Source organism: Pinus tabuliformis, chromosome 6 (assembly GCF_031772625.1).
Source record: "Pinus tabuliformis cultivar Carrire ecotype Pingquan chromosome 6, CPIR1, whole genome shotgun sequence".
Taxonomy (NCBI): domain Eukaryota; kingdom Viridiplantae; phylum Streptophyta; class Pinopsida; order Pinales; family Pinaceae; genus Pinus; species Pinus tabuliformis.
Window position 1 is genome coordinate 1640716586 of NC_142292.1, and position 72089 is coordinate 1640788674.

Below are 72089 nucleotides of genomic sequence, written 5' to 3' on the forward strand. Positions count from 1 at the left end.
GACTCCCATACGATCTCCCTTCCCCTCATCCTATGCTCACAGCCATATCAACTGAACCCGATGCCCATCCTTTACCCACCCAATAAGGCGGTTTTCCTAGACCCCCTTGATGCTTCGTGTCATGCGCTCAAGTAGATCGGGTGAGCCCCCCTAAAAAGCACTTCCCCCTCAAAAGCGGTGTGGCGACCTCATAAAAGCACTTCCCCGTGTAATCGAAAAAACTGCCCACTATTCATCAGTTAATGAACCGCCAAAAAATTAATGTTTTCTATAAAAGCCTATTTACCCCTCTTTTCACTCTTTTCGCTCATTTGCTCTTGAGAACTCAAAATCTGTTGTGACCTCTGCAAACGAAGAAATTTCTCATAGACCTCCGTCATTGCTTTAAAAATGCTGCAGACAACCCAACTCACTCCTCAGTCCATACCAGAACCGTATGAATCTCTGCAACTGCCATCAACCACCATTTTCAACCAATTTTGCCCATTTCTAGGTATTTCACCGTAAAATACTAGTCCCCTTGTCAGATTCCAAATAATTGCAACCTCAATACTCTGTTAATTAAGTAAAATCCATCAATTTTACTTTAATTCCAACATTGTGAACCTAAACCTTCTGCGAAACCTCCTATTGCCCAAAAAAAATCCAAATACCAACCAAACTCAAATCCACAAGAACTAAGTATGGCTACCCCAATTGCAATGGATGTAAGGCCTATCTCTACACCTCACTTAGACCTGGACCACCTTCTCCTGGCTCACAGGGATTTCCAAATCAAAGATACTAGTGCAACAGAGCTCCTACTCAAAATCCATTGCTTCAGCAAAGACAAACACTTGAACCATACAAATGATATTAGCCTTTGGGAGTCCAATTTACCCAGATACCAGCTCTCGCAAGTACATATATTTCCAGAAGTTGTTCATATGTGCTATGCATGCTATGTCCTCATCCATAGAGCCGTAATGTTGCATGACCAGAAGGTTCTATTCACTCTGACAACTGAGCCTATAAATGAAATGTTGCACTTCCAACTAGGACCAAACCTAACCCCACTCCCAATTGGATGCCTGTTGGACCAGTATCCCAATCTAACCCCATCAAGATTGGCCCAGTTGTTCCAAACCTTCATTGTAGAGGAAAAACACATTCCTAAGGACCCCCCTCCATATATTACCACTATTTTCTCTAAATTGGGCCAGTAAATTGTGACCATGATATCATGTGTTTTGGGTTACACTACCAGTGAATACATTGATGAACTTATACTTGCCCTTATGTCCATTTATACCCTATGACAACCTCCTGTAACCAGATATGACTATGCCAAATTCATAGCTTACAGAATGCATGAGTAGTTCACAAGAATGAGCACTGAGAGAGTACTCAAATACTCATCTATATTGTACCACCTATCTTTGTATTATAAGCTAGACAAGTTTCCTTTCACTCTCTAGAAGCTTGATACAAGAGGCCGACCCAGATCCATCATCTTTTGGACCCCACTGTTCCATAAGTTTCGATCACCATATACATACTTAGACTTCATAGATTCTTTTGTGTATCTAATCATGACTATGCTGACTAGAAATCCTCCACCTAGGATTAGTCCAGAGGTATAAAGAGTCCTACAACTGTCCAACCAAACCAAAGTGGGAGACTAGTACCTTTACCAAACCAACACAGAAATAAGAATATATGGTTGCCTCCTTACACCATATAAGTTGCCAAGATACCTCCCTATGAGGTTGTTTGCCTTAGAGTATTACAGATAGATTATCAATGCAGATGAAGTCAACTTTGTCACTACTAATAAGAAGGCCCATTTCAAAATCAAAGACCAGTTAGGCTCCTTCATATGCAATTCTATAGAGGTAGGGAAGAGGTAGATCTGATTCTGCAAGGCATAAAATTCCAAAGGATTTTTGTACAAAGATATGACCCTTTAGAATTCATTACCAAGAAAAGGAAAAAGGTAAAGCTAGGAACTCTTTTCCACCACCCCATACCAGAGATAGAGGCATATGCCAATCAGACAGAGACATCACAAGGGTAGATGTAGAAAATGCTCTGATTGATTTGGAAAAGCAGCTTGATGAGAGCTCTTTTCTGCATGTACCAGAGCAGCAAGAAGGAGCCATGAGCACCCCTCCAGGGATGCAAACTCCTCAAAACAAGGAGCAAAATCCCAAAATAAGAAGTGAAGAAACCTCTGCCTCACCTATGGATACATTTGAGGTACAATGTGAAATTGGTCACAGAAAGAGGTGAAGACTCAATCCTATTACTGAACAGGATGATACAGAAGAATCAGTACAGGTGACCACCATAGAAACAGACAGAAGTAGGGCCACAAATCCTTCTACAAACATGCAAGACCCATCCACATCACAGACTTAGTTATTGGATAAGCAGATAAGTTTGGAAGTGTCCTCATTCAATAGGCCTGTTGATAGGGACAAAGGCTTGAAGGATAGGTATAAAGACATCAAAATGAGGAATGAGAATCTCAAAGCTCAAACCGATGCTCAATACCTAGAGCTCACTCCCACAAATCAAAAAAGGATGATGTCATCTTTTGACATCAAGGAGGGGAAGCTGCAGATGTCCTTTGTTAGGCTTACAACACAATAGCCCAAGACATCATCAGACTTCAAGAGGGTCAACTTTGAAGTACCGGCAAGGGATATTCATCCCATAGAAAAAATAGAACTGCATAAATAGGTTGGAAAGATGATATACTCCACCCTTACAGGTAAAGCCACAACTGCCCTTAATCTACAAAGTTGATTAAATAATATCTCACCACAGTTCCAGTTGGAAAAGGCCTACTCATAGGCCTAGGATACTAGGATTAAGTCTTTGGAAGACTTATTCATTGAATTGGGACATGATCCCAAGGATATTAAGGCTACAGAGTAGCTCATAAAGAAGAAGAAAAATGATATTGTTGCCCTTAGGAGTCAATTAAAATTACCCCATCTGCAACATCCTCAAATGTTGGAAGTTTTGGAAACCCAACACAAGAATGAGGAGTTGATGGACTTGGTCCTCCAACTCAATGATCAACTAAGGGAAATAGAGAAAGAATTGGATAATTTGATCCAATTAAAACAAACTGACATTGCCACAACTTCTGCAAATGTCATCCCTACAGTGTCTACAGCAGTCCCTTCCACACTGGCAGCTTCACTAGCACCTACAGCTCCACCTGCCACCTCACTACCAATAACAACACAATCCACAACAATAGGTACATTAGGAGAAGACGCTAAAAAACTAATTAGAGCCATGAATGAAATGTCAATCTAGGCCACAGAAATGAACAAACTAAAAGAAAAGGTGGCAAGTTTAGAAACTGACTACAAACTTGCCCAGATTATGCAAAGGGAGGAAGCACAAAAGGCCAATAGAATGAGTGAAAAGGTTAAGGCTATGGAAAAGGATTTGACATTAGAGAAACCCCTTGGATAGGCCAAATAACTGCTACGGGCCAATATCATTGACTCTTTCAATGATATTTGGTCATCAATGAAAGTTATTTTTGAACAAATAGAATTAATAAAGATAGCCACAGAAGCTATTCAGAAAGTGAAGGGGGAGTTGGGAGACATGCCTGAGGATTCCAATAGACGCATTCACTTCCTCAAGAAAAAAAGTAGGTATGAACTCAATGAGTTGGATATAGAAGGCTCGACTGGGACCATTTTGGAAATAAGAAATTCCCTTTCCAAAAGAAACCTAATGCTGAACTTGGAGGAAAAGTGCTAGAACATGTAGGTCGCCATTGATAGATTCATGGCCAAATTCCAAATTCTGAGGGAGAATGGATTGCCCAGTCCATTGGTCATCAATGAAAAACTTATGAAACAACAGGACTATGACAGAAGACTCAGGAAGTTGGCTAAAGCTCAAGCTAGCACTTCAGTAATGAAAGCCCTCCAAATAGGCAAAGTTTTGTATAACACCTTTGAGAACTTGTTTTTCCTTCAGCATGAAGTAAAACACTTATTCATCACCAAGCCCAATTTTTCCAGGTACACTGAGATTGATGAGATATACCGAAGGACGTTGAATGTCAAGCTACCTGACGATGAATGGTGGGAAAAAATAACTGATTTACAGTAATAAATTTACAGTAGAAGAGTTATTGTGCAATAAGAAAGGAAAAGCCAGATAAAAAGGTCAGAATAGGTCAGTAGGTCAAAGAGTGTCAAGTTTAAAGAGTATCAGGTCAAAGTAAAAAAGTTAAACAAAACTCCAGCGTAGAAGACCACAACAGTAAGCCAACATAAAGGGCTAAAAGTTCAACAACAAAAGCCAATAGTACCACAATAAAAGGGACAACTTGAAATAGTTCAATAGTTGTCTCTATCTTATTGGAAGAAGATATTTGTATTTCCTAGAACAAATTTCAAGTTTGTTTTGAGATATTTTGTAATAATTCATGTATAAATACTTCACAATTCGAAGTATTGAGGGTGGAATCTATTATACATTTTTATAAATTTCTTGATCTTGAGGAAATAAAAGGCTATTGTATCATTTTCGTGAGCCAGCAAGCTAGACTAATCAATAAAGAGTAGAATGTTCCAGGGATTCATGCATTGAGAATATTCCATATAAGTATTTCTCATGTGTTTTTGTTATCTTCTTATAGTTATTCATAATCTTGCATGTATGTCAATCTGAATGCTTTAACTTGGAAACATATTTCAGAATTTGTTTTAACAAACACTCTGTCTTAACAGTTAAGCATTATTATGTTTTCTTCTAGTATTTAAATTAAAGAATTCTTAATTTCTCTTTAATTTACATCAATTCATTAAGCAACCCAGACCAAAGGATCCTTAGTTGCCCTTTAGTTTCGGTTGCACTTTTTCTCCTCATTCATTATCTGGGTTTGAGAATCCTTGATTGCTCTCTTTCCTGGGTGAACACCTTCCACCACTCTGTCCTGAACATTTGAAATACACTCTGCTACCTTGCCCGTGGAACATCTCCTTTGTTGATTTCATTTAGCTCTATTTTCTTATGACTTGAATCCATAGCCCAATGGCCTAAAATACATCAACTTACCCATCTGTTTAAAGAGATTCCACTACCCAATTTCAAACAAGACCAAAATCCTTCAAGCAATCATAACTAGCCTAAAATATTAGAAAACATAGATAAATCATAAAGAGAGTGCCCTCTCTGAGCCTAGGTGGGCTAGAACCTATGCTCCAAAGTTGGATTGTAGTTACCTTAGCCTTTTCCTTCTTTCAAAATAACTTCTAGGGAAAATACTGAGTGCTGACATAGTTGTGACCATACTGGGGACTTCGATCCTCAAGTACTAATAAAGACTTAAGAAATTTTGTATTTATATTTTAAGCCTCTTAAAGTTCTTTGTTAGAAGTTATTTACAAAATCCCTTAAAAACAATAAAAAATTTGAAATTTTGGCTTCTACGAAAACTCATTTTACTAGGGCTAATCCAAATCCTAACCCCGCCCCAGTAGTTGATAATCTTAACTTGATTTCAAGAAAATCCAAAAAAGGAAGAAAGTTCAGTTAACCAAATACCATTAGTTAAAGCTAATTCGTGCCCAGATGAGTGGTTATTTTTAGAAGAACTTCCCTTTGATGTGTTATTTGATTTATCATTATTTAGAACAAAATCTGAAAGTGCACTTGATGAAACTATTCTAGATCCTGACTTTATTTTAGATCTTGAAGTCCAAAAGGCCAAAAAATAAATTGATGAATACATTCTGAAATCTCCACAATCATCCATTAATACTACCACAACCCCTGAGCTTTTTGAAAAATTGTCCACTAATTTTACTTCACTATTGTTCCCTTGAACTTCAACACTCCATTCTTCATCACTAATTATACCTACACTTCCTAATCAATCATCTTCATCATCCAGTTTACCTCCATCAGTTTCAAGCCCTTCTTCAACCACCTCAACTTTACCCCCAATTCAAGCCAAAATCAAAGCAATGGAAAATAGATATGCCCCTCTAGTTTTACTCACTAAGCTTCATGCCATGCTTGCAGATTATTAGAATAAGATTTTCTTGTTTGTTGCTAGTGGTCATTACATTTCCCAATAGCATGTAAACAAGATGTCTGAATTTTTTGAATTACATGAAATAGATGAAGCAGATGTCCAGATGAGACTATTTTCCCAGATCGTAATTGGTGATGTGAAGAAATGGTTCAAGGCCTTTCGTGATAACCATATTACAGACTTAGCAAAATTTCAAAGGTTATTTATTGATTGATGGGAAAGGAAGAAGAACCCTTTATTGATACTCTTTGAATATGACAATATTAAGAGAGCTCCCAATGAGTCAATTCAAGACTACTGCACCAGATTTAATAATATTTATAATGAAATTCCTGCCAACATTAAGCCCCCACCTTACCTTGCATTGATTAAGTTCCTGTTGAGGCCTCGAAAATCACTGCCACAACAAAGGGGATAACCACCCGGTCCGGACCTTAAAAGCAGCTCCTTTTCCGTTTGGTGTGGTGGCTCTAACTGTTCATCTAGGTCCAATTACCTTCTCCCTATTGCTATTGGTTTATAATGTATCTTTAACTACCAATAGACAGGGACATCAGATCACTTCTTCTTGCTGATCAGGCAAGAGAATGACCCTTAAGCTGATTTGGGTTCAGCCAAGCCACAACTAAAGTTTTGCCTCTTTGAGGAGAGGACTTAAAAGAATGTAAAATTACTCTAAATGCAAGATTATTCTATGATGCAAACAAAAGAAACTAATCTTAATCCTATCTTAATTAGGTAGATATAGATCTAACCCAACTAAGAGAAAGATAATTAAAATATTGGGATTTAGATATGTCTTGTTTATAATTAATATCAAGTTAATGAAGTAGTTCAATTAACTGATATTATGGATATCAAAACACATCCTATTGAGACCTTTTTACTGAAATAATAAACCGACAACACTCAGGAAGTAGTTCACATAAATGATATTGATTATCAAATCAGCAAACCCAATAACTAAACAATAATATGTGGAAATAGTTCACAACATATTACCACTCAATAAATCAGTTTTAATAAGACAGATTTCTGAGTAAATAGTTACTCAGAAATCAGAAATTAATCCATAAAAAACAGAGATACATAATAACAAGATTGAGACAAATTACCCATATTGACAATAGTGCACAAACATGAATAAAATGAGACATCCCTGTCACTATAAAAATGAAGCTGATATTTAAAATAGTAGTATTAGAAATACCAATTTATTGCATCCATTTCTCTGTTCTTAGTCTTCAACAGCCCTTTACATTGCTTGAACTTTTGCCTTCAAAACTAGAGCCACAATAGTGCAAGCTTTGTTCTTCATGCATAATTCAATATACATAGGGAAAATCCTCAATAATTCCCAGATCTGAGATTTTTCACTCCTCTCTCCTACAACTCTAAATTCCAATTACAATAGTGCTTTCATGGAGTCTAAAATTGCAGAGGAGAGCAGCCCCTTTTACATTCGGCAATTTGTTATTTATAATGTTGGCCAAGGAATTGTTGGAGAGGAGAGTTTGTTGAAGAGAAATCTGCCAAATATAATTTTAATTGCTCCTAATTCTGATCTTCAATTGCTGGAGCATTCTCATTGCTTGAAATCCTTTTCTCCATATCTTTTCCACCGTTTTCCTGCAAAAGAAATCAAAATAAATTAAAATGCAATCAAAATATCATTTCTGGCAATTAAATCCAATCCAATCAAATTCTATTTAAATAAATAATTAAAAACAAAATATAAGCTCTGTATTGATGCTTGGAATGGTTCGATTGGTAAATGATATCGTTGACCAATGGATCTGCAATTAGAAGAGGTTTTGGACAAATGAAATTGAAAACAATAACTCAGAAAATTGATTTTGTTTTCAAAATTCGGAGCCTGATCTTCTGCCTGATTTTTGGCCCAATAAATGATCAAATCTATTGGTGAAACCTCCTTCAAGATGTTCTCCTTGATTTTCTCTTTCCAATGAGCCGTCCTGGGCCTCATTTGGCCGAGTAGAACTCAATTTATGAGCTTCCAAAGTTGATGGGTCAAATCAGATGTAAATCTGGAAATTCTGTTGCTGGGCTAAAAAATGAGAATTTAAATTAAAAATTAAATCCTAAATTAGTCCCTAATTAATTCTAATTTAATTGCTAATTATAAACTAAACTATTTATTAATTTAACTAACTAATGATTTATAAACAAATCCATTCTTAATTAAAAACTAATCAATATTAATCTAATTAAAAGAACTAATTAATATTAATCTAACTGATATTTAAATTAATTAAATATTACATATAATTAATTAATTCAATTAATATAATATATTACATATTATTTAAACTAATGTTAAAGATTTAATAACCCACACCACTACTTATTAACTCCACTCATATATATAAACTAATATTAAAATATACTATCCTACTCCACTCATAATATATAAAAATATTAAAACTAACAATATTACCATACGTATGAGTCCATGTACCAATTCGTTGAACCAAATTATTTAACTTTGTTTGTATTCCTTTTCACTTATCGGCCATCGGGAGTTTCGCTTATCGGCAATTCGGCGTGGAGAAGGCTTTCGGCACTTCGCATCGGGAGGGAAATGAATATCGGGGTTCTTTAATTTGTAACATATGAAAATCCCCGATGCGATATCGCATAAACTCTCGATGCGATATATATTGTTTTTTTTTATTTTTTATATTAAATTTTAATTTGATTAAATTAATTAAACTTAATTAAATTAATATTTAATATTATTTTTTATTTGTTTTAAATTTTAATTTAATTAAATTAATTATATAATATATTAATTAATTTAAAATTTAATTTTAAACTTAAATTTTCATTTTTTGTTTTATTTTTATGAACATAAGTTTCTAAACTATAGCTAAAAATAAAACTACAGCCACTTAGAAAATAAATGAAAAATAATAAAAATAAACTACAGCCACTTGAATGTTTGGTTTTTCGAGATTAAGATTTGATTAGAAAATTGGAGTGAATTTCTTAAGTCCCGATGCTTAATTATTTGGCTGCATAATGAAAAATGTTAGTAAAACCCTCTACGAGTTAATATTTAAACTAAATGCGATATTGTACATTTTATGCATTTTTAACCCAGGCTAGATAAATGATGAGATTTCAAAGGAGTGCCATTTTCAAACCAGTTGACCAAATGAGGTGAAACAAGCGTCAATGTGAAGCTTATAAAAAATCGATTCTAACAAAGCAATCAAAACAAGAATCCAAAGAAAACTAAAAATTAACGAAAGCGTAGGGCAATCAATTAAAATAAAAATCAAAAAGGTGCTTAGCCAAAATTTTTATAGAAAGGGTCCCCATTATTCGAAGCGGACGCATCAATAATGGGGAGTGTTGTATTTTTACCACAACAATTGGCGACACATGGGAGAAGAACCAGTTATCTCTGTTATGAATGAGATTTTCCTAAAATTAAAGCAAAAATAATTAAAGAAGAGAAGATTATGCTTGAAATGCTTGACTTAGTTCATTAGTCTGAATAAAAACCAGAATCATCTAACTGTAATTTTTCTTAAAATTCTTCATAAATTAAAATATTTCAAAACTCTATATCAGTCATTAATTAGCTGAAGGGATAAAGCAAGGGTCACTTTACAGCTTAGCTTTCAAAATATACTCGTTTGTCACAGGTAGAGCCATTGTTGCCAGCAAACGTCTATAGTTTCGACAGGGTTACCTTTTAATCATAAATGATTCAGAATCCCATCTGTTTAAGAATTATTGATCTAGAGATAAATCCATTTATATATGTATTACTTTTTTCTTTTTTTTTTTAATCTTAAAAGCCATTGTCCTAGTATGGTAGCCAGATAGTTGACAATGCCATTCACTGGTTAAAATTGGACTGAACAAGCTGGCTCGTGATGAGACCCCTTGTCTTATAATTGTTTGCAATCATAAGCCATTACCCTGGTTTGTTTAGCAATGTTGGTAATGTCAGCCTATTTTCCCCTATGATCATGGTAAGCAGGCTCACGATGAGACCTCTTATCTTTTAAGTTTAAATATATTTCTGGATTATTCTCTAGAAAAATAAGACTCTTTGAGATAGGGAGAATCATTGACTCCTTAAGAGTTAAGAATGACAATTTCAGAGTTAAAGGTGCTTTGCTGTAAAGTGTCTTTACTTGGTTAAAAATAACTTTTCTTGACTGATAATAGAACTCTGAAAGATCTTAATAAAATTTTGAAATCTCAAAATGATTACAATTTGATGAAAAAGAAATTTTTCAGATTTTATGATACTTTGCCAACTTCTCTTGATTGGTAATCTCTTCCTTAAATATGTTTACCTTTATAATAAGAAAATAAAACTCTTTTAAGAGATTTAAGAAAAAGCTAATAGGTAACTATTAACAATTTTTTCTCCATGAATGCTGACCATAGTTAGGTAACAAGAAGGCCTTTCATATAAATCACAGCAAAGTCACCAAAATCAAAACTGAAAACAAAAAGAAAAGAATTCTTATGCTAAAGTGAAAAAAGAAATCAGCAAACAAAAATAAAAATAAGAACAAAGAAATCTCTAAGAATGAAAAGGAAAATCTATGTTTCGCAAGATAAACTCAAACAAGAATGTTTGTACCAATGCCTCAACAATATGAAGAAAAAGAAAATAAGTATGTAATCATTCCTTCTTATGTTGAGAGTTAGAAAAACATACCTTGCAGAGTTGTGAATGCTTTAGGCTTTTAGATAATAGTGATCGTAAAATTCAGCCACAATGAATAATTTCTGTTTGATATGAATCTTCTTGTTTCCAAGCATTATCTTAATCATTTTCTAAAAAAAAAGGAATGCTTAGAGAAACAAACTAAAGGTTCAGAAACTTCCTGGTGTGGCTGTTTCAATGAGGATTATTGCTTCTTCTTGAAATAAAGCCAGGAGAAGAGTATGGACTTTCGAAAATATGATATGGCAGAGGATTGAAAGCTTTAAATGGAGAGCTGCAAAACAGATTTTTATATCAGCATAATTTAAAAACAAAAATGAAACTAGAATGATGAAATGGAAATTAATGAAAATGGGCACATGAATCTTACCATTGGGTAATTGCTTTTGATCTTACCTGAAAAGTATCAATTTCCCCAAACTAGCTGACTCCTTATTTTAATTATCATTAAAAACATGAAGAAATCCCATTAAGCAAAATCCTATAACCCAAAATCATTATTTATCTTATTTAAACTAAAGCAAGCAGTAAAATGTAAAAATAGAATGCTTAGTGTTCAAGGGAGTTGAAATTAAAGCAAATGCATCAAAAATGAGAATGAGAATTTGCAGCAATGACTGTTTCTCAAAATATTACAAGTTTCATATAAATTCCATGATTTTATAAATAGTTCAGAATCAAGACCGAATCTACGATAATAAAATTTAAATATGAAGAAAGAAAGGTCTTGAATTCCAGTTTTAATTATGGAATTATATATTTAAACTAAAATGTATGAGAAATTGAAATAATTTGGATATGCTGCAGAGTGGTCATTAACTGCTTTCTTACCATAGTGGTTACCCAAGCTCACTTTTAAAATAACACGTTGCTGTATTGGATGATTCACATAACATGTTTCTTCACCATGCTTCAAATTTAATCTGCAGAACTTCACCTTTATTGCTATGCCATATATCGATTAAATGTTAATAGCTCAAAGGCATGCATTGGAAGTTATTGCATCGGAGATTGCAATGGCAAATTGCCAATAAGAACATGTGCAATGAAATGAAGCGATCGCATCATTAAAGAAATATTATATCGGGGATCAGAGAATAAATTGCATTGTGCTTCCCATATTGCAAAATACACATTGTAGATTCAGAGAGGTGATGTGAGCGTAAGAATGTGATGAAATGATTGCAATATCGGCGATGCGATGGAAGTCGTAGCTAATCGGAAATCGACAAACTTTGGGTACCCGATGTAACACAATATATTTTTTGCGATGCCGATATGCGATGAAGAGCGGACCCGATAACTTTTATGATGGGATTTTAATAACATATCGGATCCGAAATATCGGCCATAAATAAAATTGCAAGGAAGCGATTGCGATATCGACGATGCGATGGATGACGTAAATCGGTGATCGGCAATCTTAAGCACCCGATGTAACACAATATGATTGTTGCGATGCCGATATGCGATGAATGACGTGGCTAATCAGCGATCGCGATCGGCAATGTTATGCGCATGATTTAACAATTCTCAATATGCCGATATGTGATGAAGAGTGGACCCGATAATTTTATGTTGAAAATTTGATAACATATCGGATCTGAAACATCGGCCTCTTTTAAAGTTATACTCCTACCATTATTGCGATTGAACGGACGTGATATTTTATGAATTTGATTTGAATTTCATATCGGGTCCGGAATTATGTGTTTATCGCAATATCGGTAAAGTCGATTATCGGAGATAGGCGATTCATATTCATGGAAGTATACTTCACTTGGAAAGCTCTGATAAGCGAAATGCAATATGACATATGAGTAAGATAATACATCGGAGGTCTTTAATGAACAATTTGTGATCAAAATGAATGCTAAGAGCTACTTCTGATGAAATGTTGTGATGCGAATGGTCTTATGATATTTCTTGAAATTTCAATTGGGTTTTCTAATGAATGAAAGCAAAGCTAAAAAAATGCTTAAACTCTAATGAATCAGAATTGAATTTCCCTGAACCTGTTTGCAAATTTAAAATGAGTTTGCTGCTTACTTCAGATTTTGAAAAGAAATAAAAACCTGCAAATAAAACAGAACATAAATAAAAAATAAGCTAAGAAAAACAGAACTAATAATGGATGAAAATAAAGTTGTAAATGCGTACCTGAAAAGAATTTGTCTGTAAATTTTACCTGATAAATCTTCAAATTCTTCCTTTGATTAAAATCATCTCATTATTTATTTTAAATCTAAGTGCGCAATCAGCCTAAATGAAATCAATCATTCATGTTCATGGAATATAAAATTTACCAGAAATAAATATGAAACTATGCTTCCCTTTCGAAGTGAAGTAACAATTTACTACCTCTGCTCATTCCGAATTAATCTTGAGAAAAATTTGTATTGTTATAGTGACTTTTTAATAATGCCTTTAGTAAATAGACATGATGCGTTTTTACAGCATCAGATAATAAACTAAAGATTAGAATGAGATTAAGCCACTAATTGTAGAAAAATGTCAAAACAGATTTAAATGTGTGCACTTGGCAAAATGGGCATCCTTAAGATCAGCTTTTGGCAAATTCCGAGGAATATAATATGAACTTCATATGATTGCTGTGACAGGTTAGATTGACTGATAATGATTGAATTAGAATTAGGCTTATCATAGTCAATCATACATCTCATAGGATAATGGGATCATGAAGCTTTTATATCCTCAAATCCTTACCATATAAATTTCAAAAGAAAATCTTAGAAGGAAATTCTGAAATGAAGAAAAGTGGCTTTGAGGCAATCGATGCCAAGTGCAATTTTAATTGACTTTGATCAAGACATTATTCAAAATAGGCAGAGTAGAGAAATCGCTATAAGAAATTTAAAAGAAAGCAAGAATTAAAATTTTCTGATAGGGAAAAATGTTTTCACTGAACATGTATGAGAATGGCTGATTGCTTTGTTTTATTTTTAATCTACAGAACTATTGAAAATAAATTAACTACATAAAAACAAAACTAACTAAATTAATTCTACTCCTATTCTAACCATATACATGAAAATGACTAGGTATAGTCATATTTCCAGTGTAGCCATTTTCTCATTTTTATTCCCGCGTTTATGTACAGTTCAAATGTTAGTAATAAAAATACAGATTTGACTAAACTAAGGAAAATAAATATGAAATCGGAATGTACATTTATTGTTAGGAATTTAATTAAAATCTCTCTCTCCTGAAATTTCCTTTCCAATTGACTACCAATTGGATCATAAAAATCTGGATGGATTTCTATTAAGGATTGAGAAATGTTCAAAGGAAGAGATAACAGGCCAGATTGTGAAGATGAGCTTTTAAATTCAAAGGCCTGAAAAAAATTGTTAGTGTTATGTACAAATGTTAAATCATTGTCAATTTTACTTGAAGGAAAAATTTCCAAACAATTTTCAAATGAGTCAATGAAAAATGGATGGAAGCCTTTCAAATAAAATGGCAATTTATTAATTGAATTGAATTGCTGGCCAGATTGCAAAAATACATTCTCTTGTTGACATTGCCTTTGAAAAGATAGAAGCTTTTGATGAAACATTAGCATTGATATAAATTGGAATATTAATATCTTTTGATGCTCATGATTATAATATGAAACTTCGATTTCCCAATCGGACAATGCATCAATTGAGTGTTTGATAATAAGGTGTTCAATATGCCAGCGAAGAGTGTGAAAATTTTGCAAAATAAAATCAGAAAATAAATCTAAATTTAAACAAAATAGCTGAGGAAACAAAAATAAAATGAAATCACTATTTGTACAACTAATGTTACAGCACAATTGGAATCGTTTTGAAACAATTTCATTTTCACAAGGAATGGCCAGAATTATGGAATTTGAATAATTTTGAATTCCAACTTGTGAATTAGAAAACGAATTATGATTATGAGTAGGAATGAGAGTTTGATCCTCATATGAATCATAAATTGGAATGATTTCTTGAATGGTGAAATCATGAAGATAATTTGCTGCTCTAAAATGAGGATTAGTTGAGATAATTCCTAAATTGAAGCGTTCTTCATCCTCAGATGTTATTTGAATTTTATTAAGAGGATTCTCTTGAGAAAAATTGAAATCAACATCCTCAATATCAGAGTAATCATCATAAATGACCTCACAAGATTCTCTAGAATTCCCTTCAATCTCATCCAATATATCAAAACAAGGAGGGACAAGAATTTCATGTTCATCAGTGGCAAAAGAATGATCAATTATTGTTTCTTTATCTTGATAAAAACTTAATGGTAATTCATTTAGATCAGCCTCTTTAATTTCTGGAATATCATTAACATCAAGAGGAAATATATTACCATTATTGAAAATATCAGGATAAATGGAAAAGTGTGAACCTGAAACAATGCATTTAAAATTGTCTCTGTTTGAGAACTCTTGTGCATTATGCTCATTGTAGATTTCAGATCGCAGATCATTTCTTTGCGTGCATATGCTTTCTTGAAGAATGCTGCTTTGCTGCTCTGATTTCGGCATTTGTTCATCATGGAGAAATTCAGAAATTTGTACAGCAGTTTGCATTTTATTTACATTGATTGCTGCTTGTACTTGCTGATTTGTGATTTGATTTTCCGAATTTACTTCAAAGTAGCTTTCAGATTTCAAGGCGGCTTTTTCTCCAAAATTGCTATTGTTGTCTTCTTGCATTTGAATGGAAATATTTTCCAAGCTTTGTGAAACCGCTTCATCAGCATTTATTTGCACATCCGTGTTGGGATTTTCATTTATGTTGGAAGGGGATGAAACAAAACTTGAACTAATTTCATATGGATTGGGAATGGTTGGAAGAGAACAAATATATTTAAACCAATCTAATGATTTTTCTTCCATAGTCTTATCTTCATGTTTAAATCTTAAGCAATTCAAGTGAAATCGAATATTAAAATCATTAACAGACTCATTTTCAAACCTACGTAGATATTCAATTTCTTCACATACCTGTTCATAATTATAGCCGTCAAATTTACAAATGAAAATTGTAACAAATTGATCACAGCTATGGATTGAGGCAACTGGAAGAGTTTTGCACCATTTTCTGGCTTTTGCCGCAAATGTGAGAGTAAAAATTCTGCATAAAATGCCTTCATCAATTCCTTGAAAATCATAATTTGAAACATTTTGAATAAATTGAAAGACATGGTTAAAAGCAGAAGAATTTCTCTTACCATTGAACTTTGCCTGAGACAAGAGTCTTACCACTTCGGGTGGAGTATTGGAGGATGCATGTCCATGGATACAACTCCAAATTGGGAGTTTGAGAGAAGCCATAAACAAAATGTTAAAATTGAAAAGACTCCAATAGACAAAAAATCTCAGGCCCTCCTTCTAGCGCCATTTTGTTGAGGCCTCAAAAATCGCTGCCACAACAAAGGGGATAACCACCCAGTCCGGACCTTAAAAGGAGCTCCTTTTCCGTTTGGTGTGGTGGCTCCAACTGTTCATCTAGGTCCAGTTACCTTCTCCCTATTGCTATTGGTTTATAATGTATCTTTAACTACCAATAGACAGGGACATCAGATCACTTCTTCTTGCTGATCAGGCAAGAGAATGACCCTTAAGCTGATTTGGGTTCAGCCAAGCCACAACTAAAGTTTTGCCTCTTTGAGGAGAGGACTTAAAAGAATGTAAAATTACTCTAAATGCAAGATTATTCTATGATGCAAACACAAGAAACTAATCTTAATCCTATCTTAATTAGGTAGATATAGATCTAACCCAACTAAGAGCAAGATAATTAAAATATTGGGATTTAGATATGTCTTGTTTATAATTAATATCAAGTTAATGAAGTAGTTCAATTAACTGATATTATGGATATCAAAACACATCCTATTGAGACCTTTTTACTGAAATAATAAACCAACAACACTCAGGAAGTAGTTCACATAAATGATATTGATTATCAAATCAGCAAACACAATAACTAAACAATAATATGTGGAAATAGTTCACAACATATTACCACTCAATAAATCAGTTTTAATAAGACAGATTTCTGAGTAAATAGTTACTCAGAAATCAGAAATTAATCTATAAAAAACAGAGATACAGAATAACAAGATTGAGACAAATTACCCATATTGACAATAGTGCACAAACATGAATAAAATCAGACATCCCTGTCACTATAAAAATGAAGTTGATATTTAAAATAGTAGTATTAGAAATACCAATTTATTGCATCCATTTCTCTGTTCTTGGTCTCCAACAGCCCTTTACATTGCTTGAACTTCTGCCTTCAAAACTAGAGCCACAATAGTGCAAGCTTTGTTCTTCATGCATAATTCAATATACATAGGGAAAATCCTCAATAATTCCCAGATCTGAGATTTTTCACTCCTCTCTCCTACAACTCTAAATTCCAATTACAATAGTGCTTTCATGGAGTTTAAAATTGCAGAGGAGAGCAGCCCCTTTTACATTCTGCAATTTGTTATTTATAATGTTGGCTAAGGAATTGTTGGAGATGATAGTTTGTTGAAGAGAAATTTGCAAAATATAATTTTAATTGCTCCTAATTCTGATCTTCAATTGCTGGAGCATTCTCATTGCTTGAAATCCTTTTCTCCATATCTTTTCCACTGTTTTCCTGCAAAAGAAATCAAAATAAATTAAAATGCAATCAAAATATCATTTCTGGCAATTAAATCCAATCCAATCAAATTCTATTTAAATAAATAATTAAAAACAAAATATAAGCTCTGTATTGATGCTTGGAATGGTTCGATTGGTAAATGATATCGTTGACCAATGGATCTGCAATTAGAAGAGGTTTTGGACAAATGAAATTGAAAACAATAACTCAGAAAATTGATTTTGTTTTCAAAATTCGGAGCCTGATCTTCTGCCTGATTTTTGGCCCAATAAATGATCAAATCTGTTGGTGAAACCTCCTTCAAAATGTTCTCCTTGATTTTCTCTTTCCAATGAGCCGTCCTGGGCCTCATTTGGCCAAGTAGAACTCAATTTATGAGCTTCCAAAGTTGATGGGTCAAATCTGATGTAAATCTGGAAATTCTGTTGCTGGGCTAAAAAATGAGAATTTAAATTAAAAATTAAATCCTAAATTAGTCCCTAATTAATTCTAATTTAATTGCTAATTATAAACTAAACTATTTATTAATTTAACTAACTAATGATTTATAAACAAATCCATTCTTAATTAAAAACTAATCAATATTAATCTAATTAAAAAAACTAATTAATATTAATCTAACTGATATTTAAATTAATTAAATATTACATATAATTAATTAATTTAATTAATATAATATATTACATATTATTTAAACTAATGTTAAATATTTAATAACCCACACCACTACTTATTAACTCCACTCATATATATAAACTAATATATAAACTAATATTAAAATATACTATCCTACTCCACTCATAATATATAAAAATATTAAAACTAACAATATTACCATACGTATGAGTCCATGTACCAATTCGTTGAACCAAACTATTTAACTTTGTTTGTATTCCCTTTCACTTATCGGCCATCGGGAGTTTCGCTTATCGGCAATTCGGCGTGGAGAAGGCTTTCGGCACTTCGCATCGGGAGGGAAATGAATATCGGGGTTCTTTAATTTGTAACATATGAAAATCCCCGATGCGATATCGCATAAACTCCCGATGCGATATATATTATTATTTTTTATTTTTAATATTAAATTTTAATTTGATTAAATTAATTAAACTTAATTAAATTAATATTTAATATTATTTTTTATTTGTTTTAAATTTTAATTTAATTAAATTAATTATATAATATATTAATTAATTTAAAATTTAATTTTAAACTTAAATTTTCATTTTTTGTGTTATTTTTATGAACATAAGTTTCTAAACTATAGCTAAAAATAAAACTACAACCACTTAGAAAATAAATGAAAAATAATAAAAATAAACTACAACCACTCGAATGTTTGGTTTTTCGAAATTAAGATTTGATTAGAAAATTGGAGTGGATTTCTTAAGTCCTGATGCTTAATTATTTGGCTGCATAATGAAAAATGTTAGTAAAACCCTCTACGAGTTAATATTTAAACTAAATGCGATATTGTACATTTTATGCATTTTTAACCCAGGCTAGATAAATGATGAGATTTCAAAGGAGTGCCATTTTCAAACCAGTTGACCTAATGAGGTGAAACAATCGTCAATGTGAAGCTTATAAAAAATCGATTCTAACAAAGCAATCAAAACAAGAATCCAAAGAAAACTAAAAATTAACGAAAGCGTAGGGCAATCAATTAAAATAAAAATCAAAAAGGTGCTTAGCCAAAATTTTTATAGAAAGGGTCCCCATTATTCGAAGCGGACGCATCAATAATGGGGAGTGTTGTATTTTTACCACAACAGTTTCCTGATGGTTTTGATGCTGATATGTCATACCAGCTTAGAGAGAGAAATCCTAAAACACTAGAACAAATGCAGAGTAATGTTGTCAGTGTAGAAGCCAACTTGTTTGCTATAAAGGCACAAATGAGGAATGAAAAGAAAGTTGTGTTTAAAGAATAAGCTTCAACTTCGGATGGTAAAGTAGATGTTTTAGATAAATTTTTAGAAAGAATCATGGATAGATTAGATATCATGGATAGGAAAAATCAATGAAAGGATCAACAACAACAACCCCCAGTAAGAAACCCAAATTTTAGGAAGAACCCTAATGTTGCAAATAATGCTACACTAGACCAACAGATTAGGCCACCCTCCCAACAAAAATATGTTGAAGAATCACAGAACCAAGAACCAGAAGATGATACCCAGATTAATTTATTGGAAACTGTAGAGGAAGACAATGTTTTTCTTACCCAAGAAGAACAAGAATTACATATGCTTAAACAATTACAATTAGACTTGGTGAGTCTTTTGATTTCAAGCAAGGATATGAATTAGCTGTGTATGAAGTGCATAAACAATATAATTTGATAAGTAGGAAAAATGATCAAGCTCCCATTAAAAGATCCATCAAAACAAAAACCAAAATAATAAAATAAAATACAGTTAAAAAAGTTTTGCAAATTCTCCCTAGAGGAACATCTAAAACATCAACCCCTAGGATTGTAGATATAACTTCCACTGAAACTCAAACAGAACCAATCATTGAAAACAATCAAGATAAAAAAGATCAAGCTAAAACAGTAGAAACACAAACTGAAATATGTACCACTGAAAAACGGAATAAAAACATTCAAACTGCACACATAAGGGAAAATTTGAATCAAGAAAACAAACTTCCACTCCCTTTCAATATCAAAAATAAGATAGCTAAGTTAAAAATATCATTTCCTTTGATTGAACTAGTAAAAAATGAATCTTATAGGTCACAGATAACTGAGACTTTGAAAATAGGAGAGGGAGAAGATTATGTTAATTTGAATGATGATCAGTGTGAATTTTTGTTTGGCCCTGAGGCCAATGGAATTCATCAACAAGGGGGAATTCCTTTGTTTTACATCAGCTTAAATATACATGATAAAATTTTGCATAATGCCATGTTGTACTCAGGAGCATCCCACAATCTCATGCCAAAAGCAATAATGCAAAGATTGAACTTAGATATAACTAGGCCTTATAAGGATTTATTTTCTTTTAACTCCAACCAGGTTAAATGTCTAGGTTTGATCAAAGACTTATGCTTGACTCTTGTCCAATGCCTTGCAAAGAGAATTCTTATGGACATAGTACTTGCATATATCCCACCAAAGTATGGAATGTTACTATCTCACTCATGGGGAGAAAAAGTTTAGGGTTCCTTGTAGTTGGATATGCCTTATGCCATAATCTCAGTTTTTGGCCAACGAAGACAATTATATAGGCAGACATTGATGAAGTACATGGTTAGTAGTGAAGAGAAGCCCCAAAACTTTCATATCTACTCTATGCACTCAGATATGGATTCCTTTATCCTATACAATGAATAAACTAAAAAAAAGGAAATCACAACCAAAGACCTTAAGTACAGAACAACTGATAGTGAGAACATATTCCATGAATCACTTTGGCATTTAGACTTTGATGGATCTGTCAATAGGTTGGGGGCTACTACAGGAGTTTGGATCCATAATATGGAAAATAACCATGTTGATGGACATGCTTTCAGATTGAATTTCAAATGTACCAATAACATGGCAGAATATGAAGCCCCAATTCTGGGGTTACAATTGGTTAGGAAGTTGGGAGCCAAAAGAGTTTATGTCATGGGAGACTCAAAACTGATCATGAAACATATCAGTGGTGAATATTTTGTCAACAACTCTAGGCTTGGTAGATATAGGAGTATTGTTTTAGACTTGGTCAAAGATCTCCTAGAATCAAACTTTGTTGCCATTCCAAGAAAACAAAACATGCAGGCCCATAGTCTGGCTACATTTGCTAGTACTTGCATATTTCCATTTCAGCCAATCCACCAGTACACTACAGAAGTCAAGCACAGGCCTGTTATACTAGATAACCTCAAATATTGGAAAATCTTTTCCCAGTACTCTTAGATCTATGATTTCATGAACAGTGAAGGTGAGTTTCAGAATTCTAAAATAGGCACTGATTGTTCAATAGACAATAACATAGAAAACAACTTGTATGTAAATATTTTCAATATAGATAAACCAACTAAATTTACTCAGGTAGAAATTGATACTTTAGAGAATGTAGAGATAGATGAGATGATGGATGATGATCCAAAGATTCTTAATCTGAGAGATAACTTTTTTCCTAAAGGATTAGTCCCTTTAGAGGATTTGTTTGACTCTAATGATGTAGCCAAAAAACCCAAGATGGAACCTCTAAGGACTGACATTAAAGAATGTAATATAGGAACTAAAACCAATCCAAAATTCATCAATATATCTAAATCCTTTCCCCCAAGAGGAAATGGTCAAGTATATAAATCTATTTAAATAATTCCAAGATGTGTTTGCATGGAGTTATGAGGACTTAAAATCCTATGACATTGGCATAAATCAACATAAAATACCTCTGAAAGAAGATCACAAGCCCTTTAAACAAAAACTTAGAAGGATAAACCCAGTTCTTACACCATTTATAGAAAAAGAGGTCAAAAGGATGTTTGATGCTCAAATAATGGCACCTATTAGATACTCATACTGGATCTCAAACTTAGTTACAACTAGGAAAAAGACATGTGAAATTAGACTTTGTGTAGATTTTAGAAACTTGAATAAGGTTTATTTAAAAGACAACTACCCCTTGCCCAAAATGGATCATATATTACAAAGGGTAGTAGGCTCATCTAGAATTTCATTGTTAGATGGATTCTTTGGTTATAACCAAGTATTAGCCCAACCTGAAGACCAACTTAAAACTGCTTTCGCTACTCCCTGGGGTACATTCATGTATTTGAAGATGCCTTTTGGATTAATGAATGCGGGTGCCACATTTCAGAGCGCCATGGACATAGGCTTTTCTAAGGAAATACATTATTTCTTGGTAGTATACCAGGATGATATTACAATTTTCTCCAAATCAGACAATGAACATTTAGACCATTTCAGAAACGTATTTATAAAATGCAGAAAATTTGGGATTTCTTTGAATCCTAAAAGACACTTTTTGGTCTAGAAGAGGGAAAACTATTAGGACACATCATATCAAAGGATGGGATTAGGATAGACCCTCCTAGAGTTTAATCTATTTTAACTATCTCCCATCCCAGAAACATAAAAGAGTTACAATCATTTTTAGGTAAGATTAATTTTCTTATAAGATTCATCTCAAATCTAGCTGAATTAATTAGGGAATTGAATAACATGCTTAAAAATGACTCATCTATCAAATGGACCTTGGAAGCTAGACAATCATTCGAAGATATAATAGAAGCATTAACAAAGGCTCCAGTCTTAATTAGTCGTGAGTTTAGAAAAGATTTTATCATTTTATCATTTGCCTTAGAGCACACCATAGCAACAATGTTGTTGCAAAAGAACAATCAGGGGTATGAACAACCAATAGCATTCTTTAGTAGATCCCTGAGAGAGGCCACATTAAAGTATAACATCATGGAAAAACAAGCATTATCTTTGGTTAAAGCTATCAAAGACTTTAGAGTATACATTTTGTACTCTCATATCATTTCTTATGTTCAAAACTCTATAGTTAAAGACATTTTGACTCAAAATGGGCCCGAGGGAAAAAGAGGCAAGTGGAGTGCCAAAATACTGGAATATGACATTGAAATAAAACCTACCAACCTCATCAAAGGCCAATGTTTGGCCAAACTCATGGCTGAGTCAAATTGTCAAGCCCTTGATATCAAATTTATAAGTTCTTTAGATGACCAAGAGGACATGGAGACTCCACAGATCAGTGAATCCTTCACTAAATCACAATGGCATGCAAATATTACATTTGTGTTACTAAATTTACAAGCTCCTCCTCAACTGACTAAAACCAAAGCTATATTCTTAAAAGTGAAGTCTTTGAGATATTTTGTTCTAGATGGTGCATTATTTTGGAAAGATATTAGTGGTATTCTCTTAACATGTTTATTAGAAGATGAGGCTGACAAAATTTTACAAGAGTTTCATGTAGGAGACCGTGGATGACACTTGTACTGAAAAAGTAATGCTAACAAGATACTGAAGGCTGGTTTTTACTGCCCCATTTTGTTTGCAGATGTAAAAAAAAATGTGGCCTCCTGTCACAAATGTCAAATTTTTGAAGGAAAAAGAAAATTGTTGCCTTTACCCCTCAATCTCATTTCCACTGAGATGCCATTGCAACAATGGGGGCTAGAATTCACTGGAGAAATACACCCCCCATCCTTAGATCAACATAAATGGATCTTGATTGCCATAGACTATTTTACCAAATGAATAGAGGCCATACCTTCTAGGCAAGCCATAGACATTGTTATAATCTCCTTCCTAGAAAGTTATATCCTTTCAAGACTTGGATGTCCACATTACTGATAATGCAGCAGCCTTTAAATCCAAAAGAATGATAGATTTCTATAGAAAAGATAAAATTACACTTGGCCATTCCACAACCTATTACCCTCAAGGTAATGGACTAGCAGAATCATCCAACAAGAGCCTAGTCAACATTATCAAAAAGTTAAAGGAGGATAATAAAAAGACATGGAATAAGAAGTTGGTCAATGCCCTATGGGCAGATAGATTTACTAAAAAGTCCATTGGAACATCACCCTATCAATTGGTTTATGGGATGGATGTAATTTTTCCATCATCCTTAGGAAGGCTAGTCATCAAAATCCTTTAGGAGTATCAGATAGAGCCCAATGATATCCAGAGGACAATAAATCAAACTATACACCTCCAAGAGACCAGAGAAGAGGTGTATGTAAAAGCACAGATACACCAAGAAAAAATAAAGAAAGTATTTGACAAGAGGACTAAAGAAGATTATTTTCACATAGGAGACAAAGTTTTAAAGTGGGATTCAAAGAGAGAAGATAAAGGCAAGCATGGAAAATTTGATTTTCTATGGAAAGGACCTTATCTTATTTGTGGATACAGAGGCAACAATGCCTTTTCTTGAGAAACATTGATGAATCAGACCTACCAGAAGGACCGTTAATGGTAGGATGTTGAAGCACTACATTTCCACTGACTGGCAGTAGTTCACTTTGTTTTCAATCATTGTAAATAACATTGCAGTGTGTATATTGGATTGGATGGTAATCCTTTAAGGTTGAAGCCTGGAGAGAAGGCCCTAAGCTTTAAATATTTATTTTCATAAGTATCAAATAATTCAGATTTACAGAAGGACCATTTGCAGGGTGATAACATCATAAATTCATAGGTTACTGATCTTCAAAGTTCTTGACATTTCACTAGTAAATGCCATCCCCAAGTAGATCCACTGTTAGATTACTATAGTGATAGGTTTCATCTTATTGACTTGGTGGTATTTAAACCTTGTAATATTGTACATACCTTTGCTTTTTGCAAATGTAGTTCATATTAGTAGATTAAAAAATGTAAAGAGGGTATGTCCTCAAAGAAAAATCAAAGGACAAAAAGAATGAAGGAAGGTCAAAAAATGAGAATAAATGAACCCCAAAAAATAAAAATTAAAAAGAGAACATGAAAGTGAGCAAGATTAAATGCCACTACTATTTACTATTATGCATAATAATTGTGTACAACTTGTAATTTATGCCACAATCCGTGATAGTCAAATTGTTTAATCTTGGCTATTCATTCTTTCAATTTTAATGTATATAGTTAGAGATTAAAATCTGACCAAACAGTTTAATCTTGGCAGATCATTAGATAGGTAGAGATAATTAAAGGAGCTCAATAGTTTAATCTGAGCCCTTAGATGATATAAGGTTAGAATTAGATAGTTTGATTTGTGAAAGAAAGATTAGTAATAAGGGTTTGCTAGCGTGAATGCACCCAAATAAAAAAAGAAAAATGGTAGGGTAGATGAATGGGTAAGTAGTAGAAACGTTGCACTATTACAAAGATCACTGGATGAAAGCACACCTTTTATGCTTAAATGATATATTTCAAATGTACATGAGCACTTTATAAAGCATAAGCAATGGTTTACAAGTTCAAAATGATTAATTCCCCATCATTCTTTTTCATACCTAGAAAACTTACTAATTTCCCTTCCATAACAAAAAATTCTAATACCTAGAATCCTTTAAGTCAAAAAGGCTTAGAGAATTTCTCTAACTTCTGGTAGGACCGGACCCTCGGCTTGATGACTTAAGGATATAAGGTGTTAAAGTCCCCTACAATTAATTCATCCCCTTCGGAAACCCCTTTTCCTAAGGTTAAACTGCATTTACCTAGGAAAAGTTGAAAATCCCATGACAAAACATATTTCATATAAAAACCCACCAAATGCATTTTATCCTAAGTGCTAAGTGTATGTAAAGCGCATAAAATTTCATATACTTAAGCACTATAACCCTTCCACTCATTCACCTCATATTAACTTTCTAATTTAAAATATATAAAAATTCCCAAAAAACCCATTATCTTGTATAAATTTAATTCCTTTATGTAAATAACCCCACCCCTTAGTTTAATTATAAAATATGTAATCATCCCCATATCCTGAAAAATATATATAAACCCCACCCCGCCCCCTAAACATATATTAAAGTGCCTCGATCCCCAAGAGGAGGTAAGTCTTAATAATAATACTCATACTTACAGCCAGACCCCCACCGCCCCCCCCCCCCCCCCCCCCCCCCCCCGAATTTTTTTTTGTTAATCTATGTGCAACTCCATCACCGACTCCCGTACGATCTCCCTTCCCCTCATTCTACAGCTCATAGCCATATCTGCTGAACCCGATCACTGTCCTTTACCCACCTAATAAGGTAGTTTTCCCATACCCCCTTGATGTTATGTGCCACATGCTCGAGTAGATCGGGAGAGCCCCCATAAAAGCCACTTCCCCCTCAAAAGTGGTGCGAAGACCTCATCAAACCACTTCCCCATGTAATCAAAATACTGCCCACTGTTCAATTAATGAACCCGCCAAAAAAATAATGTTTTTCTATAAAAGCCTGTTCACCCCTCTTTTCACTCCTTTCGCTCATTTGCTCTTAAGAACTCAGAAATTTGTTGCGACCTTTGCAAATAAAGGAATTGCTCTGAAACTTCCGCCAATGCTTCAGAAATGTTGCAGATAGCCCAACTCACTCCTCAGTCCGTACCACAAAAGTATGAATCTCTGCAACTGCCACCAACCACCATTTTCAACCAATTTCACCCGTTTCCAGGTATTTCAGCGTAAAATACCAGTCCCCTTGTCAAATTCCAAATAATTGCAACCTCAATACTATGTTAATTAAGTAAAAGACATCAATTTTACTTTAATTCCAACATTGTGAACCTAAACCTTCTGCAAAACCTCCTGTTGCCCAAAAACGAATCCAAATACCAACCAAACTCAAATCCATAAGAACTGAGTATGGCTACCTGAATCGCAATGGCTGTAAGGACTATCTCTACACCTCACTTAGACCGGGACCACCTTCCCCTAGCTGACACAGGGTTTTCCAAATCAAAGATACTAGTGCAACAGAGCTCCTGCTCAAAATCCATTGCTTAAGAAAAGACAGACACCTGAACCATGCAGATGACATTGACCTTTCAGAGCTCAATTTACCCATATACCAGTTCCTCCAAGTACATATCTTTCCATAAGTTTTTCATACGTGCTATGCATGCTATGTCCCCAGCCATATAGCCATAATGTATCATGACCAGAAGGTTGTATTCACTATCACAACTGAGTCTATAAATGAAATGTTGCACTTCCAACCAGGACCAAACCTAACCCCACTTTCAATTGGAGACCTGTTGGACTAGTATCCCAAGCTAACCCCATCAAGATTGGCCCAATCTTTCCAAACCTTCATTGTAGAGTAAAAAAACATTCCTAAGGACCCCCCTCCATGTATTGCTACTATTTTCTCTAAATGGGGCTAGTACATTGTGACCATGATATCATGTGCTTTGGGTTACAATACCAGTGAATACATTGATGAACTTATACTTGCCCTTATGTCCATTTATATCCCAAGACGGCCTCCTGAAGCCACATATGACTATGCCAAATTCATAGCTGGAAGAATGCATGAGCAGTTCAAAAGAATGAGCACTGACAGAGTACTCAAATACTCATTTGTGTTGTACCACCAATTTTTGTATTATCTGTCAGAAAGGTTTCCTTTCACTCTCCAGAAGCTTGATACAAGAGGCCAGCCCTTATCTGTCATCCTTTGGACCCCAATGTTCCATAAGTTTGGATCACCATATACATACTCATACTTCATAGATTCTTTTGTGTATCCAATCATGACTATGCTGACTAGAAATCCTCCACCTAGGATTAGCCCAGAGATAAGAAAAGTCCTCCAATTTTCCAAGCAAACCAAAGTGGGAGATTGGTACCTTTACCAAAACCACAGAGAAATAAGAATATATGGTTGCCTCCTTGTACCATATAAGTTGCCAAGATACCTCCCTATGAGGTTGTTTTCCTTAGAGTATTATAGACAAATTATCAATGCAGACGAAGTCAACTTTTTCACTGCCAGGAAGAAGGCCCATTTAAAAATCAAAGACAAGTTATACCCCTTCATATGAAATTCCAGAGAGGCAGGGAAAGAGGCATATCTCATTCTACAAGGCATGAAATTCCAAAGGAATTTTGTATGGAGATATGACCCTTTAGAATTCATTACCATGAAAAGTTAAAAGGTCAAGCTAGGACCTTTTATCAACCACCCCATACCAGAGATAGAGGCATATGCCAATCAGACAGACTGGGTGGAAAATACCTTGGTAGACGGAAACAAGAGAAGGGTAGATGTAGAAAATGATCTGATTGATTTGGAAAAGTAGCTTGATGAGAGCTCTTTTATGTAGGTACAAGAACAACAAGAACGAGCCATGAGCACCCCTCTATTGATGCAGACTACTGAGAATGAGGAGAAAAATCCCAAAAGAAGAAACCTCCACCTCACCTATGGATACATCTACGGTACAATGTCAAACTAGTCACAGAAAGAGGCAAAGACTCAATCATGTTAGTGAACAGGATGATACAGAAGAATCATATAGGTGACCACCACAGAAGTAGACAAAAGCAGGGCCATAACTCCTTCTACGGACATGCAAGACCTGTCCACATCACAGACTCAGTTGTTGGATAGGTAGATAAGTTTGGAATTGTCCTCATTCAACAAGCCTATTGATAGGGACAAAGACTTGAAGGACAGGTATAAAGACATGAAAATGAGGAATGAGAAGCTCAAAGCTCAAAACTATGCTCAATACCTAAAGCTCACTCCCACAAATCAAACAAGGCTGATGTCAACTTTTGACATCAAGGAGGGGAAACTGGAGATGTCCTTTGTTAAGCCTACAACACAACAGCCCAAGACATTTTCAGACTTCAAGAGGGTTGACCTCAAAGTATTGGCAAGGGATATTCATCCCATAGATCAAATATAACTGCATAAATAGGCTGGACGGATGGTATACTCCACCCTTACAAGTAAAGCCACAGCTGCCTAGAATTTACAAAGTTCAGTAAATAATATCTCAACATAGTTTCAGTTGGAAAAGGCCTCCTCATAGGCCAAGGATACCAGGATTTAGTCTTTGGAAGACTTATTCATTGAATTGGTACATGATCCCAAAGATATTAAGGGTACAGAGAAGATCATAAAGAAGAAGAACAATGATATTGATGCCCTTAGGAAGCAATTAAAAATACCCCAGTTGCAACATCCTCAAACGCTGGAAGTTTTGGAAACCCAACATAAGCATGAGGAGTTGATGCACTTGGTCCTCCAACTCAATTATCAACTAAGGGAAACAAAGAAAGAATTGGATAATTTGATCCAATTAATACAAATTAACATTGTCGTGGCTTCTGCAAATGTCATCCCTACAATGTCTACAACAGTCCTTTCCACATTAGCATCTTCACTAGCACCTACAGCTCCACCTGCCACCTCACTTCCAGTAACAACACAATCCACGACAGCAAGTACATCAGGAGAAGAGGCTGACAAGCTAATCAGAGCCATCATTAATGAAATGTCAATCCAGACCACAGAAGTGAACAAACTGAAAGAAAAGGTGGCAAGTTTAGAAACTGACTACAAATTTGCTCAGATTATGCAAAGGGAGGAAGCACAAAAGGCTAATAGAATTAGTGAAAATGTTATGGATATGGAAAAATATTTGACATTAGAGAAACCCCTTAGACAAGCCAAAGAACTACTATGGGCCAATATCATTGACTCTACCAATGATATTTGGCCATCAATTCAAGTTATTTTGAACAAACGGAATTAATCAAGATAGCTAAAGAAGCTATCCAGAAACTGAAGGAGGATCTGGGAGACATGCCTGAGGATGCCAATAGACTCATCCACTTCCTCAACAAGAAAAAACATGTATGAACTCCATGAGCTGGATATAGAAGACAGGAATGGGACCATTTTGGAAAAAAGGAAGGTCCTTTCCAAAAGAAAACTAATGCTGAACTTGGAGGAAAAGTGCCAGAACATGCAGGTGGCCATTGATAGATTCATGGCCAAATTCCAAATCCTGAGGGAGAAAGGATTTCTTAGTCCATTGGTCATCAATGAAAAACTTACAACACAACAGAACTATGACAGAAGACTCACATAGTTGGCTAAAGATCGAGCTAGCACTTCAGCAATGAAATCCCTGCTAATAGGAAAGGTTTTGTATAACACCTTTGAGAACCAGTTTTTCCTCTAGCACGAGGTAAAACACGTATTCATCACCAAGCCCAATTTTTCCAAGTATACAGAGGCTGATGAGATATATCGAAGGATTATGAATGGTGGGAAAATATGACAGATTTACTGTAATAAATTTACAGTAAAAGGGTTACTATGGAATAAGAAAGGAAAAGCCAGATAAAGAGATCAAAACAGGTCAGCAGGTCAAAGAGTATGAGGGTTAAAGAGTATCAGGTCAAAGTAAAAAAGTTAAACAAAACTCCAGCATATAAGACCACAACAGTAAGCTAGCACAAAGGGCTAAAAATTGAGCAAAAAAAGCCAACAATACCACAATAAAATGGATAGCTTGAAACAGTTCAATAACTGTCTCTATCTTCTTGGAAGAAGATATTTGTATTTCCTAGAATAAATCTCACGTTTGTTTTGAGATATTTTGTAATAATTCATGTATAAGTACTTCACAATTCAAAGTATTGAGGGTGGACTCTATTATACATTTATGTAAATTTCTTGATCTTGAGGAAATAAAAGGCTATTGTATCATTTTGGTGAGCCAACAAGCTGGACTAATCAATAAAGAGTAGATTGTTCCAAGGATTCATGTGTTCAACGTATTCCATATAAGTATTTCTCATGTGTTTTTGTTATCTTCTTACAGTTATTCATAATATTGCATGTATATCAATCTAAATGCTTTAATTTGGAAACATATTTCAGAATTCGTTTCAACAAAAACTTTGTCTTAATAGTTAAGAATTATTATGTTTTCTTCTAGTACTTAAATTAAAGAATTCTTAATTTCTCTTTAATTTACATCAATTCATTAAGAAAATGAGATCAAAGGATCCTTAGTTTCCCTTTAGTTTCGAATTCACTTTCTCTCCTCATTCATTATCTAGGTTTGAGGATCCTTGATTTCTCGTTTTCCCCAAGTGAACACCTTCCACCACTCTGTGCTAAACATTTGAAGTACACTTTGCTACCTTGCCCTTGGAACATCTCCTTTGTTGAGTTCATTCAGCCCTGATTTATTATCACTTGACTTCATAGCCCAATGGCCTAAAAGACATCGACTTACCCATCTATTTAAAGAGATTCCACCACCCAATTTCAAACAAGACCAAAACCCTTCAAGCAATCACAACTAGCCTAAAATCTTAGCAAATATAGCTAAATCATAAAGAGAGAGCCCTCTCTGAGCCTAGGTGGGCTAGAACCTATGCTCCAAAGTTGGTTTGTAGTTACCTCAACCTTTTCCTTCTTTCAAAATAACTTCTAGGGAAAATATTGAGTTCTAACATCTTCTAAGTCCACTTTTAACTCTAGTTAATCCCTAAGAATATTCTTTAGTTCCTCGAATCATGAAACCACTTTCTAGTCTAAGACTTACACTTGATTTCCAACTCTCTCAATCCCCACTAATCACTCATGTTCTCCTAAATTCGAGAGAATTTACAAATATCCTCATAATATCTAATTAATTCCTATTCTAATCGCTCAAAACATTAATGATTATATATATATAAGAATCCAACTTCCTTGAAAACACAAGACCCCCTAACTTAAATAGAACCTTATGAAATTGCTTAGCTGTATGCTCCTGCATTAGACTCCCAAGGTTAAAATAATCATGATCTCATGATCATGTGCTTCCATAAGTTGATAGAAAACCTCCAGGGTCCCAAATTTTAAGTGTAACTATCCAAATGCTCTGCACCTTTAGCTGCTACTATATGTCTACTAGCTTCTGGTAAATCTTCCTCTCCTTGTCAATCGGTTTCGAATTCTGATTGATCATTCTTCCTATTGTTGTCATTCTCCTCCATCTAGACTGCTTCATCGTTAATTTCCATAATTCTTCAATATCTATCTCCAGCACATCCTTGGTCCAGTACATATGCTGCCATTTGTTGTTGTACTCTATCCATTCATCTTCAAACTATTGTTTACTGTCTTCTCATTGAAGTTGTTCGATTCTTACTAGTTCCCTTTCATCCTTACCCTCTTGTGACTCTCCAACCAACCTCTGTTCAATATCTTTAAATTAACTTTCAAAAAGTAAATAGTTGTCCAATTTCCTTTGTACTTGATTCCTCTCAAGTACATCACTATGCTTTTGATCAATTCCTACATATTCTCTGTCCTTTTCCTTGAGAACCCTCAGTAATTGTCCTTCATTTCCTTGACTGATTCTGTCAATCAGTTTAACTTCTTCAAGCATGGTATCTTCATGCTTTTCTTCTTCCTCTTCAACATGTCTGTCCTGACAACTTCCAGTCTTGTTCAGTTCTAAAACTAACTCTTCACTTTGAAACATCACTGTCTCGTCTTCATCAAATCATGTAATCATAAAACAATTATCAGAATTAAGAATATAAGGCCTCATTACCTTTTCCATTTCTAACAACATCTCAGTATGTTGCTCTGACTTTTCCTTCAATCCCTTTGTCAACAAATCAGTATGTCGATTTAAACTCTCCTCCATATCATCTCTTTCAATGATATCTCTCTGCTCTTTTTCACAGTAATGAACTCCTTCTGTAATGTCAATTTGTTGAACTTTTATTACCATCCCCTTTTCCTTATGATTGTCATTCATGACAATTTCTTTGTCTTCCTTTTTCAACAATTTATCTTGAGTATACTTCCTCTTCTTTTTCAACTCCCTTCTTTGAAAGTCTAATTTTTTGTATAACTCAATAATTTCAATTGGAGTAGAATTTGGAAATTTCACACAATTTTTCATACCTTCCTTTTCTTTTGGCAAATCATTAGATGTCCTTTCTCCCTTTGCTAAATCGTTTGCATAGTCTTCTTCTTCCTTAACATCTTTTAGTAGATGTCCTTCTTCTTCAATGCATTTTGTCTTGTTGTCTCTCTGCAAACCTTCTTCAAGAGATATCCTTGCCCCATCATCTGCATTAATATTCTCCTGCATTTTTTTTTCATCAATAACATTAATCAAATTCATTAGTTTACCTCTCTGATACCATATTCCTTCATTCTTCATCAGAATAAGATCCTGATCTTCCATCTCTTTTTGAGCTGCAAATTCAACTTCATTGAATGAAAAAAAACCATCCCAATTTCCTTCAGGTTCACAAAAGACTTCTTAATCATAACAATGGTCATTAGTTTTCTCTATAGAAACAAATTCCTTGTTTAGTACCATACCTGCATTCACAGACAAACTATCAGTTTTAAAAACATAAGACCTTATGGTATCACTTGATGCTTCAGTCATCATATCTCCTTGCTGTCTTGAATCCTTCATATGATTCATACAATCTTCCACAGATATCCAATCTTCATCTTCACCCTGAACTTCACCCTATTCTGCTTCACAAATGGACACTTCCATTTCCAACTTAGCTTCTCTGAGCTTTTCCACCAGGCAGTTCACTTGCTTCTGTTGTACCCTTCTCTATAACTTATACCACTTCGTTGCCTTTTTCCTCAAGATCCAAACTTGTCTTTGGTCTTCCTCTAGTATCATCCTTAATACATTGAGTTTTTATTTTAACTTTATAATCTCTTTGTCATGCTCCTCTTAACTCATTCTCTTGCCATTTGCCTTGGCATTCTCCTTCTTCACTTTTCATCTGTTGTGGTCTTCCTCAAAACCTCTGTTATCCTTGTTATGACTATCAGTAGTCATCTTCTTCTCTATCTTAATGAGTTCCTTACTCACTTACTATGAGCTGCATTAAAGCCTCCGCAACAACAAGTTCTCTTTGCTGCCACTTACCTCACCAAGCTTTCCTCTGTACTTGGTCTTTTGGCAAGCACTTGGTTCTCTATCTCTAGAACCTCTTTGAGCATTTTTCTATGCTCCTTCTAGGCTTAAACTCATCTACACCATTTAAGAAAACAATTGTCCTCTTGTATTTCAATCAAAATGAAATACTAGGTTCTGACTACCTCTTCTTTCACTCAGAAATTCTTACTAGCTTTCTCCATCCCTTAGCAATTCTACCCACATCCTATGTGGAATTGCCTTTATAATCCTTCTGTGAGCTGCAACAAAACCTTTGCAGTAACAAGTCTCCTTCTTGCTACACATGCCTCACTAAGCTTCTCTCCTTTGATCTTAGGCTTTTGGCATCTCTCTCGGGTTCTTTCCTCTGGAGCCAATTAAGCTCTCCTTGCTCTAGGTTGTTGCAATCTTCTCACCTTATTATGCCACTATCTTCAGGACCTCTGCATGATCTTGTTCTACCATTCACCTTCACTTTGAATGGATTGTTCTCTATTTCTTTTGCATCTACAAATTCTATTATACTTTATCTCTATGTGCCTATTGTTTGTCAGATTAAAAATCTAATCTCCTCTTGCTTGCGTACACATCTTCAAAACATCACTTTGTTCTAAGTTTCCTCAAAGAATTCTTACACACAGAATTTCCTTGTTCTTCTCTAACACCAAATGTTGCCAGCCTAAGCTGCAAATACCATCATGGTGCAGCCAAAGCTACATATACCCACAAACCTTTAATTCCACTTATTTCTATTATAATTTCCATATAATAGAAATATTTCATAATCGCGCTTAAAACCTTACCTTTCCACCATTCACAAAACATTTTCATGTATATCGATGCTTTCTTTATTGCGTTCAACCTCTGTTGTCGGTCTCATTCCTCAATCCAACGATCATCGTGTCACCCGGTCACCAACAAGCTTGGCTGATCTCCACCATTGATCTGTCTCTCTAATCTAATGGCTATCGCGCGTCCAATCACCAACAAGCCCGAAGAAACTCCATTGTTGATCAACCCCGCTCAATCAAGAAGTTACTGCACAATCTCACATAGATACTTGCACAATTATTATCGGACCAAAGGTACACGAGAAATGTGGTTTTACCTTTCCACGATTACTACGTGTCGGCTGCTAAAGCTAATCGCGCGAAATTTTGAAAGACCGCTTACCACCTTTAGGGCGCGCAAGAAACTACTTACCATCCTGCTAAGATCGCTCTTCTTTTCTGCATGTGGTCTTAATCTTCGTCATTCATCTTCATGAATTATTCTGCGCGACTTAATCTTAGCCGTCTAGTGCACACAACCTTCACCTGTTGACCTGACTAATCCAACAGTTCCTGTGCATCGTTACGTTCTTTTGCTTCTTATTGTGTAATAGCCCATTCGGCTTCCTGCCTGTGTCTTTTTCTTCACCTTATGATCTTCACTTGTTCTGATCTTGATCTCCTTCTAAACTTTGTTCCACTTGACTCTTGAGTTTTGATCAGAATTCAACATTGTCTAATCACCGAAATACTCCTCTGAGTAATATCCTCTCTCTCATATTTTGCACACCTACAACCTATGTTATGAAGAATTACTCTAGTTCACAAAGAGATTATAATCCAATTACTCAATACACATCACACAGACTTCGAATCGAGTTATCTGTATTAATAAATAAAAATTTAGATAGGAATTTCTTCCCTGTCCCGATTTTCTATATCAGTGGCCTTTCTTCTCGTTCTCGTAGGCCTAATGACTTACTCTTTGATTTCTGACTGACTCCTATCTACTACTACTACTGACTCTCTATGCCTTTTAGGCTTAAATTTATACAAAAGGTTCTGTTGAACTAATTCTAGTTCAGATCCTTAATCTGCTGGACTAAATCCTGAATATCCTCTAAGTCCAGTTTTAACTCTAGTTAATCCCTAAGAATTTTCTCTAGTTCCTTGAATCATGAAGCCACTTTCTAGTCTAAGACTTACAATTGATATCCAACTCTCTCAATCCCCACTAATCACTCATGTTCTCCTACATTCTACAGCTTTTATAAATATCCTCACAATATCTAATTAATTCCTATTCTAATCACTCAAAACATTAATGATTACATAGATAGGAATCCAACTTTTTGGAAAACAAAAGACCCCGTAAGTTAACTAGAACCTAATGAAATTGCTAAGTTGTATGCTCCTACATCATTTTTTGTATGAGCTATTTAATAGACTTCTATTATATATTGTTTATATGTCTCTGGTGGATGGCCTACTTTTATTGTTTATTTTATAGTGGCCATCTGTAGAGGGAACAATACATATTCACCACAACATCACAACAGGCATAAATAAGTCAACCATCAGCACCTTCGAAGTGGGACACAAGCCTCCGTCTCCTAAGGCGAGGTCCATGGATGAACCAAATCCCATCAATACTTGAATGGAAGTTTGATACGAATAACTTGTATGCTCATTCAGACATGGGAATCGTTCTAACATAGGAAACGGGGGGGTTGTTTCCGGGAAAAATAGTGCCTTTTCGATCTGCTAGTCCCACTAAGACGGGTAGCTATCATAGAAACAAACAATCAAAGAACTTTGCAATTTCCTTTATGTATGATAGATAAGAGAGAAGCAAAGAGAGCCAACCTGGATTTTCCGCTTGACTCCTTGCTTGATTTCTCTCTCCCTTGATAGGACTTGCAACTCCTCTCCTACTTGTCTCGCTTTAGAGAATACATGTAGAGACAAAGCAACAAAACACTATCAAGGAATATCAATCTATAATATCATAAACAATGCAGAATCAGAAATACATTGACCATACAATTGTATTCACAAATAACAAGATTCACAAATACATGATTATATGGAGGAAAACTCAAAAGAAATTTATTAATAGTAGAAGAGAGGATTACAACCCAACTGTCTGATCCAGCATCATCCTCCTAGCATCAAAGCCCTCTTCATCTCATGAAAAGAAAGATCACCCAACAATACAATGCTTCTTCTCAAAGACAAACTAACAACACTTTTTTACAAATTACAAAATTTCAGCCTCTAGATCTCTTAGATGAGGGATCCATTTATAGATGTTTGCAGAGGTGTGACTCATCTTTGGGTTTTTGATTAGTGTCATTCCACTTTTAGTTCTTATTTACATTTGGAGATTTCTTGGATCTCTTACTCATCCTTGAGCGAATTCAGAGAGGCAAGTGTCATAGAGGAAGTTTCTAGAAGATTCCATGAGCATCCACTTAGCAAACTGCCTCAGACATTTGTCCATTCTCCTTCATTGCAACCCAAAAAAGGTCTCTTTAGTATGCATCACACCTGTCTAGTGTAGGATTCAGTATGCATCGCACCTTGACCAAGAAGCAGTCGATATGGTCCAGTTTTTGCCAGTTCTGAGTGCTTTTTCAGGTGGAACTTCTAGGAAATGATGTAATCAGTTGACCATGATCTTTTAGGGTATGAAACAACACTTTTAAGGGTTAAATAACCGTTGGCTTATTGACATATATGATTGTGGTTGAAGTGCCCAAATATGTCTATAACAGTTGCCCCCTAAAGCATGAGGTCGTAAATGTTCTGATGTCGGGTGAAATGCTTTGTCATGAGGATCTGAGGTATTCAAGCTGGAAGCTGACATGTATAAAATACAATACAATACATCATCATCATATTATTTTCATGATCTAGCTGAGGTGGGCATTCCCCATGCTCAACTTTATAAATTCATTTTCATGTACATAGTGACAGATAATCCTCTGCTGTCACAAATTGGTGATTCTTTGTATGTAGAGTCATCATCCCTTAGCTTGGATGATCATCTGTGTAGCTTCATTGTACATTTGATGTCTTCATATTCCTAAATATATCACAGCCCAAATGGATGAAACTAGATGCGAGGTCTTCAAACTCGTTCAATCTTCGCCCGATGTACAAGTCGATCCATGTGAAAAGATGTCCTGAAGTCGAATATGGAAAGACAACACCTGATTACCGGCCAATGATGTGCATTGTTAACAGGCATGAGAGGAATCACCGATAATGATAAGGATCCTCAAGGTACTACATTATAATTCACATGGTGTGAATATATGATCCAATGTCGAACACCACGTAAAATCTTTCGGCCGAAGGCCATTGATGTAAACCTATCGCCGGAAGTGAGAAACTTGCCATTGAGGTATGCCAGCTTCAAACTACTGAAAGGGTTGTTTGTAAGTAAACTTCTTGGATAATGAGCTGATGTCGACAAGAAGTGACCCGTCGTAGGATGGCCTTAATGTATCCCACATCTACGACACAAAATGAAGCAAATGATTTTCTGGAGGTGAAAACGATCTGATGATACAAGGTTCAGGAATGGTGGTCATGAAAAATGGAGGGTGAAGGTATTGTAGTGGATGAGACGTTAGCTGGGTGGTGAATTCTCTAAATGACTTCTCTTGAACATGTCAGTGACATTGAGATGGATTGGTAGTGTTAACCCCAAAAGATGGATGGTGTGGAGGACCAATGGTGATATGACTGGTGAATGGAATAACCCAACCCGACTCAATCATGGTGATGGAGTGAAAGTGTCATGTTCAAGAGCGACTTGCTTCCAATGAAGTTCTTCAAGTTTTCTACCCTTTTTCCCCAGTGGATTCGCCATTTTGTTTTCGAGAAAACTAGTGTCTTTTCAATCTCCTAGTCCCACTAAGACTGGTAGCTATCTAGATACAAACAATCAAAGCACTTTGTGATTTCATTTATGTATGATAGATAAGAGAGAAGAAAAGAGGGCCAACCTGGATTTTCCGCTTGACTCCTTGCTTGATTTCTCTCTCCCTTGATAGGACTTGCAACTCCTCTCCTACTTTCCTGCTTTAGAGAATACCTGTAGAGACAAAGCAACAAAAACACTATCAAAGCATCTCGATCTATAATATCATAAACAATGCAGAATCAGAAATACATTTACAATACAATTGTATTCACAAATAACAAGATTCACAAATACACGATTATATGGAGGAAAACTCAAAGAACTTTATTAATAGTAGAAGAGAGGATTACAACCCAGCTATTTGATCCAGCATCAAAGCCCTCTTCACCTAATGAAAAGCAAGATCACCCAACAATACGATGCTTCTTCTCAAAGACAAACTAACAACACTTCCTTACAAATTACAAAATTTCATCCTCTAGATCTCTCAGTTGAGGGATCCATTTATAGATGTTTGCAGAGGTGTGAGTCATCTTGGGTTTTGGATTAGTGTCATTCCACTTGTAGTTCTTATTTCCACTTGGAAATTTCTTGGATCTCTTACTCATCCCTGGGCGAATTCAAAGAGGCAAGTGTCATAGAGGAAGTTTCTAGAAGATTCCATGAGGATCCACTTAGCAAACTGCCTCAAGCATTTGTCCATTCTCTCTCATCGCACCCCACAGAAGGCCTCTTCGGTATGCATCGCACCTGGCTAGTGTAGGTGTCAGTATGCATTGCACCTTGACCAAGGAGCACTCAGTATGGTCCAGTTTTGGCCAGTTCTGAGTGGTTTTTCAGGTGGAACTTCTGGGAAATGATATAATCAATTGACCATGATCTTTTAGGGTATGAAACATCATTTAATGGTTTAAAGAGCCCTTGGTTTATCGACATATATGATTGAGGTTGTAGTGCCCAAATATGTCTATAACAGAGGTGACTAACCAATCAACCTTCAGATTTCGAAATAGTACGTAAGGAGTGTCATCTGTTGCTTTTTATTGCTTTGCAATTACCTCTACATTGACATTGTAACAAAGTATTTGTATTGTAGGTTGTGCCACAAACATCATATCATGGTGATTTGGTCACCACATTTTTATTTATGTTGTGTTAGTTTGCCACGTGTATATTTTGTCTTTGTGACCCTTTTCCTATCTTATATTTGTCAGAAGCCCTTCTCGGTGGAGTGATTATTAGTCTATGAGCTTCCTAAATTATCTACAACATCTCTTACTATTTGTTTGTATATGTATTCAGTATATACATATTTAGCTATAGATTAAGTCTCACTCTTCATTGTCTTATATTCATATTTATCATCTTAATATTGGAGGCAAGGCAGATATGGGGGAACTCCTTTCCTATTTAACATAGGTAAACTGCACAATCACAATCTCGCTCTTTAATTTATATGCACCATGATGTATTCTTTTATTGTTCTATAATGTACCATTCATTTTTCAAAAGCAGAAAAGACCTTATTTCTAGCAATCACATCAAGCTCAAAGGGATTTTGTATAATGATCTCTACCAACTAGGTTTAGTTGGTGAAACTACCAAACTAGGGCTAGTTTGTGTAACTGCCCTCTATTTTACCATCTCCCCCAGATTCATTCACACTCACGATGATACATTGTGAAATGCTTGGTGAACTATGTACATATAGTTTTCATGCCTTGTTTTGACATAAAAATATTTTTAATATCCTATGCTTTACTAAAACACATCTTATAAATAGTTTCTAACAGCACATGAATGGAACAAAGGACGCTGAAAGCAATATATCCATAGGATCCAGCCACATTTTTGAAGACATGGTGTAATTGTCAGAGGAATCCACAAGCCTGGGGAGGCTGAAATCTGTAAGGTAAGGTTCGAAATGATGGCTCAATGATTTATTGTTAGCTTTTACATCACAATGAATGATCCCTGGGACACAATGATGATGTAGATACTCAAGCCCTTGTCTTTCTCCCCAAATGAAGTTGTATTTGTGTTCGCAATCCAATGATCCTCTCATCTCGTGCATTAAACCACTCAAGCTTCCATTGGGCATGTAATCATACATCAAAAGCTTGGTTGTGTTGTTGGAACAATAACCAAGAAGTCTCACAATGTTTATGTGCCTCATAGAACCCAATGTCTTCACTTATGCACCAAATGAGTCTCTGATCTATTTCCCTTCCTTCTTTTCAGCTTCTTCACTGCTATGCCATCTCTGTTAGGAATTTTAACTATGTAAAAAACATCTGAACAACCTTTTCCTATGATATTTCTCTCAACCAGACAACTAACAACATTCTCTACAAACAAATTGAGTTTCTGGAATAGGGTCATCTGCCATGACCACTCAATTTCTAAATATTCAAGCTATTGTTAAGGCATTTTCTTGGTTTTAATTAGCACACATATCCCTAGAAACAACATCATTCCTATGGCACTAAACAAAAGTCCTATGATTATCTGAACATCAAAAATCCAGGGGACTCATCCCCTAATTGCTCAAAATAATTATCAGTTATTGAAAAAATTCGTGTCTGGCAGATACCTAGATAAATTATTGTATGAAACATTTAGAGAAACTAAATTTTGTAGCTGGAGAAGAATGCTCGAATTTCCAACTAGAATATCATGAGATATATCCAAGGCTTCCAGGTTTGTGAGTCTAGAAAACTTAAAAGGAAGGAGGCCTCAGAGATAATTCCAACTGAGATTAGTTGCAATATCCAATATTTCTATGCTTCCAATCTCAAAAGGAATGCTACCAGCCAATTTATCGTTGCTCAAGTCTATGTATTGTAACCTAGTACACAATGAAATATCGCTTGGTATCTCTCCAGACATATCATGTCCATTCATTGCCAGCTTGTCCAATGAAACAAGATTTCCCAATTTAGAGGGTATGGAACCCACAAACATATTCATGATAAATCTAATACTTGAAGATTTTGCATAAAACCAAGCGTGTTGGGTAGATTACATGTAAGTATCTTGCCATGAAGATCCAACATTTGAAGTGCAGTGCATCCTCCAATATCTGGAGAAAGGGTTCCTGTAAACTAATTATCTACCATGTCAAGCAAGTCTAGATTTTCTAGTTTCCCAACCTCTTTTGGAATTTACCCACTGAGCTTATTGTTAATCAAATATTTGTAATCGCCTATATTAGGAGAAATAGAGCCAATGAGATCATTTGACAGAAGAAGCAACTTTGTGACGTTTTTTAATTGGAATATGCTTAGAGGAATGCTTCCAATTAGCCTATTGTCAGTAAGATATAAAAACTAAAGTTCTTTGAAGTTACCTATATCAAGAGGAATTATTCCTTCCAACCTATTCTGCCAAGCAAACAACAGTATCAGATTCTTTAGTTATCCTATTATGTCAGGTGTTTCTCCAGATATCTGGCTACTATGAAGTTGGAGTTGAGAAAGACTAATGCAATTAACAAGGGAAGAAGGTATTGGACCACAAAAATTGATAACATTGAATTGAAGCTCAGATAAATTCTTCAAGTAGCCTATTGTGTTAGGAATGCTTCTAGACAAAGCATTAGGTGATGGGTCTATCTCCTCCAAACTTGCGAAGTTGCCAACATGTCATGGTATATTTCCTACCAAACAATTTTTGCATAGAAGAAGCTTTTCAAGCTTCTGTAGCCTACCAAGCTCCTTGGGTAGAGAACCTGATAGAATGTTTGCATAGAGATATAGATATACAAGTTTAGAACAATTGCCTAGCCCAGGTGGGATTGGTCCTGATAGCAGAGTTGCATAAAGTGAAAGTGATTGTATTGTTCTTTCAAATGAAGGAGGATTTGTTGTAGAAATCCTCATTTTTGCAAGCCCCAAAAAACTAAGATTCTCATAGTTTCCATGTTCATGAGGCAATTCACCTTCAATATTTGGATTCATCCCATGTCCACGAAGAACTTTCAAGTTCAACAGCCTGCCAAGCTCTAGTGGTATCATGCTACTCAGTTGGTTATCAAATATGAGTATATTGACCAAACTGGAGCAATTGCCAAGATCTGAAGGGATGGTTCCATTAAGTTTGTTGGAGTTGAGAATAAGGCTCTAGAGATTCTTGAGCTTACCAATATCAGAGGGTATACTTCTTGTTAATCCATTTCCACTCAGATCTAACAAAAATAAGTTTTTGTAATCTCCAATCTCTTTTTGATGTGTACTATCTAGGTTGGTTGAAGACATTACAAGTGATGATTTAAGAGTTGCAAACTGTGAGGGAACGATACCTAAAAGTTTTATGGAATCCAGAAAGTTACTAGTAACCAAGTCTTGGGAAGAACATGTGATGCCACTCCATTTGCATGGATTTTTGTCTCGAGGATTCCATGTACTCAGTACTGATCCTTTGGTGCCATTCAATGTCTACTTGGACTTCTAGATTCAACCCCATTGTTGTCCATTCCAAGAGTAGGATTTCACAGAGTATTTCCCTGCACAATGATCTCCATCAACTAAACTGTGGACAAAATTGAAGAAGATTATCTCCTCCTATAGATTTCTATATAAACATGGGCTCAAATTCTTCACACATAAAACAATGTACAATTGCATTTGGATGGTATGCAAACCTTGAAACTGGGTGCAACCAAATCTCAATGACCTGCTCTTGCATTTGGTTTAGTCAGGCCATCAACAATCAGACATATATAATTTCTTTTATTTATCAACAATAATTGAGCCAATCAGTGATGGTAGCAGAGATGCAGTAGCATCTAATTTGGGTGTAGTCATGAGACAAAAAACCTGTAATATTATCTTGTAAAATGAGAAAGAAAATCTAAATTATTTTGTTATCAGTCTAAAGCAGCAAAATGAGGCACCATTGTAGGAGAGAACTAACTTTACTGTCTCTACCTCAAACCTCACAAAATATTCTTCTTTAAAGCAATATGTACTAACTCTTGAAGTCTATATTGGCTTAGATATTATCCATTCAATCATTACAGATTATAAGATATTAGAACTCTTGGCATATACCAATTTGTTAATTTAGATGCTTTCAACTTCTCAGGAAAAGAAAAGAGGAAAAATATCGCCTAAAACAATATCAATCCTTATTATGTAAGTTTTTGAGATCTACATAAGCTCAAAAGCAGATACCTATCCTGTTGATAAAAGATAAATCTATTAGTTTGTCAAAATCCACCTCAAAATATTCCAAAGTATAGAAAATCTTATGAGAATCCTAACTAAAATTTCCAAGGCTAGCCCTGGGTTTCGTGCAACAATTCTGATCTATTCATGAGGTTCTATAATAGAGATTTATATGTGGGTGGTGTTTAACTAGTTTATGTTTTAGATTTTTTTTTTTCAAAATTTTAGGATATGATTAGTTTAAACACCACATTTAGGAAGTAAACACATAAAAACAAAATTATATACCGGATGGGACTACTGGCTGCTTGCATCCCTTGTTTGTTTGATGAAGAGTTCAGAATAATTTTGATAAGAATTCTCATTATCATATTGTACCATTTTTTATTGTGATTTTTTATTATTGACGCCAATAGGTGCTCTGTAATGGAGTATAGGGGTGATGTTGTAGTTCCCTTAATGTGAAGTGTTATACCAAAGAATAATAAATGATTCCTAAAGTATACTCCCTGTCATATGAAATTAGAATAATAATAATAATAATAATAACTTGTAAATATTTTAGTTATTCGACAAGAGAAGAATTAGAGAAATCTTCTTACACAATTAACAACATCAATATTAGCATTAAAATTTTTCATCATGGAGCAGTAATAAGAAACTGATAGTAGAAATGACAAGATACCATGAGGCGAGTGACACATAAATTAGGCCCTAGTCAAAGGAAACACCCATAAGGGGAAAACCCAAAAAATTCTTCTGTATATGAGAGAGAGAGAGAGAGAGTTCATACTACACCAATAAATGAGAAACAACATCCATTAGAGAAAATTTAAGGTGTAATATTGGCTTCCTAGGGAATATTATAAAATAATAGTAGAAATATTAAAATAAGATCAGATTACATCATCAAATTTTAGAGGGAAAAAGGAAAAAACTATTTTTCAACTTATCTCAATACTATTTTACTCAAATTTTGAACAGGATCGTTTGTTGGATGTAGAATTGAATTCCTCATCCAAGGAGTACCCGTGTTACATACTTTCAATGGACCTTTCTATACTAAAATAAAAATATATATGGAAAAATGAGATTACAATCACACTTTTCATGTATTTGTCTTTTTTGTATAGTAGATTCCATTGAAAGTGTACAACATGGGTACTCATTGGAAGAGGAATTAAATTTTACGTCCAACAAATTCTCCTGCTAAAAATTTGAGTAAAATCTTAGGGAGATAAGTTGAATATATATATATATATATATATATATATATATATATATATATATATATATATATATATATATATATCTTTTTCCTTTTTAACTAAAAAAATGGTGAATCATTCCCCATTGTTTAAATCATCATCTTGAATCCTTTTGGTTTTTATAAATTTGATTTTGGTTGTACGTTTTTGTTTTAAGGCCCATTTTATACCTCAAAATTTCACTAATGAAGATAATAACTAGACCAGTAATGAAGAATAATAAAAAACCTTCCAATCCTTACTTATGAAAGTCAACCCTCTATTCTTCATCCTCGTTTTTTGGATCACAGATCCAAAAGACAAGTTCTATGATCCAAATGAGGATGAAGGGATCCTTTATATAGAGTCTTGACGGTAGTCAAATGGGTGTCTTATTAGATCTAGCCGACATGAAATATTATGAGATTGAATTTAAAAATATTTTAGAGGGAAATAAAATTTCAATTTCATAATTTTATCACGTGATGAAAATATCAACTAATGTATGTAATATTTCAAAACTCCCTCTGAACTAGGCATGTATTTTCATTTTCTTTCATCATAAGGAAAGAAAATAGTATCACTATCCAATTTCAATGCTCCCTCTTAGTGACGGAAGTATTCTTTTGGTTGCTCAATAGATCTCATCTCAGCTAAAGAATGGTGTCTCTCTTCACAATGGATGATGAGGGAGATTGAATTACCAAAACCAAGTCTATGGAGTCATATTTTCCCTTCGCAAAGATCTCACACACCCTCGTCTCGAGGTGTTTGATGACCTAAAAGGATATATCATAAATATGTTTTAAAAAATTATAAATAATTAAATTTAAAATTTGAATATCACGTCCATCTTATCGATTATTTATAAACGCCTTTGAAATATAAAAATAAAAAAAAAAATAAAAAAATAAAAAATGTTGAGAAGTCAACATTACAATTTTTTTACTAATTAAAATCTTGTTTTGTTACAATGCAACTCCCTTAATAAATTTGTTTGTTGCGTATAAATTTCAACCTGGAGGAAACCTTCCTAGAGAAAAAACCTATATTACAAATTGTTTACTAATTAAAATGCAGTTTTGTTACAGTGCAATTCCCTTAATAAATGTGTTTGTTGCGTATAAATTTCATCCCAAAGGAAACCTTCCTAGAGAAAAACCTCGTATAGCACTAGAGAAAAACCTCGTATAGCACTCGTACCTAAGTACTGGGGAGACTTGCATCCACGGTTTTGGGACTTATTTTATTTCAAATTCACACAAAATTTGGGTTTGGTAACCCATTTGTTTTGTTCACAGATTGAACACTTATCAAACATGAAATTCAGACTCAAGGAGAGAAGTAAGTTTACTCCAAAATAATTATGAGAGGAACAATAGAAATATTTTCTGTAGCCATATGCATTTTAGGAAATTCCAGGTTAAATTTCTAATATATCATTGTTTCCAATTAATTAGTGTTTTTAAATGGTTTATAAAAGTGTTTAGAAGTTTAATAGTAAACATGGTGCAAATATAAAACCAAATAAAAAATCTGTAAGTAATAAAATTTCAAATTTAACTTATTATTATATTTAAAAAATAATAATATAACATTTAATAAATAAAATTACACATTAAAAAATATAAAACATATAGATACTCACAACTAGATATTACAAAATTTTTTGGACTAAAATGCAGTTTTGTTACATTGCAATTCCCTTAATAAATGTCTTCGTCGCCTATAAATTTCATCCTGGAGGAAACTTCCCTGAGAAACGCTTCGTGGAGCACTCGTATCTAAGTTTTGGGGAGACTTGCGTCCAGGGTTAGGGACTTATTTTGTCTGGGATTCATGTAACATTTGGGTTTGGCACTCATTTGTTTTGTTCACACATTAAACACCTATCAAACATGAAATTCAGACTCAAGGAGAGAAGAACGTTTAGTCCAAAATAATTATGAGGGGAACAATAGAAATTTTTTCTGTAGCCATAGGTATTCTAGGAGATTCAAGATTAAATTTCTAATATCTTAATGGCAGAAGTGTCCTCAGACACGTAATTTTATTGGTAAGAAAAACAATTACATCTAAAATTTTGCAAGAGTTTACACCCGAACATCAAAACACTCTTGCAATGAGCTATTTATAAGCTCAATGTCCTAACTACCTCTAAATATGGATTACTTATAAAATAACAAGTTTCCATTTACAATAAAAGCTATTCAAACAACTTACTAACAATTCTCCTAAATTAGAGCCTAAGATACGAAACATTTGTAGAGTCATATCTTTTTACAACAATATACTAATTCTAAATTTCTTCATTTAAGAATTAAATATTCTAGATTAATAATTATTAATTTAATATCTTAAATTAATAATTATTTTATTATATCTTAATAACCTATTATAATATTTATTTTGGATCATCTAACATTCCTCACTATGATCCAAAGATACATTACAACAGATACCAAAGTCATCGGTGAACTTAGTAAATTTTATTCTGCCAAGAGGTTTCGTGAAAATGTCGGAGATCTGATCTTTTGAAGGACAATAAATTAGCTTGAGGACATATTTGGCAATGAGAGATCTTATGTGATGATACTTGGTGTCCACATGCTTTGTCTTTTAATGAAAAACTAAGTTCTTAGCAAGCTTAATAGTTGACTGACTGTCAATAAATAATGAAGTAGCTTCTGCCTGAGAAATGCCCAAGTCCTGCAAAATTCTGCGCAACCAAACAATTTCACATGTTGTTTCCCATGCTGAAATGTACTTTGCTTCGGCTAGAGAAGTGGCCACTGTAGCTTGTTTCTTACAACTCCAAGACACTGCTGTTGACCACATGCTCATTAAATAACCTGATGTTGATGCTCGATCATCAATATTTCCAACAACGTCGGCATCTGAAGAACCACCAAGTACAAATTTTTTAGTCTTTGTGTAAAGAAGACCAAAATATTTTGTTCCTTGGATATAATGAAGAAATCTTTTGGTTGCATTCTAGTGGTTGTCTATTTTTTTCTTTTGAGCTTGATTCTTGGTGTGAAGCTTCAACACTAAAATGTCAAAGTTGATTAATTTGTTTTCTGATTCCGACAAACTTGAAGGCGCAAAATCTTACAAAACATGGCAATGCCTCATTGAAAGCGCTCTCATTTATAATGAACTATGGCATGATATATGTGATGGTGATATTAAGCCAAATAAACCCACAGATGCAGCTAAACTAGCGAAATGGGAAGTTAAGAATGCCAAAGAATTAGCTCTCATTAAATCTTCTGTTAAAGATGAAATGTATGTCCATATGGCCAATGCTATAGATGCATGGTCTGCTTTGAGAATTTTTAAAGACTTATTTGATACTTAACCTAAATCAAAGAAAGTTGATCTACAATTAAAATTGTTGCAAAAAAAATTGACTAAAGGAGGTGATGTTCTTGAATATATATCCAAACATAAAACTTTCATCCCATCTTAAAATTGATTATGAAGATGCTTGGATCTTGGATTCATGGGAAACTCAACACATGACTTGTCGATGTGACTTTTTTTGGAATTTTCAAGATTGCAAACTTAATTCCATCTTTCTTGTAGATGATAAAAAACACACTCCTTATGGACAAGGTGCATTTAAAGTTTCTCTCCATGGCATTGGAGAGAAAATGATTTCAAATTTATGGTATGTACCAACCTTTAAGAAAAATTTATTATCTTTAGTCACAATTCGACAAGCAGGACATCAAGTAATTATGGAATATGGCCTAGTTAAGATTAATTTAGTCAAAAATAACTTGCAAATTTTGATGACAGGTTATGAAGATTGAAAATTGTTAAGGATGAAAGGGACAGTTATTCCAAGACATTTTGATTTTGCAGGGGCAGTGACTACAGGAATTTCACCTATAAGATTATAGCATGTAAGATATGGACATTTAAATTTTGATAGTCTTTCTCAATTGCAAAAACAAGGGATGGTTAAGGGACTTCCAAATTTCCAAAAGGAAAATTCAAAATGTGAAGCTTGCATTTATGGAAAACAAAGTCGAGAAAGTTTTCCAACAATTTCATGGGGCGCAAACAGGCTGTTGCAACTAGTTCACAGTGATGTTTGTGGACCACTAAAAACTTCATTCAGTGATTACAAATATTTCTTACTATTCATTTATTATTTCAGTAGAATGACTTGGGTTTATTTCTTGAAGCAAAAGTCATAAGCATTTGAAAAGTTTAAAATTTTTCGCCAACTTGTTAAAAATGAAGTCAAAGAAAAGATAGGCACTCTCGGGACAGATAATGGGGGAGAATTCACTTCAAATAAATTCAAAACTTATTGCAGTGATAATGGCATAAGAAGACATCTTACAAATTTTTACACTCCACAAAAAATGGAGTAATAGAAAGAATGAATCACACCTTGTTACGAATGGAGAGATCTATGTTAACTTTCAAAAAGTTAATTTCAACATATTGGGCAGAAGCAATTCATACCGCTGTCTACTTAAGAAATAGATCTTCATCTGCTTCTTTAGATGGAATCACACCTTATGAAGCATGGTTTGATTTCAAACCTCGAGCTAAACATCTTAGATTTTTTGGATCATTATGTTATTCCTTAGTTTCGAAAGAAAAAAGAACTAAGCTTGACTAAAGAAGTTTGAAATGCACAATGATTGGGTGTTCTGATGAGAAGAAAGCGTACCATCTTTTGACGAATGGAAAATTTATTGTAAGAAGGGATATAATTTTTTATGAAACAGAGAGTAAGAGTGTTGAAGAAATCAAAAGTCTTGTTCAAAAGTTAGAAACTAAAGGCAGTCAAAGAAAAGGAAATTAGAAAAGTCAACAAAATTCACCAAATTGGTATGAAATTGATTTTCCTTCATCTGAATATGATTCAACCAGTCCATCTACCTCAACAACACCATCAGGATCTTCTAGCAATTCATCTGCATCTCTAAGCAGCAACAGTTCTTCAAACAATGATTCTCCACTTCCAGAATCTTCAACTGATTGAAAAACATCAGTTTACATTAATCCTCTTTACAATGATGGTGACTTTTCAGAATCTCAAACAAGTGAGCATCAACTACCAAAATGGGTCGTTCAACTTTTGAAAGATGTAAGCCATGATGAGCAGAATAAAAGAGGAACAAGGCAGTCACACAAAAGTAAAGGAAATTTTTCCTTTTTAGCAAATGATTTTACTGAATCTTCCACATACAAAGAAGTAGTAAATCATAAAGAATGGCAACAGGCTATGATTGAAGAATATCGATCAATAATTGATAACAACACTTGGAAACTTGCTGATTGTCCTCAAAATGTTAAACCCATAGGATGCAAATGGGTGTACAAAATTAAGTACAACCAAAATGGAGAACTTGAAAAGTATAAAGCAAGACTTGTGGCTAAAGGTTTTGCGTAGCAAGAAGGCATTAATTATGAGGAAACTTTTGCTCCTATACCTAAATGGAGAACCATCTGATTAACACTTGCATTGGTCACTCAGAAAGGATGGAAAGTTCATCAAATGGATGTAAAAAGTGTTTTTCTCAATGGGAATTTACAAGAAGTATATATGACACAACCACTAGGTTTTGAATTTCAAGGGAAAGAACATAAAGTATGCAAATTTATCAAGGCTTTATATGGGCTTAAACAAGCTCCCCGAGCTTGGTATGCAAAAATGGATGAATACCTTAGGAAAGTTGGTTTTCAATGAAGTGAATCTGATGATACTTTTATGTGCAATAACAGGGTAAATATCCAGTGATTCTTGTTATGTATGTAGATGATTTGATCATTACTAGAAACAATGATGATCATATTGAATAGGTGAAAATGGAGTTACATGCAGGTTTTAAGATGACATATTTGAGATTACTTCACTACTATCTTCGAGTTGAAGTCTTCCAATGTCCACATCATATTTCCATTTCTCAGAGTAAGTATGCAGAAGAGGTTCCTCAACGATTTGGAATGTATGATTGCAAGCTCATTCTTACCCCCATGGAGCAAAACTTGAAACTTTCAAAATTTTAAGGTGGAGAAATGGTGGATAGCACTACTTACAGACAGTTGATTGGCAGCTTGATTTGTTTGACAAACACTCACCCTGATCTATCTTATGCAGTCAGTATTCTTTCTTAATATTCTTAAGTTTGGATATATATTCAAGAACATCACCTCCTTTAGTCAATTTTTTTTGCAACAATTTTAATTGTAGATCAACTTTCTTTGATTTAGGTTAAGTATCAAAGAAGTCTTTAAAAATTCTCAAAGCAGACCATGCATCTATAGCATTGGCCATATGGACATACATTTCATCATTAACAGAAGATTTAATGAGAGCTAATGCTTTGGCATTCTTAACTTCCCATTTCGCTAGTTTAGCTGCATCTGTGGGTTTATTTGGCTTAATATCACCATCACATATATCATGCCATAGTTCATTATAAATGAGAGCGCTTTCAATGAGGCATTGCCATGTTTTGTAAGATTTTGCGCCTTCAAGTTTGTCGGAATCAGAAAACAAATTAATCAACTTTGACATTTTAGTGTTGAAGCTTCACACCAAGAATCAAGCTCAAAAGAAAAAAATATCAAGATGGGCAACATAAAATGCAACATACTATGCAAAAAATGATCTATCGGGGCTTGGCCTTGACCCTTGTATAGTCATTGAAATAGGAGAAAAAATACTGAGCTTTGCACTTGGCTCTAGTCAATTTCTCAAAAATTTACAAGGTAACTTTCAAAATTTGACTTTTACAATGATCTTGCAAATCCTGTAAAAGAAAATGTTACCCAAACCCCCCCCCAAAGTAAAATTACTTTGAGTTACAATGTCACACTTCTCTCTCCAAATAAAAAATTACAAATAAAAACTCCTTATTACTCCAAAATTTACAAAATTTACTATCCCTAACATTTACAAATAACCTTTACACCTTCTCACACCTTATTTCTCCAAAAATATTACAAATAATAGTAAATTCCTTATATCTCCATATTACAAATAATAGAAACTTCCTTATTTCTCCGAGTTACAAAAAAAAAAACTTATCTCACATGAATTTGGATATGCAAATAGATTTGTTGGAAGGTGATATATCCATCTGTAAGTAAATATTCCCAAGTAGCCTTTGAAGATCTTTGGAGCCTTGCAAATATTTTGCTGGGAGACGATATCTGTAAGTCAAGATTCCCAAGTTTGCATGGCAACCTTACTCTGCCTCGTCCTGAGACAAAGGAACATTGGCAAAGTTTTAATAAAGTGCCATGAATTCTATCACACGACTACTCATAACCTAAATTTGTCTTCAAAACTCCTGCACTATGATTCTGTCGCTACATCAACGGCTCCTGAAATTCTTCAGGGAGAAACCATTAATGCACGGAATAATACCGCTGCCATCGCCAAATTTAAATTTGCAGAGGGATTATATTTGGATTTAACCACAAAGGAGCTAATTTCTTTGCTCTTCGATATCCATATTATTTCCTATGAATTGATCGCAGATCTTAGCATAAAGGGTCTCACACTCGCGTAGAAATTATTTCCACACGCAGTCATACAGAACATAAAACAAACACCCTACTACTCTATGTACAAAACATTAAATCTCATATCTCTTTCATCCGCCTGAGCTCACTGGTGAGGGATACATGCTCAGAACTACTCCTCTAACACAACAGAAGATTCCACGCAAAGTTTTGTAATGGATTAATATCAATTATAGACAATTAACGTTGCAAATATCAGATTTTAATCTCTATAGGTTGGTCGAAAATTTAATAATGAGCGTAGATGTCAGGGTCAATGGATGCTCATATCAAATCAAATCTGCCATCAGTTTATAGCTAATTCCATTAACAACAGAGGTACAGATAAAAGAACAATTTTATTAATTGACCAAATAAATATAGTTTTCCATGTGCCTGTAGAGCTAGAATCTCCTCCTCACATCAGCTGCAGCATTACTGGAGCTTTGATACCACAATAATGGTAGAAGTGTCCTCAGACACGTAATTTTATTAATAAGAAAAACAATTACATCTGAAATTTTTCAAGAGTTTACACCCGAACAACAAAACACTCTTGCAATGAGCTATTTATAAGCTCAATGTCCTAACTACCTCTAATTATGGATCACTTATAAAATAACAAGTGTTCATTTACAATAAGATCTATTCAAACAACTTACTAACAATTCTACTAAAGCCTAAGATACGGCACATTTGTAGAGTCATATCTTTTTAAAACAATATACTAATTCTAAATGTCTTCATTTAATAAGTAAATATTCTAGATTAATAATTATTAATTTAATATCTTAAATTGATAATTATTTTATTCTAACTTAATAACCTATGATAATATTTATTTTGGATCATCAAACATATTTCATGGTTTCCAATTAATTACTACTTTTAAATGATTTATATAGGTATGTAGAAGTTAAAGTATTAGTAATTGTAACTAGGGTGCAATTACAAAATCAATCTCATTAACTATTTCTGTAAATCGTTCTAAGAGAAAAAAAAATACATTTTAAATAAATAGAAGGAAAAAATAAAACATATTGAAGTCCACAGCTCGATATTAAAAAAAACTTATTGATTAAAATGCGGTTTTGTTAGAATGCAATTCCCTTAATAAACTAGTTTGTCATCGTGGATGAAACATTCTCGCAGAAAAATTGTGTGGAGCACTCGCACCTAAATTCCAGGGAGACTTTCATTCATGTTCCTGGACTTATTTTATCAATGATTCACTCAATAGTTGGGTTTGGAAACTCGTCTTATTAGTCCTTGCCTCCGGCATAGCAGGGACTATAGCATTCGATACGGCGTTGACCGTCTATTAATTCACCAGTTGACCCGTTTTTTTTGGTTACTTCTATTTTAACCAAAGTTTATTGGGAACAATTTTGCATTATGAAAATTTTAACCAAACTTTTGAATTTAGCCTCTTATTGCAAGCTTCACGTGCCCCAATGCTGTTTTTAGCGAGGGGAAGCGATTTTATCCTAAGTTTTTAAACTGGCGGTTGGGGCAGGTTACAAAGCTTACAAGCTTACACTTGTCGTCACTTCTAGCTACCAGGGTTGTTTATAGCTGCCGAGATGGGTTTGTTTAGGCTGCCGAGATGAACATTCATTGAAATGATCTCAGAACCGAAGAGGGCGCTTGTTTGTTCAGAACCGAAGAGTCCAACCACTTGAGGCAATCTGCTTCGTATTCAACGGGCGAGGATGATATGAGCAGGCCGACGGGATAAATTTGGGGCATTTGCCTAGCATCGGTGGGATCAACCTTTCCATCCCTCAGTGCTTTGATCTGTTCACCCTCTAGTTCCTAAAAGGTGTTTATCAAAATCCCTGTGGATTTCGTTAGGTTCGAGGAATGCTTCACGAACCAGTGAAAGGCATCGTCAAACCTGTCTTGAATGGGAGTCAGCACATCCTTGGCTGGAATCGGCATAACCCCTGGTATTTCTATGCTAAAATCTGCGTCTTTAAATGAAACCTGTATCATAGAAAAGGAAAATTTCAGGGGTTTATTCACACATAGGCTAGCTAATTTTACATGTTTAATTTTTAAAATTTTCCTTAACCTGCATCTCCGACACCAGTTTGGGAAGACATAACATGACAGAAAGCGCAGAAGCTTTTCATAGAAAAAGAAAATTTCTGGGGTTTATTCACACATAAGCTAGCTAATTTTACATGTTTAATTTTTAAAATTTTCCTTGACCTGCATCTCCGACACCAGTTTGGGAAGACATAACATGACAGAAAGCCCATAAGCAGGTCAAGTGAAAAATAAGTAAGTGGGTATGTCCAGCTTGGCGGTCACATCGAACATTGTAGAACATAAAAAATGCAGCCATTTCATTTTTTAATTTCCTCACCTTTAACTGAATCCATATTTTGTGGTTTAACCGTGTTTATTTACTGCAGAAAATATAAATAATATTGAAGAGGAAGAGGAGAAGGCTCAAGAGGCAAGAATTCATCTACCATTTCTTATGCAATTTGTCTCCATGTCTCTCTAATGGAGACATGGTGGGTAGAAATTGTTTAATACTGGCAAGAACAAGAACAGTTAAAAATAATTGGACTCTGAACAAATAGAGGACTAGAAAGAGAAAGGAGACTTAGAGGTAGGAGACATAAAGTTTTGAAATACGGTAAATTGAAATTTGGAAAATCACGCTGAAGCAGCCTCCAGTGATTTCTTGAAGCGCAGATTCATCATAACTTATAACTGACTTTATCCTCCAAAGACACTTCGCATTTCTTTTGAGAATTGAGGTATTAGTGGGCAAAACTCACATGTTTGGTTACTGCAGGCAAGCGTCAGTCAAGGTAAATTACAACAGAGTAGGATTCAAATGAGTACCAGTTACTACGCAGGTTTCAAGACTTACATGTGACTTGAGATGATTATCCAAAGTTTTTGTTAAATGGTTTCCTTTTGCTCAGCAATTTATTGTTGAAATGAAAAGCACATAGTTTGCGGTTTGAATTTCATGTAGAATGATTTCTGCAGTAACCTTGGATATAACAACAAACAACAGAATTAAGGCTTCAGTTCATCATGAATTTTAGAAGATAGTACCTTTATTCTACTAGCAAGAATGTTGTTCATCCCTCGTTCCCTGAGATGTGCACCAGTCTTTTTCCAGTACAAAATCAATCCAAGCCCAAAAGCTATATGATCCACTCCATGGGAATGAACGACTGGCCAAACCAAATAATATTACAGTGGGGCGATTGATGGACCAGCTGATCTTAATATCACTCTCTACTCCTAATTTTTCAAACAGTACGTCCTGCAACTTATCATGGTGGCTGAATTTCGAGCCATTAGTCAGCCTGGGAAGTCTCTCCTGATCCGGAACCTCGTCAGGATCAATAATCAAATCCATGGCGGAAATATCATGAGTGCCCGGATAATGCTCCGTTCCCGTTTGCAGACACACATGTTCCAGATTGGGGGCATTGGGAATAAGACAATCCAAGACATTTGCAAGCATTTTACTGTTCAAATCGGCCTCTTCGATTCCTCGGCGGGCATTTGCGATCACCCAGAAGACGTGTGTGACATCAGTGAGAGGCAACGTGGGTTGCATGCAAGCACGATGTCGGGTTTTGTTTGTCTTGTTTCTTAGCCAGTCGTATTGCGTGTTATGCATAAGTCAAGCACGTGGGCCATGAATTAATTGCGATTATAGTTAGTCGGTGACGTGGCTTACGGTAAGCTTTGTTTTGATGTTAACAAGATCGAGTTACTGGTTGCTCGGCCTGTACCCTACATGGCCAAGGGATAAGGTGACAATATTTCCCGCGATGGAAGTCATTTGTCTACTTGACTAATCATTTTGGAAAAGATAGCAAGGAAAGGGGGGAGGGTTTGATTAAGTTATCAGTAATTTTGGGACCGTGGTTACATCTCCGTTCCTTGTCGCTATCCATAAGAAAGAAGTCTTTATGAAATGGTGAAAAATGAAAATTACAGGAGCGAGTGCATTGATGGAAGGGTAGTAAAAAGTAAAGTTTGGTGCATGTAGGGAAGACGGCTTGACACTTGTATATTCTCATTTGACACTTAGCCACCCAGTCAGGCACTTGTATGTCTCTTGTCCTTCTTGGCGACAAATGTCTCAGCGCTCTCTCATGGTTGTCCTCACTAGCGTTCCTTGTTCATATTTCTATTTTGACATTAACGTTTAAATATGCGTAGATCTAAGTTGCATGGGAATAGTTGTTAATACACTAAATTTTCAAAATAGTGTTTTTTTTCATATTTCTATTTTGACATTAACTTTTAAATGTGTGTAGATCTAAGTTGTATGGGAATAGTTGTTGATACACTAAATTTTCAGAAAAGTTGGGATCCATTGCGAATAGGGAATAGTTGTTGATACAATAAATTTTCAGAAAAGTTAGGATCCATATGTGAGGAACAACACATGGATATTGTTAAAAATAACTATGAACTAAAAACAAATGATAAATTTGAAACTATAACTAAGCGATGGAGGTTTGTGCAGAAAGATTGTTCCGCCTTAATGATTTGAGCACTAAGGGAGGAGAGAGGGCTCAGGGAGGGACTGCTGGCTGACGGGGCGAGGATGGGCATCAGGGCTTTCTCAACCCTGGCAGGGACTACTGCTACGGTAGTGGCTCCTTTGTTTTATCCATGATTGAGGCAAGAATTGGGTTTGGAAATTCGTTTCTTTCGTTCACACGTTGAATAATTATCAAACATGAATTACAGACTTGAGGAGAAGAAAGTTTACTAAAAATAATTATGAGGGAAACTATAGAAACGATTTTCTCTATATGTATTTTAAGAGATTGAAGGTTAAATTTCTAATGTATTAATATATTAGTGTTTCCAATTAATTAGTTTTTTTGAAAGGTGCATATAAGTATGTAGAAGTTATACTGCTAGTAAGTGTAATCAAGGGTTCAAATATAAAATTATAAATAATCAAATTTAAAATTTAACTTATTATTACATTAAAAATAATAATAATATTACATCTATGTTATCTATTATCTACAAACGCTTTAGGAGATAAACATTACACTTTAAACTAAACAAAAAAACAGATAGAAATTCACATTTCAGATAAACTCTTTAGGAGATAAAAATACACTTTAAACTAAACAAAAAAAACACATAGAAATTCACATTTCCATAGTACAATTATTTTGTTGATTAAAATTCAGTTTTGAATATATAAATGGAATGTATAGGGAATATACAATAGGACATTTGAATTGTATAGATTAACGACTTAAATTTATAATTATAAAAATCTGTAATTATATTTAAAATAAAATTAATTTGAAAACATGTCTAGCAAAAAGCTTAGAAAAGAAAATAGACCTAGAAAAAAATTAATTAATTTTTTAAATAGTAGTTTAATAATTACATTGATAGATGTGTTTATTTGGAAATAAAGCTTCCAGAATTTTAATTTAATTATCAACTATTGTAAATATATAAATTAAATGGCTAGTTATAGTGTTAGTGTTTCTAATTAATTAGTGTTTTTAAAAGGTGTGTATAAGTATTTAGGCATTAGAGGGTCAACTAATCTCATAATAACTTTTATAGATAATTTTTTTTATAAACAATTAAATTTATTATTTTATTTAAAACAATAGTATGACATCTATGTTATCCATTATTTATAAACTCTTTTAAAAGATAGAAATACATTTTAAATAAGTGTTACATAGGGCATGGTAGTCCCTATTACTAAATTTAGGAATTATGTTTTGTGAAAATTGGATAAACAATTATAACTTACATTGGTTAATTCTATATTGATCAACAAATCTAATCCTATAGTCGTACTTGAACAAGAGCTATGAAATTGAGATCTGAAGTGAATAGATTAATTGATAAATAATTAGTTTGTTGAAATTCTTTGATTGCTCAAATAGTGAATCAAAACTCTACATAAAAATAAATTATGTTCATATTAATACATATATTTTATCAATAAAAAACATTGATCTTGATTACAAAATTGAATGTTATTTTATAAAAAAATAACATATATATTATACAATATATTTTGATAAAATATTAATGAATTAAAATAAAAACCTTTCTTCTTTGAGTTTTGGAGGAGTAACATGTAAGTGAAGGCGAACAATGTTCACTACTATTCAATCATATCGAAAACCATTAATCTCAAATTCTGTGTTGAAACTATGAGGCTTTGATATAAACTTTAATCTTTGATTTGTGGTTATTATTAAGAATATTTTAAAATGGTGGTCTAACTAGTAAATAAAATATTTTTTTTATACTATATAATTTCATGCAAAATTGTAATTTTTTGTTATTTAAAATACATTTTTTATTGCATTAATTGATTTAGTGCCTTAACAAGCTTTTGTTGTTGCAATTGAATCTTGTAGATTAAACAACTTAAACTAATGTTTTTTAAAATCTCTGTTGCTTTTGGTTAAAAGTAACCATAAAAAATGCCTTTAAAAAGAAAGTCATTTCTTCTATTAACTATACAATGACTTTTAAAATATTTTATAAGAGGTTCCACCTACCATGTATCTAATAATCAATCCTGTGTTGTTCCAATTGAATCTTGTATATTAACCAACTTAAAGTCAATGTTTTTTATAATCTTTGTTGGATTTGATTAAAAGTGACAAAAAATGCCTTAAAAAATTCATTTCTTCTATTAACTATACAATGGTTTTTAAAATATTTTATAAGAGGTTCCACCTACCATATATCTAATAATTATAGATAATTAAATTAAAATTCTGAAAACTATATTACAAAATAAATATGCATATAAATATATTAACTTTTATTTAAAAAAATATACATAACATCAATTCACTTTCTTATATTTATTATTTCAAATCAAATAAAATTAGATTAAAAATAATAAAAAATATATTCAAATATACAAAATTTAAATAATACATTAATAATTATATATACCAAAAATAAACCAAATTTATATTTACTATTTTTAATTAGATAAAATTATTTTATTACACACTAATAAAAAAAAATACATTAAACGAAAACCTTGACCAATTCATGTGAGACTGAGATCTGAGAATTAATTTAAATATAAAGGCACTACATTTCTCTTATGTTCACTTAACATTATTTTGACAAGGTCATAAAACCACAGATCTTGTCCAGCTAGCTCTTAGCACCTTTGGAAGTAACACACTTTTTTTGAGATCACACCTAAAGATTTTTTCCTTCACTTTATAATCTACGAACTTGCTTTCTTTACTCTGTCACCTTGGGGACTGAGTATTGATAAAAATGGAGAGAGTGAGCGTTCACTTAACATTATTTTGACAAGGTTATAAAACCACAGATATTGTCAAGCTAGCTCTTAGCATCTTTGGAATCACACCTAGGCCTTTTTCCTTCACTTTATAATCTACGAACTTGCTTTCCTTACTCTGTCCCGTTGGGGACAGAGTATTGATAAAAATGGAAAGAATGAGTAAGTGCCCAAGCGGCTCTTTATTTGCGATTTGAAATCGCGGCTTGCTTCCTTCCCTTTATAATCTACGAACTTGCTTTCTTTACTCTGTCACGTTGAGGACTGAGTATTGATAATAATGGAGAGAGTAAGTGGCCAAGCTGCTCTTTATTGCGAGATGAACTGCAAGAGATGATACTTGACAGGGTTATAAAACCACAGATCTTGTCAAGCTAGCTCTTAGCATCTTTGGAAGTAACACACTTTATTTGGAATCACACCTAAGTCTTTTTTCCTTCACGTTATAATCTACGAACTTGCTTTCTTTACTGTCACGTTGGGGACTGAGTATTGATAAAAATGGAGAGTAAGTGCCCAAGTTGCTCTTTCTTGCGAGAGGAACTGCAAGAGATGATAATTGTTTGAGAAGATATTGGTTTCGGCTTTGGAGTAATAACTATGGAGTTTTGGATTTATATATTTATATATTATAAAGACTTTTGTGTATCATGTAAGTGAAAAAAGAGAATGTTAATTACTATGCAATTATATCTATAATTTTTAATTTAGAATTATCTGTTGAAATTGTGAGAATATGAATTGTATTTATTTGTCTCCAGATGTGTAGTCAAGCTAAATTCATCTCATATTTTCTATGTAGTTCTAACTTCCAAAAAAACTAAAAAGATACAAAAAATCGCTATGTTTTATAAATAGTAGTCTTTAATAACATAAAATATTATCTATGAGTTGCTCTAACTCACATAAAATATTATCTTCCAACATTTTTTTATGAAGGCACCTAGTTATCTTGACTCTTTCCTGCTTTTATTCTTCAATTTATAAAATCTTATCAAAGAATTGTTTGGATTGTCTACCATTGTAATTGCATTAATGTAGTGATTGGAATGTCTGAGTGGATAGACATTAAAAGTTGTGACATTGAATTTATACATTTTCTATTTAGATGAGATTAGAGAATTGTAAGTTTGTCTTTACAAAACAATCATGAAAATGGATGCAAAGGAGAGAAATTGGTAGGTATTCCAAGTCCAATGCAACTTTCTTGCACAAGAAAAATAATAAAGAAAATGGTAGTTATTTATATTCACATAGACATTGAACACAAGAGACTATTGAAAGCTAACTGTCAACTACATACTAACCAGATAAACTAACCCAAAAACTTTGAAGAAAAAGAGAGCCCAGATTTATTAATGGTGAAGATGTCTTTCAGGACATCTAAATAGTGCCTCATGGTACATATATAGTTTTCGACTACTTGAACATAGGTTTGGGATACCATTAAAGGGATTATATGAGTTGGATCATTATGAAGATATTAAATAAGTTGGTCATAGATTTATTGGGCACAATTTCTCTATATTTTAAAAATTATTGACTTTTTGTTACCTAAAATGTTATATGGAAATAATCATGACCTAAAATATTTTCAATTTCAAGTATTTTAAGGATAGAAATAATAACTATTTTGAATTTCAATCATTTTAAGGATAGAAATAATAACTATTATGATAATTAGTTATTAGTTTTTAGAATCTTGTGAGCATTTCTTTCCTAATTTTATTAAAAAAGTTTTATTTATATATAATTACTAATTTTTAGGATCTAATAAAGTTATGTTGACTCAACACAACCATATTAACCTTATGTTATTATTTTATATACAATTAGTGAAGACAAAGAGTTAATTAATAAAAAATAGTTTGAATTATTGTTTTGTTTTATTTCACTACAAGATGTGAGTTATAATTATAATACTTTTTTGTAGTATATCTTTCTCTAATTTAACTTTAATAGAAATAATACGAACTAATTTAATTTAAATAAATAATATATATATTTTTAATAAATAATATATATATTTTTAATAAGTAATATATATTTATTTTTAATTAAGTTATATTTTTTTTAGCATGTGAATTTTTAAATAATAAAGATATGTTAACTCAACAAAACTATATTCACATTAATTAATATGAAGAGTTAAATAGTTAAATTCATGTATTTATTTAGTTTTATATTCATTATTTTATTATTTACTCATTAGTTTTTAGAATTGTAGGAGTATTTTTTTCCTAATTTTGTTAAAATAATTTTATTATAGTTACTAATTTTTAGGATCTCTTAAGATTTTCTTTTTTAACTTTCTTAAATTTGTCATATTCATATGTATATTTTATGATTAATAACTATTATGACAACTATCTATTCATTTTTGGAATCTTGTGAGCATTTTTTTCACAATTTTATTAAAAAAGTTTTATTTATACATAGTTACTAATTTTTAACATATAATAAAGATATGTTAAGTCAACACAATTATATTAACATTATCTTATGTTCATATTTACAATCAGTAAATACAAAGAATTAATTAATAAAAAATAGTTTGAATTATTGATTTGTTGTACTTGATCATAGGATGCTAGTTTATAATTACAATTTTTTTATTTTTATTTTAGGGAGTTTTTACTCCTTTAGGTGGCAGCCTAAAAATAAGGGGGTCATTACCTCCTTCCAACAGTGGCTAGTAAATAATTAGGGGTTGCAACTACTAGGTCATGGATGGTAAAACTAGAAGTTTTAGCTTCGTTGAAGATAAAAATCAATTGATAAATCTTGTGTACTATTCTTGTAGTGTAATTATGTTAATGTTGAGTGATATTTAAATGGTTTAAAATATATGAAATACCAATGACATTATCTGAAACATGGTTCAGAACTATATTCAACCTTAACTAACTATAATAAAAATAATCTTATACATAATAAAATTAATGGTTCATTAATATCAACAATTAAAACAATAAAGTCAAATTTAATAATATCCTCCTATATTCACCTATAATATTCCAATATACCATAGAAAACAATGATAAATATGACTTAAAAGTATAGAAAATAATTTATATATATAATTTTCCCAATATAATTTTAAATAGTTTAAAGTAACAAACTTTTAAAATATATGGAAAAGATTTTAAATTATTTAAATAAATTATTTTCCGGACAAAATAGTAAAATTATGAAAATATTAATGACTATAAATTAGTTTACTATTATAAAATAAAAATAAAAATAAAAAATGTGCAATAAATATTCAGCATAAGGATGATTTTTATTAATCAATAAATGCATGTGTTTTGAACATTTTAAAGAATTGAAGCTCCATTAAAAATCGTATGCAATAGTGACCTAACATGTCAATATTAAGTAAATCCATAATTTGCACACAATTTAAAAAACCTTTACCAAATCCTTGGATGGCCTAAATTTTAATAAGTACAACAAACGCATGTTGAAGACAACATAAAACCATGTGCTTTCATTAATAAAGGGTTTTCCAAAGTTCTTTTGATATTTTTTTAAGTTTATAAAATTTAAAACTTTCTCTTAAACCCATAGTGACCTAACATGTCAATATTAAGTGAATCCATAATTTGCACACAATTTAAAAAACCTTTACCAAATCCTTGGATGACCTAAAGTTTAGTAAGTACAATAAACGCATGTTGAAGCCAACATAAAACCATGTGCTTTCATTAATAAAGGGTTTTGCAAAGTTCTTTTGATATTTTTTTAAGTTTATAATATTTAAAACTTTCTCTTAAACCCAATAACTCGTGTTTTTATTATAATATATATTGATCAATTAATCTACACGATAATATTAAGAAATATAATACATAAGAGTTTAATCACCATGAAAAACTAAATAGAGTGTCATACAAAATATTTTATTTTGAGACATCATGTTTATTATTATAGCCTAAATTTCATGATATTCATATTAATTTTTATGTATTCAAAGGGTTGATAGAGTAGAATTAAACTCAATCATAGACATACATTTTCAATTATGTTCAACTATATTTAGGTCGAGATATTATATTAGTTTTTAATAGTTGTTAAATATTGTAGTGTTAAATGTCGACAATAATATGTAACCATACTCAACAATATTTAATTATAATAATTTTTATGTATTCAAAGGGTTGATAGAGTAGAATTAAACTCAATCATACACATACATTTTCAATTATGTTCAACTATATTTAGGTCGAGATATTATATTAGTTTTTAATAGTTGTCAAATATTGTAGTGTTAAATGTGGACAATAATATGTAACCCTACTCAACAATATTTAATCATTTAATAAGGTTAGGGTTTTTGGGTTAATGGGTTAGTAGAATCAACCATTGTAATAATAAGGCGGCATTCTGCAATTTATACCTATACACAATGTTACCAAATTATATTTAACCATATTTTTTTAGTATAGATTATGTCAAACATGGTTAGTCGTTAGTAGCATAACATTAGTTACTGAAAATTGTATCCAACATTAATAAACTATAAGATTAATAAACCATATTTTTTCTTTGTAAATCAATTTTTATTACCTTTTAACATCAATATTTTAGTAAACACACCACATAATGATACATTTTACTCCTTGAATTCAATTCCCAATATTGTTCATGGGTTTTTCCTCCTTTCCTTTTCTCTTTCAAATGTCTATCCATTTTGAGGGTTTACTATGAACAGATGTAGTTGAGGCAATTATGAAATTTCCCTGAGATATGTCCATTGCTAAATTCTCTAGCATATTTTTCCATTTGCTTGTCATTATCTAAGTGATCTGATTCATGGGTACATTTGTGCCCACTCATTGATGTTGAAAAAATTATGTTTGAGTCTCTTTCCATATTGATTAAAGGATAAGCTTCCTCTACTAAGGGTTGAGATGGTTCAACCTGCAACCTAGTTGAGTTGGAAGGTGGAGACCTAGCACTAGGCAACTTCTATTTCTATGTGTTATTGTGCTCTTAAGCTGCAGTGGTCTTACATACTATAGATCATTTTCGATATTTCCATTCATGGATCATTTTCTTGTCTTCTTGGTGCAAACAAGGTCCTTGCATGTAGGGGTAGGCATTTTGAAGGTGACTCATTTGCTGACAATTCCTACGTCAAAAAGTAATGTTTTCAGAATCGATTGGTTGTGAATAAACCCTGCCTCTACATTTAAGAAATGATTTTTTTAGAAGTGTTTTAGTAATGCCCACATTGACACATATGTGAACAATCGTGAACATTCCTTTGCAAATATTATTAGCGTTGATTTTGATGAAGTAGCCTAGTAAGTTTCCCACATATTTAAATATATCTAGGTGTGTCAAATGGATGGGAGGATTGGGGAGTATTACTTTGACCGAAGTTTCCAAAGCCAACATAGAGAAATGATTAGAATATAGAAATTAAGGTTGAAGGAAAAGGCTAGAGTAGCCCCAATATTAGGGTCTCTAATCGAAAACCTTATGTCATTCTTCTAACTTAATGAAGAGCACAAAAGAGAATATTTTTGAGCATAAATGTAGCATAGTATTCTGAGACCAATTCTTGTGTACCTGTTAGGACCCTATACTACTACTGTAACCCCTTATTGTTATTAGTACAACCTCCTTATTATATTTTTGTACCTGTGTAGTCCCCATATTGTTATTATTGTGTCCCATAGAAGCCAACTATTGTTATTAGTGTGGCCTTACATTATTATTTTTATGTCAGCTCTGATTATATTATGATCCCTTAGACTCTTATATATAGAAAGGAGGTCTTGTCATTTGTATTATCGAAGAATTGTTCATTTATGTAATCTAAAGGAGCTTACCCCCTCGAAGAGGCTGAATTCTAACACATTGATCTATCATTTCTATGTTTTTGTGAGCTGGTTTCATAACATTTGGTATCAAAGCTTTAGATTCTAGGGTTTCGTTGTTCCAAATAGGCCATCGTGGCATTTTCACTCTAAATTTTTTCTGCGACATTTAAGAAGCAAAACAAAATACCCATTTAAGACAAACTCATGTTGAACCTCGAGTCAGAATTTCAGAGCTTGTATCGCTATATTTTCGGAGATATGATTTGAGGAAGTTAGGGTTTTTGCAAGCTCCAGAATTTCAACTAAAATAGTTCATCGTGGAATTTTCACTATAACTCTTTCACTATGAAGTTTCAAAAGCTAAAACAAAAACTAATTTGAGAACATATAGGTTTGAAACTCGGCTCCAAATTTCAGATCTTGTCTCACTATAGTTTGAGAGATATAGTCTGAGGAAGTTAGGGTTTTTGTAGACCCCCGAATTACATTTCAAATAGGTCACCTTGGGAAAATCATCATAATTGTCACTCTGAGCATCAAACTAAAATTTCGTAAGAAATTAGAAAAAGAGGACGAATTGTAGTTTCTTGTGTATATTTTTTAGAACAAAAGGTCAAAACAGGGACCCGTGGCACTTCATACAAGTTCGCTCTTCTGAAAAGGTATATAATCAGGTCATCCTGGGAGATTGTGCATAGCTCTTTCTTGGAGAATCCAGTTTTGATCAAAGTAGTGGCATTGGAAAGAGGACACAAAGGGATATTGCAGGTCGCAATTTTAGAACTGGAAGAGATGAAATTACAAAGTTATAGTTGTTTCAAGATCGAGCTCCTAAAATCAAGAAGAGACGATATCAGGAATTTTGATGGCAAGGATCCTATAAATTGGATACTACAGATGGAGAAATATTTTAATCTACATGAGGTGAAACTGTTACAAAAGGTATGTATTGCATCTTCATATTTATAACTAGATCAATTTTTATGGCATAAAGGGATTTGTTCTCGTAAACCACTTGTTACGTGGTCAATTTTCACGGAGGAAATGATAGCACATTATGAAGATACAAAGAGAAATAGCTTCTTTAGCCAATTGATAAATCTAAAACAAAAGTGTTCAATGGCAAAGAAAATTGAGGACTTTTAAAAATTAAATATAAGGATAAATGATATTCCAGAGAAGTAAAGGTTTGATGTCTTCATAGGTACTTTAAAGGATAACATTCAACATGATGGACTCACTTGGCAGTCCGAAATGTTGGGTTCACAAAACTCTTCAACAGGTTATTCCTCCTCTATCGAAAACCATCTTCACCTGTATGGACTCCCTATTTAACAATTCAACATGAGGTTCGTCTTTGGGAACCTGATTCACTGGAGAAGGAATTAAGGTGGGCAAGAAAAATTGTAAGTGAAATTATGGAAACAAGGAATCCCACCACTCACGACTATAATTATGGAAGTTTTTCTTCTCCTAGCCTTCCACAACCTACAAGGTTTACACCACAAAAAATGGAATAAAAAAGAGAACAAGGGATTTTTTACAATTGGGGAAGAAACTATTTTACATAGATTATGAAAAGGAGGAAGAAAAGGATCAAAAAACATAAAAAGAAGAGGATATATGCTAAGACCCAACCCTAGAGAAGGAAGAAATGAATCCGACCATATCTTGTAAAGTGTTGGCAAGAATTACCACTCCTCAAACTCTCAAGATAGAAGGACATATCAAGAAGAAAAAGGTTCAAGAAGTGAAAGATCACATCGATAATGAAGAAATGAGTCCAAGCATATCTTGTAATGCTTTGGTCGGAATTACCACTCCTCAAACTATCAAGATAGAATGACATATCAAGAAGAAAAATGTTCAAGAAGTGAAAGATCACATCGAGCATTAAGAAATGAATATGACCATATCTTGTAAAGTATTGGAAGAAATTACCACTCCTCAAACTCTTAGGATATAAGGACATATCAAGAAGAAAAAGGTTCAAGCAGTGAAAGATCACATCGAGAATCAACAACAAGTTCTCCAACTTTTAAAGGATAATGCCACTTTGGTGAAAAATCGAATGAAACAATGGGTAGACCAACATTGCAGTGAAAAATGTTTTGATGTAGGTGGTTGGGTATTTTTATGGCTACATCTCAAGCAAGACATTTATGAGAAGGAAATGTTGGCAATACTACATGCACTTAAGAAATGGCGACCTTACCCAATGGTAAGACACTTCAAGGTAAAAGTGGATCATGATAGTCTTAAATACTTTTTAGAACAAATATTATCTTTAGAAGAATAGAAAAATGGGTCACAAATATGTTGGGTTATGATTTTGACATCATCCACAGAAAAGGGAAGAAAATTTTTGTTGCAGATGCACTTTCAAGAAAGGATGAGGATGTGGAAGCATTATTTTGTGATATTCCTATTATCCAACCAGATTGGAGAAACGAAGCAAGGGATGAATGGAAGAAAGACAAAGAAGTATGGCCACTCATTCAAAATTTGCAGAATATCCCAATTCAGAAAATAATGCCAGAACTTGAAGAGGAAGGAAAATTCATATTGGAACCTAGAGCAGTCACAGAAACAAGAACCCGACAACTATGAAATCGATCAATTTCAGAGTATCTCTTCAAATGGAACAACTTACCTACTCAATATTCTGCATGGGAGGACAAGAATTTTATAAAAAAGCATCGAGAACTTCTCAGGCGTTGAGGACAACACGTTTTGAAGGAGAGGGGCATGTTAGGCCCCTATACTACTAGTGTAACCCCTTATTGTTATTAGCACAACCCCCTTATTATATTTTTGTACCCATGTAGTCCCCATATTCTTATTATTATGCCCCATAGAAGCCCACTATTGTTATTATTGTGCCCTAACATTATTATTGTTATGTAAGCTCTTATTATATTATGGCCCCTTAGACTCCTATATATAGAAAATAAATCTTTTCATTTGTATCATCGAAGAATTGTTCATTTATGTAATGTAAAGGAGGTTTCCCCCTCGAAGAGGCTAAATTCTAAGGCATTGATCTATCTTTTCTATCTTTTTGTGAGTTGGTTTCATAACAGTACCCATTCCTTGAGAGTAGATTCTATAGGAAAAATTCCATTGAAAGGGAAAATAATCACTTGTCATTCGTAATATACAATTGTGAATCTACTTATAAAGTTCTCCACTTCAAGAGAGGGGCTTAATGTTGCATGTTCTGCTATGAAATAAGTTCTAGAGTGATATTTAGGTTTTTGTGGTGAAGGTTTTGGTTTTTTCACATCCTCAAAGTATTTGGTATGGGATGAGGAGCACTTAACCCACCCTTGGTCTCCACCTCTTACCCTCAATCCAATGTAAATAAAGGTATAATTTCTGATGCCATAATCATTGAGGGAATTTTTAATCCTTGAGAACATGCTGGCATACATATAGGATTGGAATACAACCATATGAAATTGTTATCCTATTTTGTATATTATCTACACGAGAGGGGATGATATTTGTTTCTTTGATCAGACGAAAGGGAAACCCCTATGAATGGTTTGACAAAACTCAGAAATTTCTCAGGATCTAAGGGAGGAAAATCCCCATATGGGAAGAAAGAGACTAGTAGAAGGAAGAGCCTTGAGATTAAAATTTTCATTAATGGCAACAAAAGGCCTTCAATAACTCTACCCATATTGACAAACCCCATATTCACATTAGTAAGGAATGACATATTACTATCTCGATCGACCACTTTAAGTGAGTCTCGGTGCAATGCCCCCTATGTTTCAGAAACTTTTGTAGTCAAACTATTGTTATTGTTTTAGTAGTCAAATTATTGTTGGAAATTGTATGAAAGCCAAGATTTACTTTGTGGGAAAACCTATGATAATGTAGTTAATTATTTGGAAACAAATAAATATATCATTTGAATAACTAACTTGGAAAAGAAAAAATGAATTAATGAGATCATTATTCCAGTCCATGATCCAGGGTGGATGGATTGGATGGATAAAAGAAAAAACTTTCCCAAATCACTCCAAAAAGATACCTGGAGTGAAATTATGTGATTGTTGAGATGAGGAATGAAAAATATAGGAAAATCACCCAGTGTGGGGGAAACAACACTGGAATGGGTGAATAAGCATTGTAGTGGGAAAGACAACCTTTAAAGGAAGAAAAATAATCATTTTCAAAAAAATATATAGGAAAAGCCTAGGATATGGCGATTGGCATAACCCATAAAAAATGGGACATCATTATAGAACATTTGCTAGGGAAAGTGAGGGATAAAAATGCCTTTACTAGAATAGGAGAGGTTTTTTATTCTGGGGAAAAGAAAGATATCAACATGTGGGAGAAATAGAGGAGGATGGTTGGGGGGGAAATCATTCTTTCCAAGTTAACTATTCAGACTAAACTACTGGTTTGAGGTTATTGCTGTCATTATTTTGTACAACTAATTATTATGTTTAAATTAAATGGAGTATGAGTGCATCTTGATTAGTTATATTTATTTTTCATAGTTGAATCATTTGATTATAGTAACGGAAATCTCAGTTTATATTAAATTATTTATGTGACATTAGATGTAAGAGTTTGAGTTATGAGGAAGAAATATGAAAAGTTTCTGAGGAAAAATCCTCCTTGGATGTACTCCAATTACTGAAATATTTCTTTACGTATGACTTGTATCGTGGAAATAAAGAAGACATTGATTTTTGTATCAGAATATATATATATACCCAGTGGCATGTATTCATATGTAGGTGAAAGATGGGTACTGTGTGGATGCACTCCTTATATACTTGCTTGTTTCCTACAAATGTAAATTATAGGACTGTAGTAAATTAGTTAACAAGTTAGAAATAATGATAACATAGAGTTTTCAAACAAGAAAAGGTTGATGTTGAAAACATGACTGCCAAATCACACCTAGTGGTGGATGGATTAGAATTTCGGGATGAGTATGGTAGTTAAATTTTACATGAAATCATGGAATAAAGGAATAGAGAAGTGAATCGTAGAAGTGTTTCATAGGTGAATGCAAGAGAAATCCTTCATGTTGCTTCTCAGATGTAGCTTCAAGGAAAGGAAATAGGATAATATTCATGCCCAGTAGCCTAGGAAGCCATAGCGAAACTTTATCTAGTAACTGAGTCATCAAATCAAGATATAATATGCAACCACAACACCATTATTTTAGTTTTATTTTCGAAACTGTCGACTCAATCGAGTTACCAAAAAGTAGCATTTCCAATATATTATGATCTTACACACAAATCCTATGAGACTAGGTAGATAACGATGCTATTAAGTTGTGCTACAATTTTCACACGTATAGTTAACAGAAAGAGGTAAATTATACACAGTAAATCTTTAAGAAAGGAAGCAATAAATGATGTTTCTATAAACACAGAATTAACAATTTATTTAATCATTCTGGCTCAAGTAGTAGCATAACAAAATCATATATGTCTGTACTAAATTCACAAGAAGGGGAAATTTAAACTATTTAACATCTAGAAGGGCATATGACAAGAGTAAAAATTGTGCATGATAATCGTAAAGTTTCCTAGCATTTCAAAAACCAATTTCCATGAAGGTGTGATAGGAAAAAAAATAAGAACAAAGGCCAAGAAGCATGATAGTCCTTGAGTAAAGAAGTGCAAAAAGAAAATGGTGATAACATAAGTATTTGGGATGAACATGGTTCTACAAGACCACTTGTGGAAATCATTCATCATGAGCTTAGCTTATACATTAAAATTTGAAATACTGTAAAAATCAAAGAAAAATTTGGCAGAGTTTTCCTTAAATACAACGATCACCTCATTAACTCTAAAAATGATAAATTATCTAGTTTGTTGATATAAAGAGACTCCCGAAAAGGAGAAGGAAGAACCCCAAACAATTTACAGAAGTTTGTATCAACATAGAGAATAAAAAATATAAATTTAGTAGAATAGTCATGACTAGAGCATAAGTCAGATGTTCTAAATAGTATAGGTATCAGAAAAAAGATAAATATGTCCTCTAGAACATATGAATAATCTATAACTTCATAAATTAAGCAGCATGCTACAAATAATGTTCTAAGGGAACAAAAGTAAACCCTTGTCAAGATACACCCAAATGAGTAGAAATGTAACTCCTTAAGTGGAGACCTCCTAAATTAGAAGACACGTGACGACAAAGTGAGCCTCAAGTCCTGGAGGTAGAGTAAAAACCATATGTGGTCAGGATTGTATCCCATCAGGAATGCAGTAACATGTCATGACAAATATTATATAAATAACAAAGAAAAGTACAACCATTCAACCTCGAATGAGTTCGTCAAGCATGATAAAATCTATTTTCCAACCCTATTGTTGGAGTGAGGCACCCAGAGGAAAGGAGTTAGAGCCATAGAATGAAAATGGAAGAAGTCGAGTGTGATTTTAGCA

General features: G+C 33.5%; 1 pseudogene; it reads right to left on the reverse strand.

Annotated features, from left to right (window-relative positions):
- Nucleotides 1-40297: 40297 nt before the first annotated feature.
- Nucleotides 40298-56095, reverse strand: LOC149265232 (uncharacterized; annotated as a pseudogene).
- Between the last annotated feature and the right edge of the window lie 15994 nt (nt 56096-72089).